This window comes from Ambystoma mexicanum, chromosome 4p (genome assembly GCF_040938575.1).
Source record: "Ambystoma mexicanum isolate Mex_15411 chromosome 4p, UKY_AmexF1_1, whole genome shotgun sequence".
NCBI classification, from domain to species: domain Eukaryota; kingdom Metazoa; phylum Chordata; class Amphibia; order Caudata; family Ambystomatidae; genus Ambystoma; species Ambystoma mexicanum.
Window position 1 is genome coordinate 1,075,552,156 of NC_090927.1, and position 72,089 is coordinate 1,075,624,244.

Below are 72,089 nucleotides of genomic sequence, written 5' to 3' on the forward strand. Positions count from 1 at the left end.
GCATCCTTCAACTCTAACTCAGTCCCAACTAGCCTAAAAGAAGCCTGGGTGCGCCCCCTTCTCAAGAAACCCACTCTAGATCCAGAAAACGCCAACAACTATAGACCCATTACAACAGTTCCCTTCCTGCTCAAGATCCTCGACAAAGTCGCCTACTCACAAATACAGCACTACCTTGAAGAAAACCACATCTTAGGCAAAAGGCAATCGGGCTTCCGCCCGGGGCATGGGACCGAATCTGCCCTTCTAGACCTTAAAATTCAACTTAATGACATCATGGACAAAGGCAAACCGGCTCTCCTCCTACTATTAGACCTATCTGCTGCCTTCGACTTGGTCAATCATGACATTCTAGGCACACAACTTAAAAATGAAGCTCACTTCTCGCCGGAAGCCGTCTCCTGGGTCAAATCCTTCCTAGAGGGTCGACTTATGAAAGTCTTTTCTGAATCTGCAAACGCTACCCCAACCACCATCCACTGTGGCGTCCCACAAGGATCCTGCACTGCACCCACCCTATACAACATTTTCACCCTCCCTCTGTTCAATGACCTCGACCATCACCACATAGCTTACACCAACTATGCTGACGACACCCAAGTCCTGCTCCCCCTTACTGGCTTATATGAACAAGACGCCGCAGCACTAACTAAAATATACACAGCCATTCAAACCTGGATGGCAGCCAACGGACTCTGCCTTAACGGGGACAAAACAGAGATCCTACTAGTTGGCACCAAAGAAACACTAAATAAACTCCCGCCTCTATACAAATCCTTTAACGTCGATAACTGCACCATCACAGTCTCGACTGCGGTAAAAACGCTAGGAGTATACCTCGACTCCACTCTCTCCATGACACGGCAAGTCAATGCCGTAGCCTCCTCTGCTGCATTAACCACTAAGATAATCAACGCCGTTAAACCCTTCCTATCCCCTAAAAACTGCCTGAATGTAGCCAGAGCCACAGTAGGTACCAAATTGGACTACTGCAACGCCCTCTTCCTGGGCACATCTGCACAAAACATTAAAAAAATGCAAGTCACACAAAACAATGCTCTAAGAGCAGCCCTAAGCATTCCAAAAAGGGAGCACATCTCCCAAGCCAGAAAAGAAGCACATTGGCTACCTATAAAAGAACGCATACTATTTAAATCCATGGCCATCACACACAGATGCCTCTCTGCTAATGCCCCACCCTATCTTTCTGAAAGGATCACCCTCCATACCTCCTCTAGACCTACTAGGTCACACCTGACCAACCAAACATATGTACCCACTTTCAAAAGAAGCAAAGCCGGAGGGTCCAGCTTCCAACACCTAGCACCCAAAAATTGGAACGCACTCCCCACCGCCTTAAGAAGCGAAAAATCATACCATGCCTTCCGTAGACTACTCAAAACCACGCTGTTCCACTAACCCCGCCTCACCTGTATTCTCACCACTGTAATTATGGAAATAACAGCAAATGTATGAAAAAACGCGTCTATGCTAATCTGTATATCTGTATACTCACCATGTATGCCTGTAACAAGTAAGAATTCTTAGCGCCACGATGCCCCCGGGCAGATGTGCGCTCTACAAATCCAAATAAATAAATAAATAAAATAAATAATGTCTATGATAACTCAGACCATGTTGATTTGTTGGGAAAAAAGGATATGAACAAAATTGGGTGGCTGATTAACATAAGGAAGATGTTTGGTAATATTTATGCCATCAATCTGTTTGATAATCCAGCTCAATAAATATGAGTGTATGCCGCTTTGTCAAAAAGAAAAAGGAATGGGTTTTTGAGGCCATAGAAACTCAGGAGATAATGAAACCCACTAATGAACACTGATAATCATATCAAGTAACATCATTAAGGACCATCTTACTTGGTCAAACTATACATTTCAAAGGGCGCCCCTTACAAGAGCATGGTTTGAGTACCTATTGCTAAGTCAGGTCTTCAGCAAGAATCCGGGCCGGAGCCTAGAGGCTAAATGTCCAATGTGCCAGGCTGGCTTCGAGGATATGGTGCACTTCCTCCTATTTTTCCCTGTGTATGACAATTTTAGGAGGAAGAACTTGGTTCCGTTACTTAAGGGTAGGGGCTTTAGGCAGTACTGTCCAGTCCTGTACTTTTTACTGGATGCAGTATCCCTCGCCATAGCCTGGTCTTTGTCACTATTTATTAGAGATGCTTGGAGACCACAAAAAAGAAACCGATGATCGAAAAGTAAGATTTAGTTGAGCTGTGGTCTTCAAGGTTTTTATAACAGGCTTGATTAGTTGATAGTATTAACAATTAATTCCATGCATTACATAGATCTATGAACAAAGAGAACATAGAAGGCAGTTACCCTGTTCTCAACACGACTTCTTAACAGTTAGTGTACCATCTAGAACATACAGCTTTCAGAAAGGATATTTTGAAACGAGGCTCATCATTGTAAGTGACTCAATACCAAAGCAAAATACATATTCAAAGTACATATTTTATTCAAAACTTATTTTAAAAAAGTGTTATGCAAAAACAACATAAAATTGCTAAATCAAAGATGTTAAAAAATCCTCCATCTCATTCAATTCTAAAGAAGTGAGGTTAGTACGTGAAAGTAAATAGATTTTTTGAAACTGAAATCAAAATTCATTTATTTTCAGTGTGTTGTACAAACTGAAGTTGCATAATCACGAGATAGGTAATTGCAGAGGTAAACAAATCTAATCTCTGTCACATGAGCTTAGATGTTTGAAGCCTATAGGATGGTCGACATATGTTTCGGCTTAATGCAATTAATGGGGCACTATCCCTAGTGCCTGTTTTGCAGATGTAGCCGTCATCAGGACGATAATGTAAATTTTCTGGTGTTATATTAAATCACAATACCCCTTCTTTAGTAAATTTATTTCAGCCCACTTCTGTTTTAGGCAAGCCGAATCGGAACAAATTTTCTTAAGGTTTTAATATTCCTTTTATGAGTTGAAGGCATTCTGTTTAGCCTGTCAACTTGATAGACTGGTTTAATTTCCTTGTCTAGAAATGACAGATTATAATGTCGTCAGACATCTGCTATTCAGTGTCCTTTCTTAAGGTTGGTGTGGCGTATGTTTATTTCACGCTGTGATTTCAGTTGTATTCAGTCATGCAACCGCGGTAAACTTGTGCGCATGTCGTTCATACACGTCTCATTACTAGCTGTTAGGACAGTAGTGGCCAATTCATTGACTTCGCTTTTCCTTTGCGCGGTCCGTTATAGGCTTGTTAAACCAGCAGCATGGCGTCTGTGGAAAATCAGGAAACGCTTACATAGATCTGTGAAATATGAATTGGGGTTATTTTAACGTGTTTATGTAAATTCTTCTTTTATTACTAGGAGGTGGCACTGTAGCAAATATTTTGTCTGCATTTCTATCATTACAAGTACCACGGTAAGGCAACAACGGCGCCGGTATCGCTACCGGCACCGTTGCTACCGTACCGCCATACTACGAGTTCTGCTTGTGGGTGACCTTGCAGCCACCAGGTCTGACCTGGTGGCCGTACTGGCACCCGCGAGCAGAACATGATGGTAACACAGGTACCTTTATTAACGGTACTGGTGCTACCACCCTCCCCATTCCCATTCAGCCCTATGGGGCCGAATGGGAATGGGAGTCCATTATTACCGGCACCTGCGAATGGACAATTACCGGGTCCACCAAACTCGGCTTGACCCGGTAATTGCACATTCGCGGGTGCCAGATTTTTTTGCAAGTTTGGAGGTAGCCTGCCTATATTATTATTAAATGATGGCTATGGGAATTTGAACACATATTTATTATTTTACAGATTTGTTTTAATTGAACTATAGCTAAGGCTTTTCTTCATAATTATGTACAATTTTATAGAATGACCATTTTTACGGTATTGTATGATTATTATGGTTCTACTTTTTATAGCTTTTATTCATTCAAAATAAAGATTCTCACTCACTTAACTTTCAATAATGTTACCATTGAAGAAATCATAAAAAAGCTAAAAAGATCAAGAGCTCCAGAGCCAGATGGCCTAGCAAATATGGTTTTGATGAATAACCCTGAGGGGTGGGGTGATGTCCTACTCTCACTATTTGAGATAGTATGTGTGGAAGGCCACATCCCGGACTTGTAGAGATGGGCAATATTTATTCCCATCTATAAATAAAACATGCATACTGAACCCAGTAACTACAGGTTACCATCACTGCTTGATGTGCCAGGCAGATTTTTGCCACAATCTTATTAAAAGAATCAAAAAGAGGGGTTGAAGAACAACAGATTTTAGGACCTTTTCAAACTGGCTTTAGGGCTGGCTCCACTACGTCCCACAATATATTACTCAAACAGTCTGAAATCTATGGCTTTGCAGCGTGATTTCCCCCCGTTGAATATGATATACATAAATTATAAAGCAGCCTTCAACACTGTAGACAGGCGTTTGTGGGTTAAACTGGAACATTGCGGGATCAGGGTCAGGTTGGACAGCATGGGGGCCTGCACAGTTGACAACATCGAAAGGTCTGAAACAAGGTTGTGTGCTATCATAGACGGTGGCTATCATAGCCAGTTATGTGGTCCTGATGGACCACACATTGGTTGGGCTTATAAGAGCTGCTAACGAGCTAAAACGATTCTCAAAGGAGAACGGATTGACTACAAACCATGAAAACACCAAGTTAATGAGAGTGGGAAAGAGCCAGAATACAGGTCGATATCTGCAGCTGGAGCATGGCTGTATAGAGCAGGTAGCAGTGTACAAATATCTGGGCCTTCATGCGAGTAATGATAAAAACATCTGGATATGATGACATTAAAAAAAGCCCTAGCTGCAATGCCAAAAAAAAATTGTTGTTACCACATCTGATCATAGCCTCCGATGAGTCATACTAATATATAAACAAAGTATTATCCCTGTGCTTACCTATGGACTAGAAGGGATGTTTATTACTAACATGAAATGGATGAAATTAATTGAAGGTAAAATCTGGAGGCACATTTTAGGGTTACCTCAGTGTGCGCCCAGGGAGAGTACAAGAATAGAGCTGGGGCTGAATTCTGTAAGAGGACACATCTATCTGAGATGAGGAATCATATATTTAAAAGAGTTAACAACTCCCAAGTGCCCTCTGCTCTCATTCTTAAGAGACAATATGAAGGCCCATAATGGCTATGCTGCTAGAGAGTTTGTAACATTGAATAGAGATATATTTAAAACAATCAAGCAGACCCCGAATCTAGATACAGATTACCATCAGCTAATTAGAGAATTCTGCAGCAGGCTTAAAGAATAGGATTGGAGATGTAATCTCGAACATCTGAGGAATATAAAAACGTACAAAGATTATTTGGGATGTCAAACAACCTTCCTACAACCACAAAAATACCTGCAACTCACTCCTTCTCCTGTGTTATGTAGGTTTGTTCTCTTGATGCGATTCAATCAGCTACACACGCTTGGGGTAACAGGACCTAGAAAGTGAATCCTGTATGAGAGAGGTAGTGTAGGATGTGCATGGTTAAGCATGTCATTGAATCTAATAGACATGTAATGACGAGGTGTAATATCTTGGGGTCCAGTATACATGTCCTTGTTGGGAGAATTTGTACATGATACAGACACTATAAAACCAATGTCTTTCTGGAGAGAATGCTTAACGGTGAATGAAATGCAACTAAACCTAGCATTATTTAGGATGTGGCAGGGAATAATAATTTATTTAGATGCAAACCTAAGAGTGCAGTAGGTTTTAGATGTATGTTTTAAGGCTGAACGAATCGTGATGAATGAGAACTATTGGTAATTGTTTTATGGTATTGTGTTTAACTGCGTATTATTGCTGATGAATTAGGGTATAAGGAACAAGTTACTTACCTGTAACTGTTGTTCTCCAGCATGGGTCTGGCATGGATTCACATGCTCATGAATATTCCCCGTCGTCAGGCTGGGAATCCTCGGTAAAGAAAAAACCAGTATCAGTTTCGTTTCTGATCTGTCTTTCGTAGTAATAACCAATCACTGGTCTCTGCGTCATACTGACCACAGCCAATGACTGCCCTCTACCTAAGCACCGCCTCTGGCAGCCATCTTCAGATTTAGAAGCACGTTAAGTGGCAGTATGACCAAGTGAAGAGCCGCAGAGGGGTAGGCGGGAGGGTTCGCATGTGAATCCATGCCAGACCCATGCTGGAGAACAACAGTTACAGGTAAGTAACTTGTTCCTTCTCCAGCATGGGGTCTGGCATGGATTCACATGCTCATGAATAAAGAATACATAGCAGTACACACATGCACAACCACGGGAGGTGGCAAAGGCTCAACATTAAGCAGTACATCAAACTCAACATTAAGCATCTTACCTCCTCACCAGGCTCACCTCAGGCGAACAGGTTGCGCAGCACTGCTTGGCCGACCCTGGACTCCTCCCTGGAATCCCGATCGACGCAGTAGAATTTCGTGAAGGTGTGCGTCGACCTCCACGTAGCAGCCCTGCATATGTCCAGCAGGGGCACACCAGAAAGGAACGCCGTGGTAGCTGCGATCGCTCTGGTGGAATGGGCTCTCGGACGGCCAGGCAGCGGTCGGTTTGCCAACCGATGACAGTACATGATACAGCCGGAGAGCCATCTGGAAATGGAAGCCTTCGAGAGAGCCTTCCCCTGATTGACAGGTCCAAAGTTCACAAAGAGTTGTGACGTCTTCCGAAAACACTTCGTGCGGTCCACGTAGAACTTCAGCGCTCTAGCCACATCCAGCGAGTGCAAAGTCCTCTCAGCCGGCGACGAAGGCGACGGGAAGAACACAGGCAACACCAAGGGTTCGTTGAGATGGAAGTCCGACGGTACCTTGGGCATGGAGGAGGGGTGCGTCCTGAGCACTACCCTCGTGTCGCGAAAAGTCAAGTACGGGGCCTTGCATGAAAGGGCCTGGATCTCTCCCACCCGTCGTGCGGAGGTGATGGCCACAAGAAACGCTGCTTTCCACGACAGAAACTTCAACGGGGCCGAGTGCAGAGGCTCAAACGGAGGTCCCATGAGCTTGGTCAGCACCACGTTGAGCTCCCACGCCGGGGCCGGAGCCTTCACCGGCGGGAATGATCTGAACAGTCCCTTCATGAACTCTTTCACCAGATGATGAGACCACAAGGACGTCCGGCCCGTGTTTCTGGTGTATCGGGAGATCGCCGCAAGATGAATCTTGATGGACGCGTGTGCCAGTCCAGCTTTGGCCAGCGTCAGTAGGTACGGCAGTACCTGGGGAGCCGTAATCCGTAGAGGGTTAATCTTCTGTGCGTGGCACCAGACAGAGAACCTCTTCCATTTGTGTCCGTAGCATTTAAGAGTCGAGGACGCCCTGGCCTTTGCAAGAACCTCTCTGCAGTCGGCCGGTATGTCGTATCCTCCAAACTCTAGCGCTGCAGGAGCCAGGCCTGCAAGTTCAGCGATTCCGGGTCGTGGTGGAGGATGGCGCCTCCTTCCCTGGAGAGAAGATCCGCGTCCACCGGCAGCTTGATTGGCGGGGACGCTGACAAGTCCAGAAGGTCCGGGAACCATATCTGCCTCGGCCACGCAGGTGCGACGAGGATCATCCTGCACCGTGACCTCTTGAGCTGGTTGACGAGCCGGATTAGCAGTGGCAAAGGAGGGAACTCGTAGAGGAACAGGCCCTCCCAGGGGAACGAGAAAGCATCGCCCATGCTCCTCGCCTGGGGAAACCTGCTGGCGAACCTCCGGCACTTGGAGTTCGTCGCCGTCGCGAACAGGTCGATCTGGGGTGTGCCCCACCGTCGGAAGAGGCGATCCACTAGATCCTGCCGTAGTTCCCACTCGTGGCACGAGCGCAGCTCCCTGCTGAGTGAGTCGGCGATGGTGTTTTTTATCCCTGCCAGATGAAACGGCACCAGAAACATCCTTTGGGCGACGGCCCAATGCCACAGGTCCTGCGCCTCCTTGGACAGCGCTGGGGACCTGGTTCCGCCCTGTTTCCTGATGTAAAACATGGTGGTGGTGTTGTCGGTGAAGATCCTCACCACCTTGCCCTTGAGGGACGGAAGGAAGGACCTGAGGGCCCAGAACACTGCACGGAGCTCCAGGACGTTGATATGGAGGGACTTCTCCGTCGGGAGCCAAAGGCCTTTCGCATGCAGATTTTCGGTGTGCGCTCCCCACCCTTCCAGGGAGGCATCGGTGGTCACTGTCTCCTGGTGATCTGGGGTCTGGAAGTCCATGCCCGCCGTCAGATGCGTGCGGCTGCCCCACCACCGGACTGCTCGGCGGAAACTCTCGTCGAGTGTGATCCTCTCCTCGAAGCTGCCCGTCGTTTGGATCCAGCGCGCGTCCAGGAACTCCTGCAACGGGCGCATCCGGAGCCTGCACATGGGAATGAGGTAGATGCAGGAAGACATCATTCCGAGGAGGGACTTGATGGACCTCACCTTGGCCGCGTCGGAAACCAACATCCGCTGTACCTTGCCCAGGATGGACCTGGTCCTTTCCTCCGACGGGGAGGCCAGAAGAGACACTGTGTCGAGCTTCGCTCCCAGAAACAGTGCGTTTTGCGTGGGTACCAGGTGAGACTTGGCGTAGTTCACGGAGAATCCCAGGTCCGTGAGAAGTCGGACGGTCCTTGCCGTGTGATCCCGGGCGAGCTCCCTCGACTTGGCTCGGATGAGCCAGTCGTCCAGGTAGGGGTAGACGTGGATCCCCTCGCGGCGCAGCTGCGCCGCCACCGGTGCAAGGCACTTGGTGAATACCCTGGGTGCCGACCGTAGTCCGAAGGGGAGGGTTTTGAACTGGTAATGACGCCCTTGGACCACAAACCTGAGGAATTTTCGGTGCCCCTTTAGGATGGGAACATGGAAGTAGGCATCCTCCAAATCCAACGACGACAGGAAATCTCCTTCCTCCAGCTGACCCAGGACGTGCTGGAGGGTGACCATCCGGAACTTTTGCGCCTTGATGAACTTGTTCAGACGTCGCAGGTCCAGGATGGGGCGCCATCCCCCCGTCTTCTTCTTCACGAGGAAGTATCTCGAGTAAACTCTGGAGCCCCGAAGTCTCTTTGTGACGAGTTCGATGGCGCCCTTCCTCAGCATCGCCTTTACCTCCAGGAGAAGTTGAGGGACGTGAAGTTCTTTCCTGGCCACGGGGGGGACGCGCGGACACCTTCTTTGAAATTCGAGCGCGTGGCCCCGGGCCAAGGCGTCCAGCACCCAACGGTCGGTGGAGATGGACTCCCACACGCTGATGAAGCTCGCCAGCCGGCCTCCTACCGGGGTGCTTCGGTGGGGGCCCGACCCCACGGTCGGTTCAATCCTGCTTGGACGAGGCTTTTCCGCCTCGACCTCCTTGGCGACGACGGCGGAGTCCGCCAGACTTGCCTCGTCCTCTGTAGGCTTCCTGAGACGACGAGCGGGCCGCTTGACGGTAGGTGGAAAAACCGCCGCCGGAACCTTTGGAGGCGCCCTTGCCTCCGCTGCTCCGAAAGGGCGTCCGTCGTTGCTGCAGAACTCCCAGGGCCCGGGCCGTCTCAGTGTCCGCTTTAATGGCCTGAAGGGAATCGTCCACTGTTTTGCCAAACAGGTTGTCCCCATCGAAGGGCATGTCCAGGACTCTGGTCTGAACGTCTTGACGGAAGTCCGTAGCCTTGAGCCATCCACGCCGCCTAAGGCAAACGCCGTTGCCTAACTGGCGGAACCCAGTGTCGGCAATGTCCGTCGCGACGGTAATGGCGTGGTCCGAAGCCACCTCACCTTCCTGCAGGATCTCCAGGGCCTCTGTCCTCTTGTCGTCCGGCAGGAAGTCCAGCAGGGGAGCCAGTTTGTACCAGAGCTCCCTGTCGTAGCGGGCCACGATAGCAAAGGCGTTGGCCGCTTTAATCGTCGTCGCTGCCGACGAGATGACTCTGCGTCCCATAGCGTCCAATTTCTTTCCCTCACCGTCCGGTGGGGAAGTCGATGTGGAGGCCGCACCCCCCCCCGCTTTCTTCCTGGCCGCCGCGGAGACGACGGAGTCCGGGGTAGGCTGCGCCCGGAGGCACAGGGGGGCCGTGTCCGGGACCCGGTACTTCTTCTCGTACCGGTCTCTTCTAGCTGGCGTCGTGGAAGGGTTCTTGAGGAGGGTGAGGCCCTCATCCCAAATGTCGTCCAATAGAGGCACTGAGAGGACCGTCTTCCTCTTGGCCTCGCGCCGCTGATAAAGGAAACCTTCCTCCTTCTTCTCCTCAGGGCAGAGTTGAAAAAGCTCGGATGCCCTGGAGATCATGGAGTGGAACGATCCAATCTCGTCGGGCGGAGAAGCCCTGGTGGGAGGCGACGACGGTACATCCTCGTCGTATACCTCGTCGTCCGTACCCGTCGCTGCCGTGTCAGTCCCCGTATCATCCCCTCGGGTGGACGGGGAGGAGGGCTGGAAGGGGCGCGACGGCTGAAAAGGAGGCGGAGGGTGGATCCTTCTTTTCTTGGTAGGGGGAACACCAGAAGGTCCCGGTTCTGGGTCCCCCGACGGGAGAGGTTCCGTCGGCAACGGTAGTCTCGTCCTTATCTCTGAGCATAAGGACTGTATAGCCAACAAAATGGCCGCCGAGCTGTCTCGCGGCGCTGGCAGAGGGGGATCCGACGGGCGATCAGGGGCCCCGTCGGTACCCTCGATGTCGTCGTCGTCGCCTGCGTCGGGATCCATCCCGACGGGCCGGTCTTCTTCCACGCCGAGGCCGTGGCTTAAGACTTCGACCAGCTCCTCCTCCGAGGTTGAGGCCGAATCTACGACGACGCCCTGCCCCCCCCTTTTTCTTCCCCACGGGGGATTTCACGGGGGCCCTATCGATTGGCACAAAAGAGGACTCCCTCCGAGGTGGCAGGGAGACTCTGAGCCCCGAGGTCGCCACCACTGGTGTAGCCCCCACAGGCTGAGCCAGGGCCGCCACGACAGTTTCGATAGAGGGTTTGGCCGGATGGATTAAGGCCTTCACCACCTTAGGTGCGCTCACCGCCTTATCCTTGAGGGGGGGGGCACTGCCTCGCTCCCCCTCCGATGGGGCCTTCGAGCTCGACCGGGGCCTCTCCAGGAGCTTCGCCGGGTGCTCGGCCTTCCTCTTACCCGACCCAGAGCGTTGGCTCGTGGTTGATGGTGCCGGGGAGGGTGCGCCCTGCCTGGCGCCCGTAGAGCCCGACCGTTCGGCGCTCCCGGTGCCAGCGGACTCGCGGTGCTTTGCCTTGTGTTGGACCCCCGTCGCCGGGGCGTCCTCAAAGGTCTTAGAAGACCGCTCGGATTTCTTCCTCTTCTTCTCGCCTGACGGGCTCTTCCCTTCTAGCCAGTTGGCGAGACGTTGATGGCGGTCCTTCATGGTCCGCTCCGACATGTTGCCGCAAAACGCACAGTCCTTCTCCACGTGCGTCTTGTCCTCATGTAAGCAGTAGAGACAAAAGGAGTGTTCGTCCTCCTTAAAGACGTTCTGCAGCTGGCATCCAGGGCAGACCCTGAACAGCTTTCCGGGCGTCGAGCATCCCTTCTCCTGGGCCATGTCCGAGCCTGAGAAACTTCTGGAGTCCTCCAAAAGCGTAGCTCGACGAAATCTTCACCCTTGAGGGGCGCAGACGAATCCGACACGGGTCCCCGTTGATCGGATGGAGAGTCGGTGGAGCTTGAGGCTCTTTTGACCGAAAACAAGAAGTTTTTTGAGAAAAAACGTGAAAAAATAGCACTAACGCTCGAGAGCAATAGCACGAGGATCCCAACACATGAACGTGCGGTAAAAATCTGAAGATGGCTGCCAGAGGCGGTGCTTAGGTAGAGGGCAGTCATTGGCTGTGGTCAGTATGACGCAGAGACCAGTGATTGGTTATTACTACGAAAGACAGATCAGAAACGAAACTGATACTGGTTTTTTCTTTACCGAGGATTCCCAGCCTGACGACGGGGAATATTCATGAGCATGTGAATCCATGCCAGACCCCATGCTGGAGAAATGGAAAACATCTTTGATTGTATTTTTAGTGATTGGACAGATGTATATTGGTTATGTTTGTTATATTTGTGTACGATGCGAAAGGTTTTATAACTGAACGCATTAAATAAAAGATTTTTTTTAAAAGTTGAACAGAAAAAAGTCCCTCATATGGGGGCCTACCGCCACTGTTAGTGGCCTGCACACCACGTTGTTCTTTAGCTCTGCGAAGTGAGTGTGTGCCCCCGTGCCACTGACCCTCTAGTCTTAACATCGGCCTGTTGTTTTTGGGTTAATTATTTCTTTTGGCATGCCAAGTGCTCTGCGTGTTTCCTGAGCCCTCTCCCCTTCCCTGACACCAGCTCCCTCCTTCTAACTCTCCGGCCAGCCTCTGATCCCTCCCTCCTACACTGATTGGTCAGCCCTGCGTCATCTACAGCAAGGGCCTAACCCTGTGGTTCGTGGCCTGCACACCACATTGTTATTTAGCTCTGCGAGGTGAGTGTGTGCCCCTTCCCCACACTCTTCCGGGTTACCACCTCCCTCCAGTCCCTCAACTCGGTGATAGAACCTACAGCCCTTTTTCAGTTCCAGCACAAGAGCAGCCCTCCTGCCTGGCAGCCCTCTCGGCTAAGGACCCTGAGGCAAAGGACAGGTCCTGTATAAGCAGCCCCAAATGGTGTCTTCAGGTGTCCACAGGGAAGCAGGCTGCCACCTACGAGTAAGCATAAGCACCATTCATGGCCACCTAACCCTAAATCCTGCACATTTACAACAAACCACCTGTGCCCCTTACCCCTCTGCCCGTCCCCACCCCACATTTGGCTCAAGCAACAGGTAAAGCAGTGCTCGGAAGCTCATAGCCGACTGCAGGGGGAGGCCAAGTCTATTGCCTAAGCAGCTGCCAACAAGCTCCCTTGCTCCCACCCCGACTCATCCAGGGGGTTGCCGAAATATAATTCCACCCACAAACAGGATAAGCAAACTCGGATAGTATCCACAAGTAGAAAAAGAGGACCGGACAGCCGTCAACCTGTGTCAACAGACAAGGTAGAGGGAACTACTGGTAGTGATTACTACGTTAACGCTCACCCCATCCTAAACCTCCCCCTCCTGTGATAAGTACTCCACCCACTAAACATGCACACTGAGGACACACTCTGAGAAGTCCAGTGTGCACCTAATTTACAGGCCAAACTGGAAGCATCCATTGTAGGCTGAAACACAGGCCTTTCTACCATTATCTAGAAATCTAAAATCTAGGCGCGTTTTCCCATTGACTGCCATTTTGTGAAACCTATGCCTTTTCTCCCAGTATCTAGAATCTCGAATCTAGGTGCGTTTTCTCATTGACTGCCATTTTGTGAAACCTAGGCCTTTCTCCCAGTATCTAGGTATCTCAAATCTAGGCGTGTTTTTTCATTAACTGCCATTCTGTGAAATCTAGGCCTTTTCTCCGATTATCTAGGAATCCCAAATCTAGGTGTGTTTTTCTCATTGACTGCCATTTTGTGAAACCTTTTCTCCCACTTTCTAGGAATCTCAAATCTAGGTGTGCTCTGCCTTGTCTACCAGTTTGTGAAACCTAGGCCTTCTTCTCCCCCTATCTAGGAATCTCAATTTAAGTGCGTTGCCCACTCCCTACCATCTGCGAATCCTAGGCCCGCCCTTCACCCAGGAACGGCAAGCAACCACTGAAAGCTAGTAACGATAGCCAGGTCACTGCCCAAGTTAACCATGAACCCGTCACCCACCTTGCATATCCAACTGCGCCTCCCTCTTACAACACGCAGTAACCCGCCAGAGCCCACCTAGACCGTCAATCCATAGATAGTGGAGCACCAGAACCTAACCATCTAATTGAACAACCAACCATAGAGTGCATCCAGCTATCACATTGCAATAGTAGAAACCAACCAAACCACACAAGGCCCTACAGGTGGGCCACCGCCTCTGTAACCTCAATACACTAACCTTCCTACTATCAAGGACTACAAAATGCCCAGGGACAAAGCTAGATGCCGCCAAAGAAAATCGGAACAAGGAACAAACCAATCTGATCCACACCCTCACCCTCCTCCAAGAGAAACAGTTCCGAATACAGAATGCACCCCAACAAACACTACAGCCAACCGAACAAACATCATAAGAAGGGAAAAATCCCTATATCTTACACCACACCTCGCAACAACCACAGCACCTCGAAACTCCAACGCCACCAACAGGTCCCGACACGCTGGCAACCAACTGGAACCCCACAAAAAAAAAGAAGACCCCAGAAGAGAAAGGTACAACACCAAAGGCCTCACTCCGTACATCACAAAAACACACGGGTACCATCAGCAGGCCCATCAAAATATAGAAGACTATAAAACAGAAGAATTAATCAACCCAACCATCAATCTAACAGACCGCCTTTACGACGAAGCAGACTCCACGGATCACCAACCAATCGACAACAACAACACATAAGCAATCAAACTAAACAACCGCAAGACAAGACAAGGATCAAAAAAACAAACCTAAGTCAAAAAGATCCATTGCAAACTAATCAACGCTAGATCAATGTCCAAGAATGCCTCCGAGATTTATGTCCTCGTGTGCGACAAAGGTATCGACATCTTATTCCTAACCGAAATATGGCTAGATGACAATTACAAAATTATACTCCATAACTGCCTCCCTGTCAACTTCAAGTGCTCACAATCAAATGGCAAAAACTGTGAATCCCTAATCCTTCGCTTAACCGCAAACCCCAAAACAAGCCTCAAATTCATCTTGGTATACAGACCACCAACATACGTTGCAACCTTCCTGGGTGCCTTTATTCAAGGCATCACCAACCTAGCCATATAGCAGGAACGCCTAATTATCCTTTGAGACGTCAACATCTGGTTTGACGAAGAAACCGCTAACACACAAAAATCACTAGCCAAACAACTGAAGACAATGAAACTACATCAGATTGGTCAAAGGAGCAACTCACGCAGCGGGACATACACTAGACGCAATCGTCCCGACAAAAAACCTCATCACCAATGCGCCACCAATACAGATGCTCTGGAGCGACCACCTCATTATCCTCTTTCTGATCACACTAGTCAATCAACTGCCAAAAAACCTGTCAAACTGCCGACTATCATGAAAAGAAACTGGAGGACCATCAAAAATAGCAACCTAGTAGAACTACTTTAAATAAACAAACCACTGGCAGCGACTCTGGATGAAGTTGACCTTGATAGAAAAACAGAAAAACTTCACCAACGGATCCCCAGGACAATAGACAAGATCTCCAAAGAAAAACCTTTCACTCCATGGCACAAAAGAGCAACAGCAAAATGGTTTAACTCGCTACTCAGCATCATGAAAACAAAAAACAGAAAGCTGGAACTAGAATGGAGGGAAAAAAACTGACTTGGGGAGGAAATTCCAATTCCAATGACAAATCCACTCATACAAAAAGGAAATCCATAGGGCCAAAAAGAAATACTATGACAACAGAATCACCAAAGTTGCCAACACCCAAAAAGAACTGTTTAAAATCCTAAAAGAAATTAGAAACCCCCACTAGATGCAACAACACACTGATACCCTCACTGGAACTATGCAACGTCCTCGCAGACCACTTCAAAAACAAAATAGGCACCATCCAGCAAATCATAAAAAGCAGACCAAGCAACTACAACATGTAACCTAGCCAGCCATCCGAGGATCGCCAGAACAAACTCCGAAGCTTTCCCCAAATATCAGCAGACACATTCGTCAAGCTGTTAAGCAATAGCAACAAAGCTGGCTCCCCCATGGATCCCTCCCCACCAGACATACACAAATCAATCCTCACACAAGGAACACCTATGGAACACTACAGAAACCTTTTCAACCAATCACTTTCAACAGGGAAAGTACCTAGATCATTCAAATCAGCATGCATCAAGCCGTTCCTCAGGGACACAGCAGGAAACGTGGAGGACATCTCCAACTACAGACGCATCGCTAACATCCCGTACCCAGCGAAACTACTCAAAACACACTTCTATAAAATAACACAAAAATTCATGGGAGAACACCTACTGCTGGGTCAACCAGAAGTAGGCTTCAGACCGATGAGGGGGTTGGAAACGGCACTGCTCTCAATCTGGGAAGACCTAAAGGCTAATGCAGACTCGGACAAAAGCCCAGCTCTAATACTTCTGGATCTCTCTGCATCATTTGACACAGTCAACCATGACATCCTCAAAGGAGATTGGAAGAAATAGCAATCACCGACCTAGACCTACTATGGATTAAATCCTTCCTAACAAACAGAACAGAATCTATATGGATCAAACCTTTCAAATCCACTCCAAGAGAATCCACCGTATACCCATTGCTTTTCAACATATACCTAACGCCACTAATCAAGCTCAGCAAAAAACAGCCTCACGCACTACAACTACACTGATGACACATAGATCGTCTACAAAATACAAGATACACAGGAAGGAAACTCAACGCTGGAAGACTGCCTACAAGAACTCTACGGCTGGATGAACACTAACAGCCTCAAACTCAACCCGGGCAAAACAGACATTACAAGCATATCTAAAAGTGGGGGAAACGATCACTACATCCCATGGCCGACGGAACTAGGAACAGCACAGACTCCATCAACGATAGTTTAGAACCTGAGAGTCTTGATGGACAATGAGCGAACACTTGAGCCACAAGTAAAGGCTATAATCAAGAAATGTTTCTTCCTAAAGGATCCTACCATTCCTCTCCTTCACCCACAAAACACTCACTATCATCGCACTCATCATGTCCAGAGTATACTACACCAACAGCCTATACCCAGGAATGCCAGAACGACTATTAAAGAAACTTCAGCGCATCCAAAATGCTGCGCCAGACTCTTGCTCAAACTACCATGAAGAGAACACATTACCACAGCGCTGAAAATGCTACACTGGTACAAATGAAACAGCGAATAAAGTTTAAAACAATGTGCATAACGCACAGAACAACCCACGGCCTAGGAGCAGAGTTCCTAAATGAGAAAATAACCGTCTACCATCCGACAAGCCACGCAGATCAAGCAACGACATTCGCTTGCCACCAAAACCATACAATAAAAGAACATTTGGAGTATCATCTTTCTGTCAACTGGCAGAAATAAAATGTAATGACCTACCAAATAACATATGCAACACAAGGGATCATCGGAATTCAGAAAACTACTCAAGACTTGACTCTTGACTCTTTGCTCCAGAACTAGAAGGAAACCACTGGTAAGCATACACCAAACGGGAAACAATAATCCTGAGGAGTTACCCATGACCCTACAACCTAAACTTCCCTACCTTTGGCGGGGGCAGGACGCCCCAACAACCCCTGCTCACATACAGCTAGGCCACAGACGTCACTGTCCCCAGTCTACTGATCCTTTTCACATCCCACTGAGCAAGGAATCATTGAAAGTAAATGGGAAAGGAGCCACGTTGGAGAAGCAAATTACTAACCCCTAAGCTGTCAGCATTCCCCTACAATTCTTTGTGCTAACTGACCAGCACGTCAATGGTTAATGTTGGCACAGGCCAGGGGACAGGGGGTTCGCCAATAGGAACAGAGAGTTGATCCACCACCAACTGCTCCATTCAAAGCACCACATTACACCCTGGGCGCCCCGGTAAAGAAAACTGCTTCTTTAGTGTGTGGCCCAGCATTGCTGCATTCCACCAGAGATAACCTTCTCTTGTGGAGGTTGGCTGGTCCCCAATCAGAAAAAACTCTTGGTGGAATTGGACCAGCGGTGACCTCATATTCAGACAACGATCTGATACGCCTTACTTGACTATTTCTGCGGGACCGGGGCTCTATCCATTATATATTGCAGCATCCTCACCCTTCTTGCAGCTATGGACCTGTTCAGTGAGGTAACTGCAATCCCTCTTCACTTCACTAGTTTTCAGGGTTTGGACTGACTCTGGTGGAGATGGGGACAGCCGAGCATGCAATGGCCACAAAGCTCCCAATTAGACTACTTTAAGTGTCTGCGCTTGCCTGGAAGTCCCCCTTGCTGATATTTGATGGTAAAAGTAGAAGGTTGCAAGACTAGGAACCACATGACAATGTGGAGGATAGTGGTCCTATTCATGGCCAACCAAGTCAAATATCAATCCCCAGTGAGGAACTAGAAGCACCACCTGTGAAGGAATATTTTAAGATCTCGACAGATCACATAATGGCTAGTGTTACAAGGCCAGAATTCTGGCCTTGTCAACAGGGGGAGGACTGCCACAAAGTAATCCAGAGCCAGTCATGGCTCTGAGGGAGAAGGTGGCAGTGAGGAGGGACCAGGTTTTTACCCCAACTCTGTGTATAGCAGTAAACCTTTGTCTCATGCTCTTTAAAGAGCCGTCCCCTTGTCACTCAACTGTGTCCTTCTTAAAGTTCCATATATTGACAGGCACGGGAATACAGCAAGTGGTACCAAATAAATTACAAAAAGGCTAACAATAATAAGCAGGGCTCTCACAGCCAAGTGTGCAAGGAGACACATGTGAAAATAACAGCTACATGGAATACCCAAACACTGGGAAACCAAGCTCCCTAATGCTCACAAATAGGATTTATGTTTCGAAAAAGGCTTCAGATAAGGCAACAGAGAAATAATTGGGTAAAACAGGTAGGAACAGTGAATAACAAAGTGCCTCATGTTAGAGTGGCAGGGTAGGTCTCTCAGTCTTACAATTAGATCATGGCTCCCTCCACTACCAGGGAGGTTTTTGAAAGAAATATGTCCACACCATAAACCTCACAGCAAGCAAATGGCAAAATGCCTAACAGTTTGACAGTAATGGGGAATATTTACCTTGCTTTAGTGGCGGAGTCACTAGTATCATCATCAAAATAAGCTGTGTCTTTCCAGGAGGAATAATAACGAACAACATTTGCATGGTCTAGATCTGCTAAAGTGAATACCTCTTGCAGAGCCTTCCTAGAGAAATATAACAAAAAGAGTACAATTATACAACGTATGTGATACATTACTCACCGTAATCATATTCCTGGTGCTTGTATCTGCTTAGATTCACATGTTCTGCATAGTCTGACATCTAGTGGAAGTCACAGAGTATTACAAGATTTGTTTTCGAAACTTGAAAACAGACATCGACACGACGTGATTAATAATCCTATCCCTAGCGTGATGTGTACTGTACCCATGGTCTTTCACACATCAAAGTCCCTCAGAATGATTGTTTCTGACATGAGGTTGCATGAAGTGGTTACTAGTCTTTCCATCTAATGCATTCCTTCGAAAATGGAATGCATCAAAACTTATGCAACAAAAAATGTTCCTTCGAATTACCATACGTAAAGTGTAAAGTGTTTATGCATCGAAACCCTTTCATCGAAAAGGGTTTCGGTATATAAACACTACATTTTTTGCATGGAAAGTCGATGGACCATGTATAACATTTTAACGTTATATGGAGCTGTCCAGTGCTGAAATCTGGACAGCTACATCTAACTTGTGTGCACTTTTATTTTATTGGGGGGGGGGCAATAAAATAAAATAAAGGTCCCCAGTCCTAGAAAATAAAATGAAAGTGCACACTACACCAGTCAGAGGGAGCTGTCCAGTGCTGAAATATATAATGTATTTCAGCACTGGAGGGCTCCCACTAACTTGTGGTGTTTATTGTCCCCCCAAATCCCCAGGGGTCCCCTTTCCCTAACCTGCCAACCCCCATTTTCAAAAATTAACCCTTGTCCAGTACTGATATCTATAATGCATTTCAGCACTGGACAGCTCCCTCCAATTTGTAGTGTTTATTGTTAATTTGGGGGGGCCCAAACCCCCTCAACTCACAGGGGTCCAGTTCCCTAACCTCACCCCCATTTTCAAAAATGAACCCTTTCCTCAACTCATTGAATTTCCAACCCAAACATACATCTATTTTAAAGGTCTGAGTTGGAAATCCATTGAAATTCATTCAATGAATATGCTTTTCGATGGAAAATTATAGATATAGTCATCGTCATTATCGTAGTACTGGTCTTGATCTTGGCTATAGAGGTCAGCTGAGATCCTGCCTGGTCATCATAATATGAGTCTTGGTTATAAGTGGTTTCTTGGGAAGCCGAGGCCGGCATGCTTAGAGCAGAGGTTCTCAGCTGTGGATCAAGGCGGGACATTTTTGGGAAGGGGGTGGGCTCTGTCGAAGTCCCTGGCTGTGAGACATTCTAAGTGCCATTAGTTGGTTGGGGTGTTCGTCCATGAAATTCATGAAACAGGACACTCTAAGAATTGTATTAAATAGTTCTGGTGTATAATGACATTCTTGTGGGAAGCCTGAGATGAAATGGCCCTTGGAGGGAGTGGCATCTTTAGTGGGAATGGCATCCTTATGGCGCATAGCCTGAGATGGTGTCTAAGGGAATAGAAACCTCTTTTGGGTGGCCTTGGGGGTGAGGGGAATCGAAATTTATTCGGCAACCTTGCCTTTAGTAGTGAACCGCTAACGTGTTTTTTAATTAATGCTTGAATTTGCGGCATTCGTTTTTTTGGCACTTCTTTAGGAGACGCCGAAATACCTTCTGACGCCGGTTCTTCGGCACGCGAAAGGAGGGCCTTTTTGTATGCAGTATCCGAACCAACCATTGCTTTTCGCTTTTGGGAACTGTCGACAGGCGAAAGCTTGCGCGATGGCCCATAGGACAGTGAAGAACCTGAGGCTTTATCCCTGGTCACCGCATGGGCCTTGATGCTCAACGATGCTGTTGAGGGTGGGCTGTGTATGTGCTTAGCGTCTTTGTGTGTGCCGTCGCCGCCGGGTGTCTCATCCATCACAGGGCCGCTGGACTGCTTCTTCGAGTCGAGGGCCTTCACAGTCAGTCCGGACAGATCCCTATTGCCCTCTGTGTCACTCATGACCCCGAAACTGCCCTTGCTGGAATCTTCCGTCCCATCTATGGAAGCCTCGTCCTAAATAGCGCGAGCGACCCAAAGTTTCATCTGCCGATCTTTCTTGGTCTTTGGCCGGAAAAGCTGCCAAGATTTAAAGTGCTTTTCAGCTTTATCCCTCGGGAGACAGTGGTTGCACAGTCGGTGCGTGTCTTTCCACGGATATTTACGATGGCGGAAGGGACAACATTTAAATGGGGTCTTGTCCATTACGTTTAACCAGGGCAGTTGAGCGAAAATAGGAGAAAGGGAATAAGCATTATCTAAAAGGAGTCAGTATAGACAACCACCCCCCTCTCTCCCTACTGTCAAGGGCAGAAGACCGAAGACGCCTGTAAGGCCGCTGATCGATGAGTCGTCTACGCCATGAGTGTTCGTCCGGAGCCAACGAAAGGATGAACAGACATGCAGCGAGGTGAAAATAAAGGAAAGGAATATAACTTTAGTAATTCAAAGGCATCAGCCTAGAAAAGAACTCTGCATTCGCAACAGACTTCGATGGCAGAGAAAAACAATCTGAGAGACCTTGACGCATGAAGGACCATGGGCACAGTACATGTCACACTAGGGATGGTATTACTAAACACGCCCCGTCGACGTCTGTTTTCGAGTTTCGAAAACAAATCTTGTAATACTCTGCGACTTCCACTAGATGTCGGACTATGCAGAACATGTGATCTAAGCAGATCCACAAGCTCCAGAAAAATCAGTATTCCATAATAAGAGAAGCACATGATGTACATCTGTTTAAATGTTGTGTTCATGCAGGATATTCATTCAGGTGCATTCCCTCCTGTTCTAGTTAAACACATCATGTTTCCAGGAATTTCTTTTAATTTTTTTATTAAATAATCAATATATATTTGCGCCGTGTTAGCTAAGTAATGAATAGAGTGTGTAGCCAAAGGAAAACAACGAGTCAAAACCATAATTATGCTAGTAGAGTAATTTATTTGCAATCTTTCGTGGTAATTCACAACTTCACCAGGCGGGGATGGAATGAAGTCTTTCAAAAACATTACATCATTACAGTTCAAACAGCCCCTCCTGGAAATATTTTTTTCTTCATCTGTGCCTGCTTATGTGCTTGATTTGTAGTTTTACTCAAAGAGGAATGCATTAGATGTTGAACTCCCACACACATTGTAGTCTTCAATGTCCAAATGGAACACTTTGTTCAGTGGGAAAGGGGTCACTGGAACTGAAGAGAAGGGACAAAAAAGAAACACAGCCCACCCTGTTGGAGTGCTCTTAGGAAGGCAGGAGGGAATGGGATAGTGTCAGTCATGGTAGGTGCAGACCAGTTGAAACTCTGTCTTTCAGGCCGACCCGTTGCAAGATCAGTGGTAGCACAATAATCCACATATCAGGCTTGAGCCTCTGCAAAGCCGAAAGAGGGGAGACCACAACCAGTCATGCAGGTCCGCCTCTATATTTCTTTGTTGTATATGTTCTTCATTCCCATGCCCCCTCCCTGTTGCCCTGTGGGCGATTTGAAAGACAATTTACTTGATGTATAAGCGCCTTACAAATGCACAATAAATAAATAAATTGGGCCTACGACTCATGGAATGCAGCGTGGTAGGTTTGTGTCAAATACCATATTAGGATTGGGTTACATCACAATCATGAGGAAAGGGTGGGTTTTGACTTACTTGTAACAAGGGCACTGACATGTCTTTGGAAAGCTTTTGGGCTGGGGCATTTTGAGTGGAAAGTGTTTGGGTTGGAGGGAGTATGGATATGAGTCATTGGGCCTCATCACAAGTCCAGCTGTAACAGTACTGGTAAAACCGGCAGGTTTGTTAGGGAGAATTCTCTGTTAAGGCTAATTTCCCAAACCTAGTGAGTCCCCCAGCAGCCTTGATGGATTTTCGGGGTTTATTATTTTCTCCTGCTAAGAGTGAGACTCTTTTTCTCCCACTCTTAGACATGATTTGAGATATCCTTTGACTTTGAAATGTGTTTTATGGGCTATGGGGTCTTTTACTCCATAGGGTTTCATGTGGTTTTTGGTGATTGTGTTACACAGCACCCTCAGTGCAGTAACACAGGGGTGTCATAGTGACCCCCAAACATAGACTCCATACCCTGGGACTGACTACTGTCTCCCAGGGCATGTAAAGTCACCATTGACTTTACTAGTCTTAAATTGGGAACAGAACCAGTACAAACCATCATATTGTGGAAGTACTGGTATGGGTAATTAGATTGCCCCTGGGTCTGTTTTTCGAGGGGGCACTGTGCAGTCCCCCCTCATCGAGTTTCTGGCTGGTGGCAGTGGTTACCACGCAAAATATTCCTTAAGAATATTTACTATGGGATTTTCCCATTCATTTTAAACGCACCACTTTTTGGTGCAATCTTAAAGATACCGCCGGGTTATTTATTTAATATTTATTCCCCCCGTTGGGTCTTTTCCCCAGGACTCGGTTTTAAAATGGCGTTTGTGTTTTCCTCTGTAACTCCAACCCAAGTCGAGCCGTTTGTTCCACTTTTTGGCGGGCTTCTACACAGAAGCCTCCAAAAGTGGTGCCACTCTGTCTGGGTATACAGGATGTGTGGGAGGGGGGGGGGTTTAGGCACCCTGGACTTAGTTGTCTCGGCAACTCAAGTCGCACTCTTGTGTGATTGGCCCAGTGGTGAGCCGCCCGGCTCACCACTTAGCATGTTTGAGTGACAGCTAGGACTGATTAATGGGGGTTTTCTGCATAAAAGCAGGGCTTTTGGGACTGGGACTTCAGACGTCACCACAGGACCAAAGAATCAGAAGAGGGAGAAGCTGAGCCGACCAGCAACGACGACACCACCGGTGGACCCCTGCTGAACCGACTCACCACTTCTTCCAACGACAGAGATCTTCATCCCGAAGAGTCTTCTTCGTTTGACTGGTGGGGATAACCAGTTTTCCCGCCTTTTCGCCTTCCCGGATCATCTCGTGGCCGCCTTGCCTGTGCCAAGCACCCCGGCAACCGGGATACCACGTTTTACCACTACCGCGAATAAAAGGGTAGTACCTTTTAACCGGACAACTCCGCAGCTGGTTTCTTCCCTGGCAGTGCAACGACCTTCAGCTTTCCTCCACGTCGAGATCTGCTCTTCCTCTGGACGATGCCGCGACTTGCACCCACTGCCAGGAACAACTACCCCCGCTGGAGGATTCCCTCCACTTTCAAGGTACTGTGTCTGCCTGGCCTCCCTCGCAACGGTCTGTGTGGGGTGTTTCATAAATCTTCATCTTACCACTTGGGCTGGCTCTAGGCTGGCTAACTGAACTTTTCTGAGCTGAACTAATTCCTTTTTAAACTCTCTACAAGACTGTTCAAGCCTTTTAAACTGTGATCTTGGGCGCATTGGTGTTCTACTCTCTCTAAGAGGGAGCCGGGCCTCTGAACTTTTTGCTCACAAGTAGACTTTGACTTTCCTGCCTTGCTGAGTGCTTCTAAAGTATTGTGGTGTGTGCTTTTCTAATTTCTGCCTTTTCCCTCCCTTTTTTGATAACTTATTGGAGTGCTATCTTTAGTTAAGCGCTCACCTCTGTCTGAAAATAAGTGGTGTTAACCAAGACTTGTCTAATAAGGAATAAGGGATGTATATATATTAATAGTGACTGTGTTTTGAACTTTCTTACAATAATAGTGCTGGAGTGTTTCGAAGTGTGTCTTTAAATAAATAATTATATACTTTGATACCAAAGCTCTGGTCAGTGTTTGCTTGTGTTACTGTATTTTGGCACCCATCTTGTATACCCTATATACTGTCTAACTCTTCTTGAGAGAAGTCTGGCTGCTCAGCCACAGCTACCAGGTAAATCTGGGTGGTACAGACTGCTACCAATTGGGTTTACTGCCAACACCTGTAGTCTTAAGCCTTTTGCAATGGTCCCTAATGGAACTGGACAGGTTTCTGCCCAACAAGGTTGCCGCCAGACTTGCACATTTAACGGGCGCCTGGCTTGCTGGAAACACCAAGGCATTACAGCCCCAGCGGTCTGGGAAGTCAGGCACCGGTAATTGTAAATCCCAATTCCTACTGAGTCCCACAGGACTTAATGGGAATGGGGATCACGGAAGCACCGGAACCATTAACAACGGTGCCGGTGCTTCCGTGAAACTCTGCGGACAGGTGTCGTTCCGCCCACCAGGTCTGACCCTGGCAGGCGGGACGGCACACGCCCGCAGAGTCGGCAAGAGTCGGTATGCCAGGTCGGTAACAATGGAGCCGTTAGGCTTACCGGCACCGTTGTTACTGGACCGGCATGGTCGTAAGGATGCCCATTAACTTAGAGAGGCTGGTGGGGCTGGTACAATGTCAGTTGGAGGCTCATGGACGCTTTGGGAAAAATGATGGAAAGTGTCAGATGTGAAGGTTGTGAATCCTGCATCTCTATGGATGGAGAAAGTGAGAGTCTGTTAGTTGGGAAAGTGACTAAAGAAACAGTGATGTCTGTTAAAACCCTTTGTCATTGTATTAAAAATGTGCAGTAATTTAGTAGTCCTGCCCCATGTGGGGTATCTTGATGGACTCTGAAATGTTGATGTGTGGATTGGTTAGACATGTTTTGTTTCTGTAAGGTTCCATAGTGTGCTTCTTGCCCTCATTCCCTTCGGATTGGCTGGTTGTCTGAAAGCAAGCAAGGGCATCTCAGGGAAAACTTCTCTTAGGCATTCAACTTGTTGCAGAATGGGTTGGAGCTTCTTCACAGTCTTGCAGAGGTCTTTCCAACTCTGGATTGTATGTGGCACCTGGGTTTGTATCTCTTTCGCTCTGTATTCTAAGAGGTCGTTCCGGGTGATGCGTGTTGCCCTGTGAATTGGGCTGTCCACAATTCTGTGGTGGTATCCACGGTTTATGAATCTGATCTCTACGTTTGTAGGTTTTATCCCTGTCTGTTGTATCTGAGCATATTGGATTGTATCTTAATGCTTGGTTGAATATTGTAGCATTCTCTAGTTAGGAGTTTAGGTCTGCTTAGAGTGAGCATCAAGCACTCTTAGATCCCTTTTATTGTCCTACACAGTCTTGCAAGGGGAGGGAAAAGGGTAAGGATCAAGATTATCAGGATGGTCCTGCGTTCAGCTCTTGGAGGGCTGGGGAGGTTATGGTCAATGGGATTGTCACACACTGGAGCACTGCGACGCCCCCTTCCCTGTCTTGTGATGGGGACCAAAGAATGTGACCAATGGATCCTGCTCAGAAAACCATCGGCCCAAACATGTCCTCGCTCAGAGTGGTACCTGTCCCCCCCTGTAATACCCCGTGGGGAGGTCCAATGCCCAAGCAAGGAAGTCATCTAATGACATACAGTGAGTGAGTGTTACACATGCTAGGGTGTATGTATTCTTTACATTTAACACACACAATACCTGCAAATAAGCACCCTCATCTAACTGGGGTTCAAAAGTGAAACTGACAAGTTAGACCAGAATGCTCAAAGACTCTCATAAATATAGCGAACATGCCAAGGATGCTATGGTCCCTGTTACATTCATAAAATGCCCAAGGATTACACACCTTAGAGTCATAGTTCTGGGGCATCAGCTCCGTGGAAAGAATATAAGCCCACAATATAGTAGAAGAAAAAAGGCACAATTTCCAGCTGAATTTAAAATAATGGCAAGGGTGGTCTTACCATGGAGGCTAGGTGCGCAGCTGAGTGATGCTGGACCCAGCGTGGAATGTATTCCTTGGCTTGCCCCACCACACACAGACATGTCACATGAAACAGAATCCACATCATATAAAGGACCATTGAGATATGGGGTACCTCTTGACAACACCACCTTCCCTGCAGAACCCCCAAGTCACCCCTTATCCCAGTATGATGATTGCCCCACAAGACCCTGGCAGATTGAAAAGGAAGAGCAACATGCCAAACAGTAGTGAAGGGGGAAATCAAACTGTTTTGCACGAATCCCCCCGCTCAGGTATCCCACTGTTTTCTGCTTCCAGTGCATGTGCTGGTAAGGACGGGTCGAAAGCGTTAAGCACATAGCTCAGCTGTGCTTGTTCCTCCTCACACATTTCCAAACTGGAAAACAGATGGTGGTGAACCAATTTGATAGCTTGGACCATGGTCCTACGCAGTAAAGTTATAGAGCCAATGGGGTGTTAGGAAACCCATGGTCCACAATAGAGTAACAAATGACAACCTGCATTCCACACCCCAATCAACTGAGCCCAATTGAGTGAGGGAGGTCCCTGGAAGTGAGATCAGGCTTCCAGGTAAGGCCCAAGTGTTGTCAAAAGTGTTGGGCAATTGGAGACATTGGAGCTGCAGTGCAGAAGGATGGACATAGGAGGACAGAGAGGAGGTGGTGAATCTGAAGAGAAACGAAGAAGGCTGAAGAGAAAGTCTGGAGGGAAGGGAGTGGCAAGGAGAGGAAGAGTAATGAGAGCTGACAACTAAGGTATAGGTTGGGAGGTAGAAATTAAAGGAGAAAGAGGAGCATAATAAGGAGAAGCGTGCGAAAGATCAGGAGGTGGATGAAAAGCCAAAGGATCAAAGGACACACGATGAAGGAGTTTGGAAGATATCTTACAGCATGAGAGGTGGAGAGACCACACCCAGAAAAGGCCAGAATGTACATCAAAGAATACACAACCACCCTACCATCATGTGAGAAGGACGTGAGGGAGGAGTAGGAATGAGCATGTTGAAGCTTCAAGGAAGTGGAGGATCCCTTGGCAATGAGATTGTCTCAAATCGTCAAGTAGGTAGGGGAAAGAGTGCTGGTGCAATACAGAGCTGGGTCTCCCAGACAGGGAAAAGACATTGGACACTGAAAACAGCTTGCAGACCAGTCTACGTGGCTCGAACCCTGGTGGAACCTTTGGTGCTTCGCATGGTGGCCCTTCAGCCTCCTGTAACATCTTATGTGGGGAGTCTGCAGGGAAATCTGAATCCCAGGCTGGAATTCCTTTTGCCTTGGTTGGTACAGCCAATGGGGAAAATGAGTGCGTGTGATGCAAAACAATATTCTCAGAGTAACTGCCTGCTCACTCATGGGACTAGCTTGCTTGCACCCTGATGCATTTGTTGTGCAGCACCTCCCAAAATGTAACCGAGAAGTCACTATGAGTATTCTGATGATCTCTTCCTCTTGATAATTTCCTCTCAAAATGTTAGTTACATGTTGCTGGAGCATGAGGAGAGTGAAAGAAAGAAGCCCCTTAAGAAAGCTAGATTCAATAGAAGCCCCTTAAGAAAGCTAGATTCAATGACTTAAAAGTGCAGACCAGCTAGCGCTGGCTTCTGTGGCCGACTTGCAGATTATTAGTAAAGTTCCATTTACAATGTTTTGTGCTCATTGGGTAGGCTGCGCATGCTGGTTTAGGAAGTTCTGCTGGCAAAGTTCTGTGGGCAATGTTTAAGCTATCAAAGTTGTATTCACGTATGTCACTATTATCACAATTATATGGCAAGAAATAATGTAGTTTGAGTTAGTTCAAATGTCCTTGAGTGGGGAGGATCTTTCTAATGTGGCATGGTTAAAGCTTAAACATGCAAGTCTTTCTCGCTCAGATGTTACACGACGATTCAGTTAGTTCACTTACTATTCCAGAGTGGAGGTTGTGACCACTGGTTAATCTGGATTTAGAAGCAGAGGGAAGAACTCTGCACCATGAATGCCAGTTAGTGCGTGCCTTTTCTAAATTGCTGAGCAATGCTGTCAGACTAGGTGGGGATGAAATTGTTCCTGACAACCAAGATGGCCAGTGTATTCGGGTATCTTGTGATGAAGCCCGGGACATTTAATCCCCTTCTTGTTTTCAGTTTTGTGGCCAATATTGCCGCCAAACTTTCCAATAGTACATTAGTCTATTTTCCTTTGTCCTTTTATGGGTAATAGTGTGTTTGTGTGAAGACCCCCTCCCAACCAAACCTAATACAAACAAGCTTATGAGGGTAGCCAGATTGTGGGGGCTTTGTCGGGGGGAAATTCTGCCGGGGTCGGCCGGGCCGTCCGCAGACCTCCGGGCAGGGAGGCCCCAACTCCTCCCGTATATCCCAAAAGAGATAGAGTATGAGACACACGCAAGAAGCAAGGTGACTCTGCTGTTTATTAGACAAAACGGCAGGGATGGGTCAAGGAGCGTACGCGTCCGTCCTGACACACAATTGTGGGGCTCGCAGGCCCTTTTTACCTTAGTATGACGCGCTACTTGCGTCATCTTGGAAAGTTTAGCAAAAAACCTATCTCCACTCCGGATTGGTTACTCGAGGGGTAGGGTTAGTATAGCATACATATAGAGAACGGTGTTAGTGGTTGAGGGTTAGTCAGGTGGTATACCTGGGCTGTCCCTTCAATTTGATACATGAAAATTGTTACATGAAGACTTCTGAGGATTGGTCAATGTTAATGGCGTCAGTGATAAGAACCCCATGTTCTGATTGGTCCGCTCGCGAGCCTCCCAGTCTGGGACTATCGCTGTTCCCAGCTCGCGGTGCACCTGTCATTTGCAACAATGTTTTACTATGGGTAGGTGTAAACATAGTGAGGATTCATTCGTATGTTGGGAGGTCGACTACTCCCACTGCTGCAGATGTCCAATGAGTCTTTTAATTGTATCTGCCTGTGTCTTGAAACGTGGGATTCAGGCGTCTCCTTCCTCCTGGGCTTGGCATCCTGTCAAGTTTGGCTTTGTCACGTGAGGTGGGACCGTGTTTGAGGCAAAATTCAACACAATTAATATTGTTTTTCCTACTGTGTGCCTGGTTTATCTTGCAGGTGCGACCTTGGCGTCGGCTTGCGGCGTGTGAGATTGCAACATCGTGCCCTTGGCGGTGTGCTTTCGCCGGGCTCATTTTGCAGGGTCAGCAACCGAGCTCTTGCTCATTCAATGTTCATGGAAGCTTTTGCTTGCGGCCTACTTGGGCCTGGTGCATAGGTGGAACCGTTTGATGCAGAGCGCTTTAGGTTACGGTATCATATTGCTCTATCCTCAGTATCGTGTCTCTGTTATATTCTTCATTATGGTACATGGTTCTTAGAAGAAGCGTGAGCAAGCCTTTTTTAGATAAGTTCATTATGCGTCTTGCATTTCTGCATTTTGAGAGCCTATGTGGAAAATAATAAAGATGCACGTCCGTGGGTATGTCTGTCGCCTACGTCATAGCACTGAGTATGTTCTTCGTGTGGATTGGTGTGGGAGTGTCCGGTGTGCATGTTTGCACAAGTGTGCTGACCGTTGGCTAGGTCGTCATGGCATCTCTAACGACGTGTAGGTTTAGTCGAGTTGATCCATGCCGCAGGTGCAGGTGCCACAGGGTGGGCTGCTGGGCAGGTAGGTGGGCACATTAGTATGTTCCTGTACCAGGGTATTTGGTTGTCTGGTAGATAGGCAAACTCCTCTTGTGGCGGGTGTCTAGGCCGTGATCCTCTAGGCCAAGCGCGAGAGGGGAAGGGCGGGAGTCTGTTCTTCCATTCTCCCACTTCAGTCCCCCCTCTGGTCGACTTGTCGACCACAAACATATCCTTTTCTTTATCTCCTCTTAATCTCCATATTTTAGTTATTCCTCCCAAATGTCCATAGTGGTTAACATGGTCTTCAAATGACCAATACATATATGCACAGGTTCCTCCAGGAGTGCAGTATACCCATTTCCCTATGTAGCTCCTTGGGTTTTCGAGCTTCACAGATGGTGGGTCCAGGTGGTTGGTGATGATCTGGTTGCGCAACTTCTCTCTCTCTTTTATGATTGTGCCTGTGTGTTTGCCGTCATCTGTTGGCATCAAGAGGTGCATACCAACCATCTCGTCTGTGGTGCGTGCCTTCCGGGCCTTCCAAAATCTTATTATGATCAGTGTAGCTCCAGCCAAAATAGTACATCCAACTATAATCTTCAGTCCACCTGACAGCCAAGATGGCATCCATGACCATAATATTGAAAACCAGCTCTCATCCTTTCTCACACCTTTACTTTCATCCATCATTTTTGAGTGCATCTGGGCCAATTGTAAAACTGCTTCTGTCAGTGTACCATTGTCAGCATCGTTGGCAGGGATGAATGTGCAGCATGATTGTCCTATCCTTGCGCAAACTCCTCCTTCCATTGCTGTGAGGAGGTCCAGTACATATCTGTTCTGTAGTGCAACCATTCTTACTGCTCGCAATTCCTCTTTTATTGCGTTGAATCCATTTACTGTAGAGTTAATTTTCATCATTAGTTCCCACCTAGTTATCTGGAGCCATTTTGCATTTGCGTAGGACTGCAGTCCAGGATGTATTATTGAGGAGAAGAATATAGCTGCTCTGCTGAATAGTCTGTGTTTCGGCGGAAATGAGGTGAGTGCTGTTTCCGACCTTCCCCACAGGTAATTTCCTGTCAGAGGTTCTCCTTGTCTTTTCCTTCTGTTGAGGACAATGTTGTTGCCGTTGCGTCGGTTCTCTGGCCCTTTCCGAGGCTGTGCAGATCTCTTCTTCCTTTTGTTCCCTTCATCCATCTTGGGGAAATTCGCCATATTCACATGTTTCTGGGGTACCACTAGTGATGGTACATTAATGTGTACTATAGTGCATACACCATTCCACAAAGGGGGCAGTGTGAGGTACGCCTTGTCTCCACAGGCCCAGTAATGGTCCATTACTACTGCTGTTCCTGCTCCCCCCTCAGGTAACTCCATCACGCTTTCACGGTTGGTGTTGTATCCTACGTCCACCTGTCCTTTATGTTGGTAGCATACCATAGGCGCAGTTAGCGGCAGTATTGTTATTGGGTCTTCATCCTTCTCCATCCACGTGACCATGGGTACGTACTTGACCCAAGTCATCCAACATCTATGGTTGTGTCCATCAATAGTTGAAATATTTTCTCTTGTTACCATGTTGCTGCCAACCACTCCTATGTCCCATTTGTTGTTCATGTACACCTTCCCTGTTATTATCATCAGTGGTCTTTCCCAACATCCGTTTTTACCAGGGACTTCAGTGGCGTACCAATCACATGGTAGGTACCGTAGTGTTACTTTCTTTGTTTCTCCTTTTTCAGGACCACTTGTTATGTATCTGAATCCTTCAGCATATAAACCTCTCTTGTGGTAACTCAAATAAGTCTTGAGGAAGTTGTTTCCACATGGATATGTATCTCGTGTTTTCCACACCAGTTGCACCACTGTCCCTTGAAATCTTCCTTTCGTCTGGAACAGTGCCAGGTATATTATACATCGTGCTATTTTTTCATCTATCTCCGTGGCAACAAATGTTCGAGAAGCGCTCATGGCGTATGGGATCAATGAGCAAACGTAGCAGCTGTCTTCTGTTGTCTGCTTACCTATGTGGGTCATGTGTTGGTACCATATGTTGTTTGAGATGTGTGCTGAATCTTGTATGTAGTTGTCAATACCTTTATTATCTGAGTATGTGCTGCGTTTAACTCTATTTTCCTTGTGGGGGATTTTACTAGTACCACCTGACGTAACACCTATTGCAGCTGGGGGTGGGGGTGTATTAGGTTTGGGTACAGCAATAATATTGATAGCATAGCTGTACTGCCATAGAGAGGCAGCCAAGAACCCGGTGATCATTAAAATCCCTATCAATTTTAATACAAATGCTAATTTCACCGGCATTTTGCTCTTACCTTGCTGCAGTCCGGCAGCTTATTCTTGCGACGTTACAGTTGCCCACCTGAAAATTCTTAATATGCTTGTTATTAGTGTTAGTTGTCATTTTTAAGCTCTCCCTATCAAGTAGTCATTCAGTGCCCAGGCTAAGAGCTGTTCCCACGCCAATCTAAGCGATCTATCTCTTAGGGCAGGCAAGTATGGTTGGAGGTGGGGCATTGAATGTTCTATGGCCAAGAGGAATGCTGTGTAGTAGACACGTACCCTCCTTCTTTTCAGGTACGTTGGCCTTTTTATTTCATATACAAATTGGTGTGACAATTCTTCCAGGTAGTTATCGTCTAAGGGTACCATCTACTCCTGGGCAGTGAATTGGTTAGTTATCTACTTTCTTAGTAGTACAATAATACGCTGTACCTGCATGTGCGAGAGAAAAGAAAGAGAACATTCAGGTGTTTACATGTGTATATGTGTAAGACAATGTCCAGTTCAGTTATTATTACAGTGGGTAGGGGGTCAATGGGCAGAGGGTCTGGGGCTCAACTGGCGGGAGTCTCTTTACTCTTTAATCGTGTAACCATGGGGTGGGCGGTATAGGGATCACCCCTTTTTTTCTAGTAGTTGTCTCTGGGGAATCTGAGGGGTGGCAGGGTATGGGGACACTTAGGCCGTTAGTTGTGGTAGAAGTCTCTTCCTCCGTTGGTGACGCTGTTGTTGTTCTTCCAGTGGCCCTGTCGGTGGCGGTGGGGCGGGTCTGGAGTTTATAGATCTTTATGTCATGTAGGTGGTTCCAGGCACGTTTGTCCTGTAGGTTTACTGCTCTCGTTGATACCTCCTCTACCAGATGGGGGCCAGTGAAGCGTGGGCTGTTCCACTTTCTGTTGAAATTGCGAAGTAGTACGTGGTCACCTTTAGCAACTTTGCACAGTCTTTCCTTTTCCAATTCTTTATCCACGTCTTCTTGTTGATCGCTGTTAGACCCGCCCCGCGTGCGCTCGAGCTGTTGAGACACAAACACTACACTAGTTATCAAAGAAGACACATATTGGTACATTTCATCACCAAGGACATTTGCAGTACTCTCGTGGTCGGTAAATGCTCTTGATGTTGGCGTTAGGGGAAGGCGCATTTGACGTCCGGTAACCACCTCATGAGGGGTGAGGTGGTGGTCGGAACCTGGTCTATTCCTTAGCTCAAATAGGGCTAGTGGAAGGCAATACAACCAACTCTTCTTTGTTGTTTGCTGTATTTTTGCAATTGCCTCCTTTAATAGGCCATTCAGGCGTTCACATATACCGTTGGCCTGTGGGTGGTATGCACATGCAAATTTATGCTTGATGTTCAGCAAGTATGTGATGTGCTGGAACATTTCGTTTGCGAAATGTGGGCCATTATCTGACCGCAGTACCCCGTACACTCCCCACCTGGGGAAGACCTCCCTCACTAGGAATTTAGCTGCTCTGAATGCATCTGGGTGTGAACAGGGCCCTGCTTCAATCCACCTCGAGAATGGGCATACTACTACAATCATATACCTATTTCCTTGACATACGTTGATCATATCAACATAGTCAATATGGAGATGTCGGAAGGGTCCCTCTGGCCGGGGTATAGTACCTCTTATCACCTTCAGAGTGTGACCGGCCGTAAACTGTTGGCATCTGAGACAATTGCTGATAAAATTTGACACATGAGAATTTAACTCGGGGCAGAACCAGTCTTCCCTAATTCGTGCTGCAATTACTTCCTTGCCTTTGTGGGCTGGGTGGTGTAGTTGGCTCAGGGCGGTGTTCAATAGTGCCAGTGGTATTACAATCTTTCCAGTGTCACCCTGGCGCCATAGTGCGTCAGTTGGTGACATTGTGCATCCTCTTTTTACCCATTTTTCTTTTTCTGTCATTGGTGCAGCCGCTTGTAGCTCCATTATCTGTGTGGCTGGGAGATGGGTGTACCCTTCTCTTATCAACATCTCCTTAGCCATTCCCCTCCCTCTCCCTCTCTGTGACTCTGGGGGGTTCCATATCTCACCAAAATATGCAGCATACTTTGCATGTGCGTCTGCTGCTGCATTCCCTTTTGAAATGTGGTCTTCACCATTGGTGTGTGCGGTGCATTTGACCAAAGCTAATTCTTGGGGGTCATTTATTGCTTCAATTAGTTCAGCCAATAGGAGGGCATGTTGCACTGGAGTGCCATCAGCTCTCCTAAACCCTCTTCTTCTCCATTTCGACAGCCCTGAGTGGACAGTGGACGCAACATATGCGCTGTCGGAATATATGGTCACTCGTTTGTCAAAGCTTTCCTTCAACGCCAAGATTAGTGCAATTAATTCTGCTGCTTGAGCGGAATAATGCTGTGGTAGTTGTACACATTTCATTGCCACACACACCGGTACCTCCATCATTTTTACCACTGCTGCCCCAGTCCTCCTTATACCATCCCTTTGGTCGATAGTTGATGACCCATCAATGAACAGGAGCTCACCTCCCTCTAGTGCGTTCTCTTCAATCTTTCTAGTACATGAGTACATTTCAGTTATTTGCGTACAGTCGTGGGCATAATCTCCTTCCTCAATTACTTCTGCTAGGAACCTTGCAGGGTTGACCGTGCTACATCTAGCAATTGATAGTTCAGCTCTGGATAAGATGATCTCATAACCTGATGCCCTTTGCGTGGTTAGGGTGGACTTAGGTTTATTCAATATCGCAAATAGTGCATGTTCCACAAACAGTGTAGTTGGGCACCCCATGGTGATTGCTGATGCTTTCTCTACCGCAAAAGCAGCTGCGGTGAGACCTTGTTCGCAAGGGAAATGGCCTAACATCACAGGATCTAAGTGGCCGCTGTAAAATGCTACTGGTTTGTAGCCCATGCTTGTTTTTTGAGCCAACACTGCTTTCATTACTGCTGAGTCACAATGTGAAAATATAAAGAATTGTCGCTCATAGTCTGGGGATGCCAGTACCGGAGCAGTTGATATCGCATCTTTCAATTCATCAAAAGCCTCTTTCATTTCCATTGTCCACCCCAACTTTTTCTCCCCTTCATAGCTTCCTTTAACACCTCAAGCAGGGGTCCTATGTATGAACTGTAATCAAATACCCATGCTCTACAGTAGTTGCACAGACCCAGGAACTGCTGCAGTTCCCTCACTGTTTGTGGCACTGGTGTTTTTGAAATGGCCTGTGCTCTTTGTGGTGCAATCTTTCTTCCATGTTGGGATATGAGCTGACCAATGTAAAGTACCTGTTCTTGACAGTACTGTAACTTTTCCATGTCTACCTTGTAACCTTTTTCAGCCAATATTGTCAGCATCTTTAATGAGTCCTCTCTGAATGTTCTTTCGTTTGTACTGCAAATTATTATGTCGTCGACATACTGCAACACTGTGCTTTCCACTTCAATGTTACCCAAATCCATCTGTATTACTCTGTTGAAAATTGAGGGTGATTCGCAATACCCTTGTGGCATTCTGGTGTGTTTCCACTTTGTGTTTCTGTAAGTGAAGCTTGTCAGATCTTGTGAGTCTGGGTGCAATGGTATTGAGAAAAAAACATTTTTAAGGTCGATCACTGTAAATCGTGATGCTTCTGCTGGAATGCCTTACAATATTGTGGCCGGGTTTGCGGCTATGGGGTAGACCCCCCTTTAGCCTTGCGCACTGGGTATACAGCCGTGTTACATGGTGATTCTGAGGGGACCAATATGCCATTATCTATAAGGGCCGTTATGGTTTCATATATGCCCTCATCTGCCTCTTTTGATAGTGGGTACTGTTTCACTCTGGGGAGTATTGCACCTTTTTTCAATTTCATCCTTACTCCCCCTATACTTTTTATGCACCACACGTCATAGGGGCTAGTAGTCCATAATGATGTGGGTACTTTTGTCATATCCTCCTCAAAGAAGGGAACTGGGGTGGATGTGGGTGCCTCAAGTGCCATTGCAATTTTCTGTGCTACTTGTTTGTACGCCAATTTTAGCCATATTTCCACACTCATCATAAATACCATTTCACCTTCTTCCTTTTCTCCTGAGAAGAGCTCCTCATCTGACACCTGGGTAAGTCTACATCCCTCTGCTAATGCTATCACTGCCCTCCACGCTCTTCCTTCTCTGTCTTGGGCATGCACTGCAATGTAATCAGCGGTTGCTATGATGCTCTCTATGTCCACCGAAATCACCTTTCCTTCTGGTTCGTTAGCTGGCGTTTCTGGTCTAAACAAGTAGGCTGCTGGCCTCCTCCAGATCTTTCCCTCTATCCCTGGCATCCATGCAAATGCCATGTCTGTCCCGTACTGGAACAGTTCACCATCTACTGCTCAGCCCTAATCACTGTCTGTCCACAGTATGCCTGCATGATCTGTCGCGCTGTGAGCATGTTAATTCCTGGAGTGGAGCAAATTATGCCGTCCTCCGTAAAGGAGATTGTCATATTCAACCTGCTCATTATGTCCCTCCCCATTATATTTACTGGTGAGGCCCTGGAATATAAAAGTGGGACTGACATGTCATAATCCCCTATAGATAAGGGAATGTTAACAGTAAAGGGAACCAACCCCCTAGCCCCAGAGAATCCTTGGGTGTTCATGGCTTCACCTGACATCTTAAATTTACCTTCCCTTATGCAAGACCGGGTCACCCTGGTGTCAACAAGGAATGATAATTTTTTGTCACCTATCGTTACCTCTATGCGTGGTTCCTCCGCACTATTGGGTGTTACCGACAGGATAGGACACACCAAGGTCGTCTGTGGGCTGTCCTATTGGGGGTATAATGATTGACCACTTCCCGTGTAAGGGTTGTGTCCCAGCACTGTCACCCTACCCAGTTGTGTTTGCTGTAGTTGGGTATTGGTTGAGGTTATGTTATGGTCTTGGACTTGTGTAGGTGGCTGTACTTGCTGTGCTAGGGGTTGTTGTGTAATCGCTACCTGTTGTTGAGGCGGTGGGTATGTCCGTGGCTGTTGTTGTGTTACTAGTTGTTGCTGTCCATTTGCCTGTTGCAATGTCTGCTGTTGCTGGATGCCCTGCTGTTCCTGTGGGAGCTCTTGTTGTCCCTGCTCATTCCACAACGGTGTGCCTGGTCTCACTCTACACGTATGTGACATGTGGCCCACCAATCCACAAATCCAACACACCGGTGGTTCCCTGTTCTGCCATGGAAAGCTTCCTGTGTTGTCCTGGTATGCTGGGTACCCGGTGGGGTAGGAATTTCTAAGGCCCCCCACCTGTTGTTGTGTGTTATATCCGTATCCTCTCCGTCTCATAATTCCTCCTCTTCCCCTGTTGTAATTATAATACCCAGCTCCTGGCATTGAGTATCCTCCTCCCATGTTGGTGGTGTATGGTTGGAGTGGCGGCACCTGTTGTGTTATAGTCTGTGAGGGTGGTATTTGGGAGGGATCTTGTGCAGCCACTACTTGTGTGGGGCTTTGGGTCATTGTTGTCGGTGTAGTTATTAGTGCCGCTTCCATTGTGTATTTAGTAAGTTTTTTCTGTACTAGATTAGCCTCTTCCGTTTTCCTGTCCTCTTCCTTTTGTTTCATTTTTCCTTGCCATGTCCTGCAATGATGCACTATTGTCAGTTGTATTTCTGGCCATGCTTTTGCTTCCATTCCCACTACTTTCTTCAGTTGTTTCTGAACTCCTTCTGGGAGCCCTTGTACTAGTATATGATAAAATATTGCTGGTGTTTTGTCCCATTGTTCTCTAGTTTCCATGCACCACCTCTCTTGGATTTCCTGGATATAATCAACAGGATCTTCGTTCTCACGCATCTTGCGTGAAGTAATTGCTCCTATGTCTGATGTGTCTGGGTACTGTACCCTCAGTGCCTGCCATAGTGCATGTCTGCATTTTGCGAATGGTGCCCCATCGTGTGATGTGTTTACTATTGTTACCCCAGGGAATCCCGCTCTCTTCCAAATGTCATCCGCTGCAACCCCTAATATCGATATTAGAAGGCCCTTTACATCTCCCACTGCCAGTTTCTGTCCTGCGGTGTGTTTTTCCATTTCATATATCCATTTACCCGCACCTCCACTTAATGATGGGAGCCTGCACTTTATATTTTCTTTGTCTGTATGCTTCCAAGGGACGTACTTTGGTCTAACACCTCCCCTCTCCAGAAGTGGCATTAAGTTGTGTCTCGTTTTACCCTTTGGGTTCCATAAAATCGAGTCCTCACACCCCTCCTCTTCTTCCCTCTCTCCTACATCGTCAATTTCGTCCGTATTTCCCCTGCTCGTAACTCTTTCTTCTCCATCTTTTCCCCTTCTTCCATCATTTCCTGTATTTAATGTGGGCATGTGTATTCGTCCTTCCTGCCTGCGTCTAGGGAGGTCTCTAAGCCGACCTACATAGGGTGTCAATTCGTCTGTGAAGGGCGCAAGTTTAATTGTACGTAATGAGCGTGAGGTGTTTGAGCATGTAGGGTGGGATGGGAGAGGGTGTGATGGTGACGGTGTGGCTTCATGTGTCTGTCTTTCCGCTATTCCTTGCTCTTCCTTCTCACTTCTCTCCAGTTCATCCTTTCTCCTACGGATCCATGGTGAGTCTGTGTTGGTCCGGGTGATGTATAGTTTATCTAGGCTTTCCCTTTCACTGTTTCTTCCTTCCTTCTCCATTCCTTCTTCTTCCTCACTACAAAAGTCATTCATAAACGGCACCCCCCACTCTGTCTTTTTTCCCTTGATTGTTACTGTTTTTAAGTCTATTAGGTCCGGTTCTCCCTTTTCTCCTTTACCAACCGCTCCCCTTTGCGCTGATGTTGTTGCTACTTCTGTGTCTCTATATACATACCCCCTTACTTCACTCTCCCTTCTCCTATCTTCTCTTTCTCCTTCATTTCTCTCCTCCACCTCCCTGCCAGTTTCCTCCCTTTTCCTTTTTAATTCCTCCATTACTTCACTACTCACCTTTTCCAATATCCTTTCATCCTCTTTCTTCCTTTCCCATCTCACCCTCTCCCTTTCTAATATACTCTCTATCACCCTCCCTTCTTCGTATTTCTTAGTCGTTTCTGATAGTAATCTCTTCTTCCACATTGCCATTTCTCTTTCTTTCTCTTCTTCTTCCCTTTTCCTCTCTCGTAGCACTGCTCTTGATACCCTTTCTGCTGCTGCTTTTAACCTTTCAGCTTCTCTCCTTTGCTCCTCAGTTCGTTCCCTTATTTTTTCCAATTCGTTCTTACCTTCTTTCCTTTCCCTCGCTCTCTCTCTTTCCTCCCTCTCGAGCTGTTTGATCGGTTCATTCTGCTCATCCCTTAACTCTGCTAGTCGTTCCTCCAAAATCTCTTCCTTCTGCCGTAACAGCTCTTCCCCTCTCATTCCACTCTCCCTGGTGTTATCCTCGTCTGTTTTCCTTACTACCTCCTTCTCTTCTCCTGTTAATGAACCTCGTAATTTTAATAGTATCTGCGCAGCTACCCACTCATCATTTCCTATTTCCACAGTTTGTTCTCCAGTCCTCCCCTCCTGGCATCTTCCTATGAGCCACAAACGGTGCCGGGCTGTATGCCGGGTTCGAGTACCCCTCAGCCGCCCTTAACTGTCCTCTTTCTATTTCTCCTAATTCTCTTAAAGGGTACAACCCCCCTCCCTCTGTTTTCACTACCTTTGCTAGGGGTATATCGTTGCTTGGTTCCTTTTTTATTTCATTTTCCTTTGAGTTATTATTCTTTTCTCCTCCCTCTCGTCCGTTCCCCGTGTTCTTTGGGTCTTCACTCCCCTTTTTCCCATTCTCTCCTTCCTCCTTAATCTCTTTTTCTTCCGGTATTTCCCCCACAGTGAACATTCCATTTGGTCCTGGTCGGGACCCTTGGAACATCCTCCATAAGTTAAACACCTCCACATGGTGCGTTAACTTCTTCCCCTTGTATGTATTGTGCAGATGGTTTAATAGTGAGTGTTGGGTATATGGATCGAAGCTACCGTTAGGCGGCCATGGTGTCGTCATTTTGTTGTCCGTCCCCTGTGTCCATTCTATGCTGTACTTGATCAATTTCTCTCTATAGGGTGATAGTGTTTTACATATGTGCTGTAGTGGGGTAGTGAGGGTGTTCCCCCACCCCCCTGATCCTGTCCCGTATGACATAGTAGCGCTCCACTCGTTACTCTTCCCCTATTTGGTAGCAGTTATCTCACTAGCAGTTTACAATGTACAGCCTTATATCTTTTACCTGGTCCCGTAAATATGGGGACTTGCGATAGCCCGCTAAGGAAAAATTAGTAAAATATAATATTTACATTTGTATATTTTTTTTTCTTTAGTTTCTTCCTTCATACAACACCCTTACGGCCCCCTGCGGCCGGAGCGCACGCAGCCCCCTGCGGCTGCGTGCCCCTTATGACGTTCTTATACCGCCGTCCTACTTTCACTTGCTCCTCCTCCCTCCTCTGCACTTGCCGTGGCCGGCGTTCTCCGTGCGCAGCCACGTACCTCCTTTCGCCTTCCCCCGATCAACGCATTACCGTATACCTCCGTTTCCACGCCCTTAACACAGCTCTCCTCCCCGCCACTCAAAAATAAAAGATGTCTGGTTCTCGAGATGTCCTATGTAAGCCCTGCTGGTGACGTCACCGATCTCTTCAAACTACTGGTAAGTTCTTCATATATTCTCTAAGTCCAAGATACACTTGCAATCTATCCCCGTTAACCCCACAGCTGTCTTCCTGTCACTCCTGGAGCAAGGTAATCAATAATATAATCAGACTGCGCACGCTGCGTCGCCTCGCGTGTGATACGCCCCTCGACAGGAGGGCTTAACCAGCCAATTATCTTCCGTATTGGGCAACCAGCTAGCTACCGCCTACAGGGAAACGTCATCTATCTATCGAGTTTCCTGCTCGAACAATAGGGATCCTCATCTACTCATTGATCAATAATTGCCAAATCGTAGGAAACCACACACACACACACCCTTACACGCGGTCGCGACCTAGGCGAATCAGTGTCTACGAGCGGCCGCACGTGATGTTTTCGTGCTCTGCCCCCTTTTCTCCCGTAACGTAGCGGACTGCTCTCGCACTCGTCCGGCTACCATTCATTTCATTTCCAACACTAAATTATCAGACCTTCGCCGCGCACCTGTGCAACACCTCCCACCTCCCCTATTCAATTCCTCCCCCCTCCCTCACAATTTCACATTGCTTGTTGGGCGTGGCATACTCACCAAGTTCTCTTGATGTGGGGCCGCTCGACTGCGTGCACCCCTCCAAGCAGCTCGCCACCTCCCCTCGTCTGGACTACGTCTGGACACTCGCCAACCGCGGGCGGGATACTTCTCAACCGGCTCCCGAGGGCCACTATCCGGATTGCGCTGTCCGGTCTTCTCGCAGTTCCGCGATGGTCCTGTAGTCCTCAAAAGGGGGCAGCGGCAGAGGGGGCCGCGCAGCCGGGCCTCCTCGCAACGGGAGTACTTGGAAAAAAATAAAAATAAAAAGCAGCTCTTAAACAGATCTCAGCAGTGCCTCCAACTTGTCGGGGGGGAAATTCTGCCGGGGTCGGCCGGGCCGTCCGCAGACCTCCGGGCAGGGACGCCCCAACTCCTCCCGTATATCCCACAAGAGTTAGAGTATGAGACACACGCAAGAAGCAAGGTGACTCTGCTGTTTATTAGACAAAACGGCAGGGATGGGTCAAGGAGCGTACGCGTCCGTCCTGACACACACAATTTTGGGGCTCGCAGGCCCTTTTTACCTTAGTATGACGCGCTACTTGCGTCATCTTGGAAAGTTTAGCAAAAAACTTATCTCCACTCCGGATTGGTTACTCGAGTGGTAGGGTTAGTATAGCATACATATAGAGAACGGTGTTAGTGGTTGAGGGTTAGTCAGGTGGTATACCTGGGCTGTCCCTTCAATTTGATACATGAAAACTGTTACATGAAGACCTCTGAGGATTGGTCAATGTTAATGGCGTCAGTGATAAGAACCCCATGTTCTGATTGGTCCGCTCGCGAGCCTCCCAGTCTGGGACTATCGCTGTTCCCAGCTCGCGGTGCACCTGTCATTTGCAACAATGTTTTACTATGGGTAGGTGTAAACAATGTGAGGATTCATTCGTATGTTGGGAGGTCGACTACTCCCACTGCTGCAGATGTCCAATGAGTCTTTTAATTGTATCTGCCTGTGTCTTGAAACGTGGGATTCAGGCGTCTCCTTCCTCCTGGGCTTGGCATCCCGTCAAGTTTGGCTTTGTCACGTGAGGTTGGACTGTGTTTGAGGCAAAATTCAACACAATTAATATTGTTTTTCCTACTGTGTGCCTGGTTTATCCTGCAGGTGCGACCTTGGCGTCGGCTTGCGGCGTGCGAGATTGCAACATCGTGCCCTTGGCGGTGTGCTTTCGCCGGGCTCATTTTGCAGGGTCAGTAACCGAGCTCTTGCTCATTCAATGTTCATGGAAGCTTTTGCTTGCGGCCTACTTGGGCCTGGTGCATAGGTGGAACCGTTTGATGCAGAGCGCTTTAGGTTACGGTATCATATTGCTCTATCCTCAGTATCGTGTCTCCGTTATATTCTTCATTATGGTACATGGTTCTTAGAAGAAGCGTGAGCAAGCCTTTTTTAGATAAGTTCATTATGCGTCTTGCGTTTCTGCATTTTGAGAGCCTATGTGGAAAATAATAAAGATGCACGTCCGTGGGTATGTCTGTCGCCTACGTCATAGCACTGAGTATGTTCTTCGTGTGGATTGGTGTGGGAGTGTCCGGTGTGCATGTTTGCACAGGTGTGCTGATCGTTGGCTAGGTTGTCATGGCATCTCTAACGACGTGTAGGTTTAGTCGAGTTGATCCATGCCGCAGGTGTCGGCATGGACAGGGCGGGCTGCTGGGCAGGTAGGTGGGCACATCCGTATGTTCCTGTACCAGGGTATTTGGTCGTCTGGTAGATAGGCAAACTCCTCTCGTGGCGGGTGTCTAGGCCGTGATCCTCTAGGCCAAGCGCGAGAGGGGAAGGGCGGGAGCCTGTTCTTCCATTCTCCCACTTCAGTTTGTTACACTATTGTCTATGACCTCTCTCACAATGGCTAGCAATATCATGGGCATCTATGTTCGTTACATATGGAATATTGCGTTAGGAAGATCCCCGGTGGTTGGCGTTCCCAACTCCCCCTCTTGCAGTTGTAAACACCTAACATGAGATCGCACCCTGGCCCTGAGACACAGTAGGAAAGTCTCTTGAAGACCAAAGAAACCAGGACAGGATGTCGCACACTCCATCCGAAAAACCAGGAAACAAGCAAATATTTGGCCACTTCAACACCCCAGACTGTGAATGGCTGAGCATTCATAATTAAACAAGAGGGGGACACTGGATTGAGAGACTTCTGTTACTGCGAAAAAAACATTTACGTGCACCTAGAGACTTTTTGCCTTAGTGAAAGCCACAGAGAGGGTGTCCCAAATGGTTTACCTATCCCCAATAAACGTGTTTCTTTTAGTTTGAGAATCTTCAGTGTGTGTCTCATTGTTTCTGCTCAGCTTTGTGATAGCTTTGTTTTGTTGGCTGGCTTAGCAAAGCTGTAAGGGATTTGCAGTACCAGAGATTATGAATACAACATGTCCGCAGGCCAGCCCACTAAGCTTCTTTCCTCTCTAAAAAAAAGTGTGAGGGCTTTAAACATTGGTAAACGTCAGCAGTTAAGAGAGAATCAGACAAAGCAGGCCCTCAATAGAGGATTTGATCGCTGACAGAGTTCTAGAGACTACACCTGAAGGGTTGTTTGTTCCCAGATCAAGGATATGATCCACAACTTCAACCGCCTTCCCTCGGCACCTGAACTCCCCCCTGGGCATTTCCAATCACATTTCACCAGTGGGGGTGGGGGAAGTCACAGCAGTGCCGGACAATGCCAAAAATGAATGGTTATTATGGGAGACTGGTTTAAAAGAGGCTCCCCTTAATGAGGGTCAGGCAGAGTTAATTGTGAACTGGCACCTGCAGCCTGAAATAAGTGAGGGAATGGTGACAGGAGCATTGGCAGTGAATTTACAGCAGCAGAGAGGCCTAGAAGAACAGCAAGGAGCTGTCCATGTGCATCACGCTTATGGTTCAGGGAAGAGTGGCCTGGGAGATGGGGCTCTGTGGAACCAATGAAAGCGTGAAAGGGGAGCCATGTTGGAAGGCTGCCCTTTTTCCTATTGCTCAAGGTGCTCGATCTCCTGGGGCCATAAGCTGACCCAGGAGTGCCTGAGTGGCAGGAGGTGGATCCCTTAAGAAACGATTCAAAGGCCGGAAGATCTGAGTTGCAGGAACTCTCATCAAAGCAACCAGTGAGTTGCAAGACAAACAGAAACCCGATTTGCCAGTGTTTGATGCTACGTGTAAGGATATTTTGTATCAGAGTGGTCACGTGAATGAAAGGCACGTTTTCGAAGGTCTCCGATTAGACTATTTGCAAACGGATAAACATTATGACGTGTTAACTTGATATGATATATGGTATTTATAACGCGCCTATACACAAGTGTTTCAAGGTGAGAGGAGGCAAGGGGGGAAACAAAGAGGGGGGGACAGACAACGATCCTACTAGGCCAGGTGTCATTCAGATCGCGCACATGCATGGGAATGGGGGAAAGGAAAAGTGCGAGGGGGAAGGGAGAGGGAAAAGTGCAGTATATGGGAAAGTGGAATAAATAAGATAAATAACGGCCAGCTGGTGGCAAGTGCAGGCGTAAGTGCTGGTAGGGGGACTGAAGGGGTACAGAAAACAGTCCACCAGTGCAGGGGCTGCCAGGGGGCAGTGCAGGTGGGCAATTGACAGGCCTGAGCCAGTGATCAGAAGGGTGGCCAGGTAACCAGCGCAGTCTCAGTAGGGAGTTCAGCAGGGGAGAGGGGGATAGAAAGCAGAAGCAAAGAGGAAGGTTTTGAGGTGCTTCTGGAACCTGAGATGGTTCTCCTCGAGTTTCAGGGAGGCAGGAAAGCTGTTCCAGAGAGAGGCTCCTGCCAAAGAGAGTGATCTGCCACCAACTCGTTGCTTGGAGAAGCAACTGACCCTGAGGGAGTTGGAGGTGGATGAGCAAAGAGCTCGAGAAGGAAGATATTTAGGAAGAGAGAGTTGAAGGTATTGCGGCCCCAGGCCCCAGAAGGTCTTGTGTACAATGCAGAGGATTTTTAATTTAATCCTCGCAGCCACTGGGAGCCAGTGCAGAGATTTCAGCCCTGGAGAGATACGGTCCATGGGCTGGAGGCCAAGGACAAGTCTTGCAGTCCTGTTCTGGATAAGTTGCAGAGGGCGGAGAGTAGAGGCAGGCAGATTTAGATAGAGGCTGTTACAGTAGTCCACTTTAGAGAGGACCAGAGCTCTCGAGACAATGAGCTTCTGGGGGAAGGAGAGGAAAGGAAGAATACCTCTGAGGAGGTGTAGCTGGTAGTGTGACTTCTTAGAGACATCAGAGATGTGAGGGGAGAAGGAGAGTGCAGAGTCGAAGATGACCCCAAGGTTTTTAGCCTTGCTGGTGGGAGCAGGAAGAGGGCCAAGAGAGGCTGGCCAGAGAGCTGCAGGGAAGGAGGGAGTTGGGGTGCCGATGAGTAGAATCTCAGTCTTACTGGCATTAAGGCAGAACTTGTAAAAGCAGAGTGAATACTTTGCTACAGAGGGATCGTGTGCAGATGAAAGCACGTTGTCGAAGGTACCAAAATGCTGGGCATATATAAAGACAAATTACAATACATAACAAATTGAACAAGGACAACAAAGTAACTTACCTTGCAACCTTGCAACCTTCAGGGGTTTGTGGTCTGTTTGGACCTCGAAGGTAGACCCCGTAAGGTAGGGCCTAAAACGCCTAACGCTCCAAACTATGCTAAAACATTCCTTTTTAACAGTAACCCACCTAAGTTCTCTACCGTTGATTTGTCTACTGATGAATATGATTGGATTTTCTCTTCCTCTGCCATCTAACTGGGAGTAGACTGATCTAATTCCGGTGTCTCAGGCATCAATTTGAATGATAAAGGTTTTGCTGTTGTCAGGCGCACACAACACAGGTGCCCTACACAGACTTTCCTTCAAGCCATCAAAGGCCTTTTGACAGTCTTCCGTCCAATTAACCTTCCTCGGTTGTTTGGGCGAAGTCAGAGCTGTCGAGGTGCAGCTATGGTGCCATAGTCCACCATAGTACACCATGAAGTTGCGGTAATACGCAGTGAGGCCCAAAAAGCGTCTGACCTGGGTTTGAGCAGTCTCCCAGTCATGTACATCCTGTACCTTACTGGGGAGAGGTTGGATTCGAACCCCTCCTACCTCATGACCAAGATACATAACTTTCCCATGAGCTATCTGGCACTTGGTGGCTGTGATAGTTAGGTTAGCCCTTTTCAAGGCCTGCAACATCTTATCCAAATGAGTCAAATGCTCTTCCCAAGTGGAACTGTATACAGCAATGTCGTCTAGGTAGGCCACACAAAAGGCCTCCAGCCCACTGAGTGCATGGTTGACTAATCTTTGGAAGGTGTCAGGTGCATTTTTCAACCCAAAAGGCAAGACTCTAAACTGGTAGAGCCCTGCAGGTGTTGAGAATGCAGTCTTTTCTTTGGAATGGCCCATCAGAGCTATTTGCCAATAGCCTGAGGTAAGATCAAAGGTGCTCACAAATTTGGCAGCACCTATGATGTCCACAAGCTCATCGGCAATGGGTGCGCGTCAGTTTTGGTGATGGCATTGACTCCTCTGTAGTTCACACAGAACCACCAATCCTTGGTACCTGCCTGGGAGCTTACCTTGTGGACCAGGACCACTAACCTGGACCAGGGACTGGTTGAGGGTTCACTAACACCCAGATCCAACATCTTGCGACCTCAAACTGGATGTGGTTCTTCACAGTGTCTGAGATCCGATAGTACCTGCTTTTGACAGGCACACTGTCACCCGTGTCAATTTCATGCCTGCACCACGGGGTGCGGCCTGTTGTCAGTGAGAACAGATGGGCATACTGCCAGAGCAAAGCCCTGCAGGCCCTGTGCTGCTCTGGTGTTACATCTGGAGAGAGATGCACTCCCTCCACTGAGCCATCCTGGGGATTGCTATGCAGCAAATCCGAAAGGGGCTCACTCTCATCCCCTTCTTGCTCTGAAGCTAGCAAGAGACATGAAACTTCTTCTTGCCTATGGAAAGGCTTGAGCCTGTTGACGTGGAAAACCTGAGGGGCTATCCAAGGGACTCTGATGTCAACCAGATAATTGACTTCGCCCATCTTCGAGATTATCCTTAAGGGTCCAGTCCACTTATCTGCCAATGCTTGAGGCTTGATAGGCTCCATCACAAGGATCTCCTGTCCTGAGTACAATCCACTTGTGATGCTTTAAGGTCATGCCAGTACTTTTTCAATTCCTGGCTTGCCTTAAGGTTTGCTGTTGCCTGGCCCATCATCTGTGTCATCCTCCATCTGAGTCCTAACACATAGTCCCCCACTTGCTTGGCAGGACCTGGAGGGGTGGCTTCCAAACCTTCTCTGATCAAGGCAAGGGGCCCCCTCACGGGATGTCCAAAGAGTAACTCAAAGGGCTTAAACCAACACCCTCTTGAGGTACCTCTATGTAAGCAAACAGCAGGCATGGTAGGAGGAGATCCCATTTCCTCCTTAGGGGCTCTTCCAAAGCACCCAGCCTGCCCTTGAGAGTTTTGTTAAATCTCTCCCCCAGGCCATTGGTCTGGGGATGGTAGGAGGTGGAGAACTTGTAGGTTACCCCGCACTCTTTCCACATCGCTTTCATGTAATTCGACATGAAGTTGGATCCTCTGTCAGAGACAACCTCTTTAGGTAATTCAACTCAGGTAAAAATGCCCAGGAGAGCCCTTGCAACCATCTTGGCAATAACAGTCCGAAGGGGTATAGCCTCAGGGTACCTGATGGCATGATCTACCAAGACAAGGATGAACCGATGTCCACCTGAAGTGGGAGGGTCAAGAGAACCGACAATGTTGATGCCTACCCTATCAAATGGTGTGCCAACCACTAGCAACGGCTGCAGTGGGGCAATGACACTGCCTCCAGACTTGCCAGACAACTGACAATTGGGGCAGGTCCTGCAGTGGGACACCACTTCTGCTCCTATCCGGGGCCAGTAGAAATGAGCAGAGAGCCTCTGCTTAGTCTTCTTGGTCCCAAGATGACCAGCTAAGGGCACATCATGCGCTAATTGCAGTAGTAAGGGTTTGTAAACCTGGGGTACCACCAACCTCTTGAGGGCCCAAGGTTTAGGCTTAGTGGGTTCACTACAAAAGGAGCTCACCCTCCCAATAGATCTTGAAGGTCCCAGGCACTTCTCCTTGTGCCTGGGCCTGTTTTTGCAGACCCTCGAGAGAGTGGCACTCTCCCTGTCCCTTACAGAAGTCTCCCCTAGAGGACCCTCCTTCAGCCAGCAGGCATTGAAGGTCAGGGTGACACTCTGGGTTGAGTACCTCTCCCGCAGGAGGTTCTTCTGGCTCTTCACCCTTAGGAGTTGAGTTTGGGTTTACCAATGGACTCAGCCCGTCCAGAGCATGAATCCCAGTGGGTGCTGCTGAAGCAGCAGGAAGAGAAGGAGCCCCCTCCACAGAGGTTGCCTTCTTACTTTTCAGTCTTGCCTTGGGTCTCCCCTTTGGCTTGGGTACCCGATGTTACCTGCGACTTAGTGACTGCCGCAGCAGTCAGTGGGAGACCATCCGAGATCAACCCCAACTCCACTAGATCATTGCCTAACAAAATGTTAGCAGGTACATTGTTCTGAACCAGGACAGGAAGTTTTTCTTTGGATATTAATTGGATGTTTTGTCTCCAATCCTGATTGTGACTAGGGCAACAGGCGATCATTTGGGAGGCCCACCAGCTAACCTGATAGTTCTCAGAGGAGCACCTACATAGTCCTCTGGCCTGAGCAGGGTCCTGTCCACCACTGTCATGCTTGCCCAATTGTCTCTCAAAACCAGTAAAAGGCTGGCCATTTAGGAGGAGACTTCTCAAAAATCTGTGTGTTCTGTGGGATTGTAGCCAGTACTTCTGCGTACTGGTCCCAGGCCCCAAGGGACATTAGGGAAATCTCTACAGGAGCACCGAATGTGATCCCTGTAGAGGAGGGGAGGACAGTGGCCTCCACCTCAGGCATGGGGTAAGGGCAGGTCAGGCTAATAGCCTGGACTCCAAGTGCCTTACCTTCACACTTGGGGTCACCCTTCTTGTGGTCCAGAGCCCCACAGTGCAGTGGCAGCAATGCGGGGTACAATACTGGAGCCTATGGGACCCTGCTTTTCAGCAGGCGGACCACTACTCTTACTCCCACCCACATAAGACTTATCCCAACTAGATTTTTGGGTCTTAGGAGAGGAAGGTTTTGATTTACCTACCTGAATGCTTTTGGGACTCCCCTTTTCTTTGTCCTTGTCCTTCCCACTGGGTTCCTTAGGGGACACCCGGTGGGAGACCCACTACTCAGCCAGCCTGGCCAGTTTAAAGGGATCCAAAATGTTCTGGTCAGCAACATACTGACGCAGCTCTGGTGAACAGGATTCAGAAAAATGCTCAGAAAACAAAAGGTGGGACAATTAAACAAACGTTTTCACTTTGTAACAATCAATCCACCCCATCATGTTCATATGTGCAGCACTTACCCAGTCAATCCAAGACACATTCTCTCATTTTTTAAAGTCCCTGAACCTTTTAAGGTATTGGGTAGGTGTCTTGCCAAACTTGGCAATAAAAGCAAATGTCATGCACTCATACTGACCCCTTTCTTCCACACTCAGTTTCAGAATACAGTCATAGCCAGTCTGAGGCACTCTGCTTAACAAACACTTAGCCCAATCTCTTTATCAAGAGCATGGATTCCACAAGCCATTTCAAACGCTTCAATCCATTGGAGGATATCAGAACCCTCCACATACACACCAACCAAATCTTTCATAGACTTTTTGGCAGGGGACCTGACACTCTCATTGGTTTCCCTGAAGTCTCCACTCTAGCTCTCTCCAGCGGGATTTTCTGATGCTCAGTGTCCCTATCTTTGAGTATCACTTGTTGCGCCAACTTTTCTTTTTTCAACTCTGCTTCTGTTTCCATTTTCTTGTATTGAAAGGCTAAGTGTTCCGTTGTCGCTCCAATTTTAAAAGTTCAATCTTCAGGGCCTCCCCCTGAAGAGCAGTGCAGGGTTTCGAAATAGAGGCACCAGCAGAGGTGGCAATCTGAGACATAGATTCAGTAACAACCCCAGGGGCAGGGTCCGCATTGGTTGCATCTCCCCCTTTCATGATGCCTACCTCCAAGGAGCCAGGCCGGGCCCAGCAACCCCAGAGGCAGGCAGACATTTTCCCCAGGGAAGTCTCAGCGGGCCCAAGTCGGGGCCCTTTGGACTCAGTCCTGGCGCCTTAGGCGCCAGGCTCATAGCGGACCCCAGTCCTGGCGCCTTAGTCGCCAGGCTCATAGAAGAGGATATGTGTTGCTTGGGTGCACACTTACCTGATGCAGACCTTGCTGCTTCATCCAGGCCCTCTTGAGGCCTGAATGGGACTACTTTACCTGTAGGACTACTTCACCACCCGGTTGTGGTCGGGGAAGGATACATACCTGATTGGTGGAAGGATACATACCAGGAACTTCTTCCAAGGCTATTTAAACCCCACCCGAACAGCCACACGTGCTTCGCGTTGTTCTGCACCAAGCAGCTGGACGCTCACCGTGTCAGCTCCTGCATCCTGACTTCAGCCACGCCTGCCAGCACCCTGGAACACCTGCAAGGGGAGAAAGGAAGAGAATAGGAGAAGAAAAGCCCTTACCTGCTAAATCTGCATCCCGGAGTCATTTCTCCAACGGGCCTGAAAAGGAAGACATCATTTTAAAGGCATTTTGTTTCAATCGCTGCAGCGCTGCATTTTACTCACCTTTGCAAGGCGCTTCCATCTCCAGCAGCGATCTTCCGGATTCAGCTACGCCCCGGCGCCTAGAGGAAAAAAAGACAAGAACAAAGGTGAGAGGGAGAAAAGGAATAAGGAAAGTTCAGTTTCCTTTTAAGTCTTACCTGTTGGATTATTCTCACTGCATTTCGGGTCCTGCCGCTTCCTGGCATCTCTGGACCCCGGCCCCTATGGGGAAAAAAGACAAAGACCTTGAATGAGCGAATGCAAAGACATTACCTGAGCGCTCATCCAGAACTGTTTCACTTCGGGTCGGCGCCATATCTCCGGCACTCCGAACCCCGGCCCCCAAGGGGAAAAAGACATAAGCATTGGCGCTTGCTGCAATTTGACAACAAACATTATTATTAAGCTTGAACTTTTGAACAGAACTTTTACAGCGCCTTACCTGAACAGTCAAGCTTACCTGAACTCCCATCAATCCTCAATCCAGTGAAGTAACTGGGTTTCAACGCGCCCCTGCATCAGAAGCAGGATGGAGAACTCATCCTTCCAAACCCCAAGGAAGGTATCCAACGAGCCAGGGAAGCCAGAATAGAGGGGCCCTTCCTGTCCATCTTCAGAGGTCTGCGCCTTCGACGCCGCGCCTCCGTGGGAACCAGGTGAGCGTTACACCCCCCCTTCATCAAGAGTTTCACCCTCAGTCTGGTAGTCCACCAGGGCAGCTATCAGCTCAGCCCTAGACTTATATTCAAAGTCTAGCTTCCTGGCTTCACAAGCACTCTGGAGAGCCTCAAAGCTCATCCGAGTCAATTTACCTTTGCAACAGATTCCATTGCTTGTAATTTTGTTATCTAGTGTGGATATTTTGTAAGTGGCAGGGTTACACACTGATTCTTAAAACCATTAGCACACCACTACTGCCACCAGTGTAAAGACTGGAGGGGGGTTTCTGTACTCCTGTCTTAAATAAGGCAAAGTAGAAGCAAAGAGGACCCCAGCGAAGATTCTCCATTCTTGGTACCAATGGACGAGCAATCAAGGCTTAGCTTTTAGGTGGTGATGCGTGCTGGTTCTTAAGTACAGTGTAGTTCCCAAGCACTCACAAAGAAATATCCACACACTATGTTAGTGATAACACAGCTCTTTATATAAATACGGTTCAAGTCTTATACACATACAATAACACACTTTGTGCTCAGGCAATTCTATAATGATAAATATATACAATATCTCTGTGGTACCACAATTCATTCTTGACTCCTTTAAAATGTACGAACTGGCGACAGTTGCGATAATATACAAGTCTAATAGCAATGTGAACCAACATCAGGCAGAGGAGAGAAACAAGTAGCTAAGCAATTGGCAGAATATGGGGTCGCTACCACCCGACACCGTTCTGTGTGAGGATCCCCCCCCCCCTTGGGCAACCTGTAAATAAGATATACTGACAAGCCCAGTCCATATATTGTTTACCACAGTTTTGTTCCCTTCTAGAAATGTTCTACTACCCCAATGTACATGGTTTAGCAGAGATCTTCGATGAATCGTCAACGGATCCTTCTTGAGTGAACTCCCTTTAAGGCAGGAGCCACACATCAAAATTTCTTGAAGAAGAGGTGAACACTGTTGTCGACGCAGCAGCTTCGGTCTTTGTGGAGCTTGCTGACCATCAGTCGAAAACATCCTGCAACGGTGAGGCCTGCAGTGCACCTCAATGACAAGTGGTCGTTGCCGCAAAGGGAAGCAAATGAAGAACTGTATGCCCAGCAAGGGCGTCGGGTAGTCGAACCGGACTCGACCACGCTGGCTTCCGGATCTTCATTGGCATCTTCGAGGTCTTCGGGTGGCAGGAAACCCACCGGCGTATTCTCCTTGGTCGTCGGCGGCCTTGACTTTCTCCGGCAGGACGAAAGATGTCGACGGTGATGAGCAAGGGAGTCCTTGATTCAAAGTGTCTTAGGCAATGGAGCGTTGCAGCTCGGATCAACAAGGTTACAGTGATACCTCTGAATCTGTCGACGGTGATGGATTTCAATGTCCGGGCGCTTCACTTCAGTCTCCACGGAGGTCCCCGTCTCCGGTCGGCAGCCTTTCGAGGGTCTGACTTCCAGGGAGCCTTGGTGAAGATTAGCTGGTGCACGATGGTCCCTCGTAGCTCGGGAAGACGTCCCCTAGCCAGGTCCTCTCTTAGATCAGTTCCTCGACAGTCACAGAGCTTTCAGATTGGAGAAGGAAAGCAGCAGCAATTTTCTTCCTCCAGTGGGCTTCAAGGATAAGCATCAAGTTTCAACTTCAGCTTCCGAACAATTTCCATCAGTGAGAGGTCCCCAGATATACGGTTGGTCTCTCATTTACTCTGCTGGGTCACACTCAGGCAACCAATCATTCAGAAGGGCATTCAGGCAGGCAGGCACTCAGGCCCATAGTGCATTCAGGCCATTCTTCTCCATCCAGACACTCACAACACGGAATGTGGATTCGGACAAGTACCCAACCATTCAGTACTCCACACTGCATTAACACCAGTTTCGGGCAGAGCTGTCTCAGTCTTTGTGTCACACACCAGATACTAGACACCCATAACATGAAATGCACATTTGTCACACACTCCATTCACCCAGGTTCCACCCCAAGGGCGTACTCACAACATACAGTCATTGGGAAGGCACTAGCCAGTCTGGCCTGGAATTCCCCGCAATACCATATATGGAACTTCCACCCAACAGCCAGTCAGGGTAAGGGACAGAGTCGGGGCTTCCTGGGGCTTCGGGAAAACAAGGTAACAGGCGATAGAAAACAAGAGGCTACAGGGGCCATCTTGTCCCTATCAGGAATCCCCTGATTCATATGGCAGAACCTGGGTATCCCAAAATGGAGGCAACTCAGAGCACCTGTCAAATTCAGCATGGAGATGCCATCAACCCATACCCTGCTCTGTAGACCACACACAGGTACCCAAAAACATACACTAGGGGTGTACCCCACCCATGGGTGCCATCAGGGTATCCCAAGGGTCTGTTCACCAAACCAAAAAGAGGAAGAGCCGCACCGCCAGCAGTCCCACACGAAGTCCTGTGTGGAAAACAAGACAGAACCTATGATAAAAAGGAATAAAGGACAAGGATACAGAGGCGCTGTCCCTCCGATGCATTTCTGGCATCACAACAGTGCGTTCGGCGATGGCGTTAAGCAGGACTTCAGATAGTTTACGGAGAAGCCCAGCTCTGTCAGTAGCCGGACTGCCTCCTTCGTGTGCTTGTCGGCCAGTTCCCGGGAGCGGGCGGGTATCAGCCAATCGTCCAGGTATACATGTATGGCCTGCAGACGCCGATGGGCGCCACCAGGGCCAGGCATTTTGTGAACACTCTTCGGGCCGACGCCGAATAGTGGGGCCTTGAACTGGTAGTGTTGGCCTTGTACCACGAATCTTAGGAACTTACGATGTTTCCTGTGGATGGGGACATGAAAGACCTTTTCCGTAACATGGCTCGCACTTCTTCCAAGAGCTGAGGGATGTGCTGCTCCTGATGGGGAACCGGTGGAATACAAGGGCACCTGCGTTGGAACTCCTAGGTGTGTCTCAGGGCGAGAGCATCCAGCAGCCATCTGTCGATGGTAAGCATCTTCTACTTGCTGACGAACCTCGTTAGCTGGCCTCCCACCGGGGTGCACAAGTGGGAGCTCGACGTCTTGGCCTTTTCAGGCTTGCTTGAGCGCCGGTCCCCTGCCCTGTGGGCGACGGTGATGCTGACCTCCGCTACCGTAGGCCTGGGAGCGACCCCTGTAGGCTTCCTGTGTGGAATATTGGGGAGGTTGCCTGTACGACGTGGAGTATCCCTTGGATGATCTGCTTGATTTTCCACTAGAGGAGCGAAAAGACGACAAGCGATACCGCTGCAGAGCACCAAAGGAACATGCTGTCTCCATATCAGTTTTTATGGCTTGAAGGGATCCGTCAACCGCCTTCCCAAACAGATTATTGCAGTCGAACGGTATGTACAGTAACATTGCATAATGCCTTGGTGAAAGTTAGTGGGCTTGAACCATCCCTGCTGATGAAGGCAAACACTGTTTCCCCATTTGCCGGAAACCCGAGTCGCGCGAAGTTTAGTGCCACTGTAATGGCATGGTCCGACGCACCTCCCCTTCCTGGAAGGGCAAGAGCCTCGGTTTTCTTGTCGTCTGGAAGGAATTCCAGGATAGGGCCTAGCTCGGACCAAAGCTCCTGGTCGTATCGGGACAAGATAGTCAGAGGATGGAAGTTAATTTCGATACTAATGATGGTACTCAGGATATTCATAACATGCTGCTGTTGCATACAATGCTTACTAATAATATGCACCGAAATAACTGATGGATGTACTAAGGGATGTATGCACATGGTGTTGAGAGGAAAACAAACGCATGGCCGGAATAACAGAGACACTGAGGAAACAAAAATAGTAGAACAATTCATGGGATAGACATTAATGATGGAAATGATTCAGATGCAGATACCCCAGACTCCTCCTCAGAAGAGGAGGATACAATGAATAAATAAGACGTTTGGCACACAGCCAAAAGGAGGGTTTGTCAATCTGGAAAAATGAATACCCTTCATTTGAATGATAGACGTAACTTGATGGCCGTGGGCCAACCGTTTTATGCACCGAATTGGAGAAATATGAACTGCTATGCTTGACCGACGAGCGGCCATTTTAAATGTAGTAACAATCGCCATTTTGCTTGTTAACCATTGCTCATTGCTTTCTGTCTAAAAACTGCTTTGCAGCTTGCAATTCTTGCGGATTCTGCTTACTCTGCTCAACTGTTAACATTGTTGTCTGAATATGAAAGGACAAGGTCGCGGGACTGAAGAGTTCGCTGAACTCCTCATGAGTAGCCCAGAGAGGAATGCCCACGCTCCCTCTCTGTAGCCTTGGGAGGAAGCTGCAGGGCATTTAATCACTTCACAGCTGCCAGCCAGTCTCGTACGATGGTAGAATATGTTAGAATAATACAGTTAAAGGCTTGAATTATGCTTCTCTTACGGCCCCCCTTCGCAAAACCCTTTAGAACGTGTCGGCTCCCAGGACACAAATAGTACATCATAGATAGCAAAGCTTGGAATGTGGCTCTTCCCCCGTGTACAGATTGCTTCCAAGAACAGAACCACTGTGTTCTAAAAGATGCCTCCACACTTTCTAAATTGCACATTGTTACTAGAATAGACATCGAAAGCATTATAATCGTCATACTCGTCGGATATGTCCATCGTCATCCCGAGTTCAAAGGAACTTAATACAGAGGGGTGTTGAACATGACTTTGCTGATTGTATGATATGCATTTTGTATATATGTAACTGATGTACATAATTCGCTCTCTTGGGTCCCTCGAGGTCTAGGAAACTCACGTCGCGGGGCGTGAGATCAGAATTGGCCAATTGATACTATCTTTTGCTTGCAATAAACCCTAGCATTGGGAATGTGAAACCTCGTGTCTGGCGCATCTTTTTGTGTATGGTCACTGCCTTGTTTCCATACCACGAGGGACCCCTAGGGGCCCCTTTCACAGCCATGATCGTCTTCCTCTTGGACTCCCGTCGCTGAAGCCTTCCTATTTGGTTTCCTTGGGCACCAGTTGGAACACCTCAGAGGCCTTGGAGATTGAGTGGAATGATCCCACCTCGTCGGGGGGGGAGAGCCTCTATGAGGGGCATCCAGGTACGGTGATTCACTGTCTGCCGGGACAAAGTCCACATCCTCGTCGGTTTCCGTGGCCATCTCCATACCAGTGTCCGTGTGTATATCCGAGTCTGCTAGTCGAGTCTGGTCCCGACGTGGTGGAGGAGGCTGATGCAGCGCTTCCTCTTCTTACGTGGAGGCTGGTCAGGGGCCTGCAGAACAACAGGTGCCAGTGCTGAAGGCAACCTTTTCTGGATCTCTGTCACTAGGGTGTGGAGAGTTGACAGGATGTCCATGGATATGTCCCTCGGCTGAAGAGGGAATGATGGAGTGGTAGGCCCTGCGCCGCCGTGGATGGATGCTTGGTCGTCGTCCGTAGTGGAAGAGATGTCCATTGGCTGAACGTAAACCCTGAAGGGCTGCTTTAGGGCCTCCATGCCCCCCAAACGCCTTTTTCCCCCTCATGAGGGACTTGTACCAGGACCGGAACCAGTGCCCCCCCTTCCAGGGGTGCCCGCAGTCATCGCCAATGCCTCGGAGGCCGTGTCACACCTGGGAGGAAAGGACGCTCTGCCGTGTAGGGACCACCCTTGTCGGATCGGTACCACCCGCTGTAGCGGTCGACAGAGGATGTCGACAGCGTCTTCGGATGCGCCTGATGAGCCTGTGAGGCCTTCTCCTCTTCTTCCGGCCTTTGTTTCTCCGATTTCCCCCGTAACTTGGCTGGGGTGGAGGACTTCCTCTCTGAGGAGGAACCTGATGGCAGGCTAGCAAAGGAGGTGGACAGTGACAGCGAACACAGTCTATCCGACCTGGGACACACATCAGCGGCGAACCCGGCGGAATCGGTCTTGTGGTTCTTGGCCTTGTCTTGGATCCCTACGGATGGGGCATCCTCAAAGGACTTCAACCTCATCCCGGAGGAAGACTGCTCCTCGGACCGACCGGTCCTGGGTGAGGCATGACCATGCTCGGAGCATGGGTCTGAGGCCTTGCTCGACTTGAGCCATGCCACCAGCCTGCTATACCAGTCTTTCTTCATCTTCTTTGAGAAGCCCAGGCATATCTCGCACCCATCCTCGTTGTAGTCCGGATGCAGGCAGTATACAACCTTTAAATGTTTGTCCTCCAAGAAGATGTCCCTTAGTGCGCATAGGGTGCAGGGCCTGAAAAGTGTACTTCCCTCCCTTTTCTCCTCCATCATGGTCGAAGTAGGCCTCAGACAGCCTTCCAGAAACTTCGATGAACAATCGCCCTTGAAGGGCACGCACCTTCATCGACAACAGATCCCTGTTGCGGCCGATGAAGATAGGAGCATGCAGGCCTCGATGGAACAAAAATATAACTTTTCTGTGAAATAGTGAAAATAGCTCAGAGAACATCTCAATGACTCCCAACACTGAAACGTGCAGTAAAAATCTGAAGATGGCTGCCAGAGGAGGGGTTTAGGGAGAGCACTGTAATTGGCTGCGGGCAGTATGACCCAGAGCTCGGGTGATTGGTTTAGAGGAGAAATACAGTTTGTAAGCGAAAGTGAAACTGTTTTTCTTTTACTGAGGAATCCCATCCTGACAACAGGGAATATTCATGAGCATGTGAATCCATGCCAGACCCCATGCTAGAAAACTTGGCCATTTTGCATTCTTTTTCTCCAGTTGCAAAAAGGTCTACTGTTGGCTGACCCCACTGATCAAAAATTAGTTTGAGTACCTCTGAGTTTAGTCTCCACTCATGTTCCTGCACCTGTGTTCTGCTCAAACTGTCTGCTAGACAGTTGAGGTCCCCAGGAACATGATTCGTTTGGAGGTGTATTGACCGTTGTAGACACCCCCTCCAAATGCTTTGTGCGATATTGAACAACTATGGGAAGTGCTTCCTGTCCTGTTTGTTGGTGTAAAACATGGCTGTTCATCTGTCTGTTGCAACAAGATCGTTCTTCCCTATCAACTGCCTTTGGATGCTACGCAGCACCCTCTTGACAACTACAAGGTCCAGTTTGTTTATGTGCAGTTTCTTTAGTGGAGCTGGCCATGCTCCCTAAACTGAGATGTGTAAGCAACGAGGCCCCCAACCTGTTAGAGAAGCTTCTGTTATAATGGTTATTTAAAAAAGTTTCTCTTTCAGCATGTTTTCCTTTGTCCACCATTGTAGTGCCAATACCAGTGTGAGCAATACCTCCACTAGTTTGTCCCATTCACCCTCTGCTTGAGATCACTGCTCTGATAGCCATTGCTGTACTGGATGCTTTTTGAGTCTGCCATGTGGTACAATGATGATGCAAGATGCCATCATGCTGAACAGCAGGCATTACCTATTTGACTTATCTGATAGTCAGTTATGTAACAGGGGATTTAGCTTAGAAGCTGTTGTACCCTTTCGCTGGAAAGGCAGACTAGTGCCAATTGTGTATCTATTATGGCCCCTAGAAACAGTTTTTTCTGGCTTGGTACTAGTCTGGATTTTATCCAGTTGATGAAAGCCCTGGGTTGTGCAACAGATCGATTGTGGCCTCTATATGCAGGTGACATTGTTGAGGGCTGTTCCCTGATATTAACCAGTCATCTACATATGATTTAAAATGGAATGTTTCCTGTGGCGTGTCAGAAGAAGGAGTCAGGCACTCAGAAGACATATTTCAATTTCTTTCAATGAAAATTATAAGGCCTAACTTTTCATCACTAAAGGGCTCGTTGTTTGTCAAGGAAGTCCAAACGAAAATATGTGCTCCATCCAGACTATCCTCCTATCTGGCCCTGCCACTAACTAACTTAAATAGACCAACAGAATGATTTGCCTTCGCCTGGTCTCTCCTTCAGTTCATTCAATATTGTCTTGAATTATACACCCTCTTGGTAGAGAAGATAGTCTCTGCAATCAATTCTTGTAGCTCCTCAAGAACACTTTTCGTTCTCGTTCCTTCTGTTGTCTCCTTTTAGAATGTCCTTCAAAATAGCCGTTCTTAATACTTTGCGTATTATTTGTAGTTTCTTCCCAGATCTTCCCTTCAGGAGTACTTGATCAGGGTTTCCTCTGCCCCTTTCTAAGCTTATATTCTCATCAATCTTTAGTTTTATGATGTCTCTAATCTGACTAGTTACATCCCAGCCGTATGGGTTAAGCGCCTCTCTTCTAGGCTTTTAACCCCTGGGTTGAGTATCTCGCTGCTTATTGGTCATAAACCACTGGTGTGAACTCAGCCCTTCTCTTCTAGGCATTTCACTTCTTACCTGATTTTGTTCCATATTTGATAACTCATCCTTTGTACTGGGATGAGGGGACAGCTTCATATAATAAGTCTCTTCTCTCTCTGTGTCACTCGTTAGTTGTCTCTAACTCCCATCACACAACTTCAAACCTGCTTGATCGCTCGTCTGAATGGGACAAGATTTCTCTTATATAGAGCGATATCCCACGGGCCTCCTGCTTCTCCCGGTCCCCTAGCTACCTCTTACTTGGGAGGGGCCGTTGGTTGGGCTCGGCTCTGGCTCAGGACTGTTATCTCTGTCGGCTTCTCGCCTTCACGTTCTCAGGTCCGCGATGGACTCCTTCTCCGTACTGATGCTGCATGAATGAGGACATCTAATCAGTAGTCTTTTGGAACCATCCCTTCATCCATTCTTTTGAGGAGTCCGTTGGAAACATAATGTCCTCCTCTTCTAATTCAGTGTGTTGAGTTATACATTTTTTTCTTAAGAGCGCCTGATAGGGGTACCTCAGCTTTAGTTTACAGTGAGTCCTTGTGTTTGTGTTTTCTCCAACCCACCTTTAATCAGCGTCTAAGAAGTGTGTTTCAAGGCCTCAAAGTTTCAGAACCTGAGACGAGTGAGCGCCACTTGATGCTGAGCATTTATTTCCGTTTTAGGTTTGGGCATTGACGCTGAAAGGAACAGTGTTTTGTGCCACTCATTTTTAGATTTACTGAGCGTCGAATCCTCGACCGCCAAATTTGAAAGGCCCATGTGAGAGCTGTGTTTCTGCTTTATGCGGACAGCCTTTTTGTCGCTGTAGGTAGTCTCCACAGCTAGGCCTGTTGACTACGCTATGAAGCGAGGTAGAGACTGATGGGAACCCAAAGCTTCCCTACTTGTGGGCTCCTTCTGTTTCGGTTTCAAAATCAACAGTGTTTTGGTCAGCTTCAAGAATTTTTCTGCAGCGGAAAACACAGTGGATGCCACAGTCTGCACTGTGTACGCAACCCAATGGTTTTTACGGCGACGCTTTGGTGTTTTAGCTTTAAAGAACTTGCAAGCTCACCACTTTACCTCCTCATGATCCTGTGCAAGACAGTAATTGCACGGTATCGACTCAAAAGGTTGTATCCAGAAGACCAGGTGGACTGCCGTGAGGTAGATGTCATTTTCCAGGGCCCACTCCCACATGCTGACTGTCAGTCTGCACAGTGGAAGGGATCTGGTGCCTCCCTGCTTGTTCATATACTACATTGTGGTTGAGTTGTCTGTCTGGATGAGGACAACCTTGTCCCTGAGAAGTGGAAGGAATGCTCCGAGCACTAGCCAGATGGCGTTCAGCTCCAAGCAATTGATGTGGTACTCCTGCTCCAGTTGAGTCCAGATGCAGTGGATGCTGTGCAGGGTGGCTCCCCAGCACTCGAGCTGATGGTCACCACGGGGTGATGGTGACCTGCGTGGTGGGAGGCCAGAAGGGCTTGCCCATCCGTAGGTTGCAGTCCCTGGACCACCATGTGAGGTCTGGGTGGAGAGATGGAGAAACGTTGATCATCTCGGATTGAGAGCGTTGCTCCTGGTTGCATGATGCTGCGAAGTGCAGCTGAATCCTCCTCATCCTTAGTCTTGTGTGCGTGACGGCTAATAGGACCGCTGCCAAGAGACCCAGGAGATGTTGGTACCACCAGGCCGAGGTCGCTTCTCTCCTGAGGAAGTGAGCCGAGGCCCTCGATGGCCGTGATCTTGTCCTCCGACGGAAACATCCTCTCGGAGCACGTGTCCCAGATGAGGCCCAAGAATGTCAGATTCTGTGTGGGCTGTAGCTGCGACTTCTTGAGATTGAGTGAAAAGCCGAGATCGTGCAGGGTACTCATAAGAACATGGGAAGAGTGGTGAACCGCTTCCGGAGATGTAGCCCTGACGCGCCAGTCGTCGAGGTATGGGTAGACGTGGAGGCTCTGAGGAGGGCAGCCACAGTATTTGAGTCTGGTAAAGACCCTGGGGGCTGAGTTGAGGCCAAAAGGAAGGACCTTGAATTCGAAATGGTAGCCCATGATCCTGAACCAGAGGAAAGAACATTGGGGCTGCCAAATTGGGACTTGTAGATACGCATCTTTCAGATCCAGGGAGCACATCCAGTCTCCCTTGCACAATGTCTCTGCTATAAAAGCTCAAGTAACCATCTTGAATTTTTGTAGAGTTAAGGAGAGTTTGAGGGTGGAAAGGTCCAGCACAACTCTCAGGCCCGTCTGTTTCTTTTTCTGAATGGCGAAAATCCTGGAGTAAAAGCCAAAGCCTCGCTGGGAGGGTGGGACTTCCTCCACTGCCTGGTTCTCTACGAGCGAGCGGACCTCCGTCTGAAGAGTTGCTGTCACAACTTGAGAGAGTGGAGGGGAGGAGGGAGGAGAGGCTGGGATGGGTAGGCGGTACCCCGTCGATACTACAGAGAGGATCCAGGAGTTTACAGAATTCTGGCACCAGAAATGTGCATGAAGTGCAAGCCTGCTCCCCACTGGAGACACGTGGACCCGGAGGGGCGTGTCATGCCTTCTTTCCATCCGAGGCCAAGGCGGAGGAGGGAGACTGGAAAAAGCCCTTACTCCCCCGCACCCCCAGCCCCCTTTTTGTTGCTTGTGCCGATTTGGGGTCAACGAGTGGTCTGGCTGCCGGGACCTCCGTTCTTGGAAGCTGGGGAACCCTCCGTACGTACAACCCTTGTCAGAGCGCTGCTGTGACTGGATGTACGATTCGGGCGTGGTCTTTGTCAGGATGGATAAAGACTTGGCTCTTTGTGAGCTGTTTTTCTTTTTGTCCAGCTCCTTGTCTGTGGTGGAGTGGAAGACGCCCCCCCCCACCCCTCGAACAACAGGTCTAATATGCTTTCCTGGACATCCAGGTTGAATTCGTTGCACGTAGCCAAGCTGTCCTTCTCATGTCCGTGGCGATACAGATGGCACGGCCAGAGGTGTCGATATGGGCCACAGTGGACTCCATAAGATCCTGCACCAACAGCTTGGCCTCAGCCAGTCCTGCCTTGAAACGTGATTGGCTCTGCATAGGCAGTTCCCGGAGGAAGTCCGCAATTTCCCACCATAACCTTTGGTTAGCAGCCATCAGCGTTGGCCTGACAAAGATGCAAGTACGTGTTGGAATACAGCTTCTTCCCGTATGCCTCCAAGATCTTCCCCCTCCTTGTCTAGCAGCGCCGCAGAGGAGGCAGAGGACGACTGAGGCGTGGAGTATAGTGATGCTGCAGCGATCACCGAGGAGTGGGGATGACGATGGGCCGATAGCAAGAGTATATCCCCCTCCATCTGCCTGTACTTGGCGTCCAGGCATCAATTGGCCGGCTAGACAGAGTGGGGCTTGAGCCAACCCTTTTTGGCAAGGGAGACTACATCGGTCTACAGTGGAATTCACGTTTTGGCAGAGGGCTGTCGTGTGAGGACTTCAGAGAGGACCCACTCTGCTGGTTGCTCGACCTCGGTTTGATGAAGGCTCAGGTACTCAGCCAGCCCTGCAAGACGTTTCGGGGAAAGCCTTTGCTGAGAAGGATGTGTCAGGGTCCTCCTCCTCATCTGTGTCCTGTGGGTCAGGAGGATCCTGCGCCGATGGAGGAGTAGCGGGAGCCGGGGGTTGGAATGCCGGGACCGGAGCCGGAGGCTGTGGAGGAGGCCGGTACGGAACCACCTGAGGAATCAGCTGGGGGGCCAGAGGCAAAGTCTGCGCCGGGGCCGGGGGTGCCGGTGGAGGAGCCCGAGGTGGTGGAAGCATTGGGGGGAGAACGTCCCTGATGGCGCCATCCGAGGAGGCTTCATGAGCCCGAGCAACCTCTCAAGAACCTGTCCTCAAAGGCTGGAGTAGGTGGTAGGGGGTATTGACGGGGTAGCAGGAGGCTACTGGAGCCGCTGCATGCCCTGCCCATACGGTCGCAGAGGGAACCTGCCCTGCGCAAATGAAGAATAGGCTGTAGGCCACGTACCTGGTTGAGGCCATTCCCACCTTGACACTCGTTCCTCGCCGAATTCCTGGAAAGGCGTCGGACGGGTGCTGATGTCTGGCACGGTGGCCATCTTTTCGAGCTGCCTGCCACGTGCCTGCGTCGTGTTGCTCGGTTTGCTGGGCCCAGCCTCCTCCAGGACTCTCACGTGTGGATCGCAAGGCTTACCCTGCTCCTCAGGCCTACAGTAGGTGGGACGCCCTCTGCACAGGGGCCGGAAGAGCTGCATTTAGGTGCCCCCTCGGACCTATTGCTGGTATTAGAACGTGGCCCCTCGGACATAAAGCTGGTACAAGGGTGTAGCCCCTCAGGTGAAGACCCGGTACAAGAACCTTCAGGTCCCTCAGCACTGTCACCGGGAGGATCCGAGGATCCCTCAACCAGGAGGCCGGTAGGTGGGGTAGCCTCGGTGCACATGCCGGTACGAGAACCGGAGCGGTCCCTCCCGCGTGGGAGAGTTCTTGGAAAGGAGTCTCCCTTGCCGGGTGCGATGGAGAATAGAGGCCCTACCTTGGGCCTGGATCGCAGTTTGACAAAGTCCTTGAGGTCCTCTAGAGGCGACTTCTGGAAAAACTCTCTCCACATGGCTTGCCTGTTCTTCAGAGACCACGATGACAGGGCGTTGCACGCTGTACAAGCTTGCCGACCATGGTCTGGGCAAAGGCATTGTAGGCAGAGGGCGTGGGGGTCTGAAGTTGGAAAAGAGCCCGTCGCAGGATGGACACCTGCTGAACCCTGTGGAAGTCGATATGCGCCGGGGAGGAGTGTGATGCCGGAGGACCGATTATCTAGAATGAGAAAAAGACAGAAGAAGTAGTATCCACACGTGGAATTACAAGGCCGGAGCCAAACCCAGGAGCGCTGGTGAATTCGGCCTGTTACCATCGACGCGACAAGGGAACTGAGGTGTGCCGCCAGGGGCAAAGTCAGGGCAGCGCATGCTCCCAGAACTGCACCCACACGTGCCTCTAAATTTAAAGGGGTAGAAGGTTTTTCCTTTTGAAAAAGGTTCCGTCTTCCGTCCCTTCAAAGGGACGCCCAATGCCGTATGGCGGAAAGGGGACGGGAAATAAGAGTATGAGAGTAATCATATAAAAGCAAGTACTTAAAATTCAGTATATACCAAGTTTTAAAACCATGAGATATATCTTTTAAAATGCACAGTTGATAAAACAGGGTTATAAAAATACAGGTACATGATCTTCGAACGACAGTAGTTCGTTTTTCACGTGTCTTAGAATTAAGAGAAATATAGTGTGGCAAAACATATTGAAATAATTAGATAAGAGTGGGTACATGGATTATTCATATAAGAGCACATTCTTAACATGCAAACCATAACATATATGGAACAAGTTACTTACCTGTAACTGTTGTTCTCCAGCATGGGTCTGGCATGGATTCACATGCTCATGAATATTCCCCGTCTTCAGGCTGGGAATCCTCGGTAAAGAAAAAACCAGTATCAGTTTCGTTTCTGATCTGTCTTTGGTAGTAATAACCAATCACTGGTCTCTGCGTCATACTGACCACAGCCAATGACTGCCCTCTACCTAAGCACCGCCTCTGGCAGCCATCTTCAGATTTGGAAGCACGTGAAGTGGCAGTATGACCAAGTGAAGAGCCGCAGAGGGGTAGGCGGGAGGGTTCGCATGTGAATCCATGCCAGACCCATGCTGGAGAACAACAGTTACAGGTAAGTAACTTGTTCCTTCTCCAGCATGGGGTCTGGCATGGATTCACATGCTCATGAATAAAGAATACATAGCAGTACACACATGCACAACCACGGGAGGTGGCAAAGGCTCAACATTAAGCAGTACATCAAACTCAACATTAAGCATCTTACCTCCTCACCAGGCTCACCTCAGGCGAACAGGTTGCGCAGCACTGCTTGGCCGACCCTGGACTCCTCCCTGGAATCCCGATCGACGCAGTAGAATTTCGTGAAGGTGTGCGTCGACCTCCATGTAGCAGCCCTGCATATGTCCAGCAGGGGCACACCAGAAAGGAACGCCGTGGTAGCTGCGATCGCTCTGGTGGAATGGGCTCTCGGACGGCCAGGCAGCGGTCGGTTTGCCAACCGATGACAGTACATGATACAGCTGGAGAGCCATCTGGAAATGGAAGCCTTCAAGAGAGCCTTCACCTGATTGACAGGTCCAAAGTTCACAAAGAGTTGTGACGTCTTCCGAAAACACTTTGTGCGGTCCACGTAGAACTTCAGCGCTCTAGCCACATCCAGCGAGTGCAAAGTCCTCTCAGCCGGCGACGAAGGCGACGGGAAGTACACAGGCAACACCAAGGGTTCGTTGAGATGGAAGTCCGACGGTACCTTGGGCATGAAGGAGGGGTGCGTCCTGAGCACCACCCTCGTGTCGTGAAAAGTCAAGTATGGGGCCTTGCAGGAAAGGGCCTGGATCTCTCCCACCCGTCGTGCAGAGGTGATGGCCACAAGAAATGCTGTTTTCCACGACAGAAACTTCAACGGGGCCGAGTGCAGAGGCTCGAACGGTGGTCCCATGAGCTTGGTCAGCACCACGTTGAGCTCCCACGCCGGGGCCGGAGCCTTCACCGGCGGGAACGATCTGAACAGTCCCTTCATGAACTCTTTCACCAGACGATGAGACCACAAGGACGTCCGGCCCGTGGTTCTGGTGTATCGGGAGATCGCAGCAAGATGAATCTTGATGGACGCGTGTGCCAGTCCAGCTTTGGCCAGCGTCAGCAGGTACGGCAGTACCTGGGGAGCCGTAATCCGTAGAGGGTTAATCTTCTGTGCGTAGCACCAGACAGAGAACCTCTTCCATTTGTGTCCGTAGCATTTAAGAGTCGAGGACGCCCTGGCCTTTGCAAGAACCTCTCTGCAGTCGGCCGGTATGTCGTATCCTCCAAACTCTAGAGCTGCAGGAGCCAGGCCTGCAAGTTCAGCGATTTCGGGTCGTGGTGGAGGATGGCGCCTCCTTCCCTGGACAGTAGATCCGCGTCCACCGGAAGCTTGATTGGCGGGGACGCTGACAAGTCCAGAAGGTCCGGGAACCATATCTGCCTCGGCCACGCAGGTGCGACGAGGATCATCCTGCACCGTGACCTCTTGAGCTGGTTGACGAGCCGGATTAGCAGTGGCAAAGGAGGGAACGCGTAGAGGAACAGGCCTTCCTAGGGGAACGAGAAAGCATCGCCCATGCTCCTCGCCTGGGGAAATCTGCTGGCGAACCTCCGGCACTTGGAGTTCGTCGCCGTCGCGAACAGGTCGATCTGGGGTGTGCCCCGTCGGAAGAGGCGATCCACTAGATCCTGCCGTAGTTCCCACTCGTGGCACGAGCGCAGCTCCCTGCTGAGTGAGTCGGCGATGGTGTTTTTTATCCCTGCCAGATGAAACGGCACCAGAAACATCCTTTGGGCGAAGGCCCAATGCCACAGGTCCTGCGCCTCCTTGGACAGTGCTGGGGACCTGGTTCCGCCCTGTTTCCTGATGTAAAACATGGTGGTGGTGTTGTCGGTGAAGATCCTCACCACCTTGCCCTTGAGGGACGGAAGGAAGGACCTGAGGGCCCAGAACACTGCACGGAGCTCCAGGACGTTGATATGGAGGGACTTCTCCGTCGGGAGCCAAAGGCCTCTAGCGTGCAGATTTTCGGTGTGCGCTCCCCACCCTTCCAGGGAGGCATCCGTGGTCACTGTCTCCTGGTGGTCTGGGGTCTGGAAGTTCATGCCCGCCGTCAGATGCGCGCGGTTGCCCCACCACCGGACCGCTCGGCGGAAAACTCTCGTCGAGTGTGATCCTCCCCTCGAAGCCGCCCGTCGTTTGGTACCAGCGCCCGTCCAGGAAATCCTGCAACGGGCGCATCCGGAGCCTGCACATGGGAATGAGGTAGATGCAAGAAGACATCATTCCGAGGAGGGACTTGATGGACCTCACCTTGGCCGCGTCGGAAACCAACATCCGCTGTACCTTGCCCAGGATGGACCTGGTCCTTTCCTCCGACGGGGAGGCCAGAAGGGACACTGTGTCGAGCTTCGCTCCCAGAAACAGTGCGTTTTGAGCGGGTCTTGGCGTAGTTCACGGAGAATCCCAGGTCCGTGAGAAGTTGGACGGTCCTTGCCGTGTGCTCCACGGCGAGCTCCCTCGTCTTGGCTCGGATGAGCCAGTCGTCCAGGTAGGGGTAGACGTGGATCCCCTCGCGGCGCAGCTGCGCCGCCACCGGTGCAAGGCACTTGGTGAATACCCTGGGTGCCGACCGTAGTCCGAAGGGGAGGGCTTTGAACTGGTAGTGACGCCCTTGGACCACAAACCTGAGGAATTTTCGGTGCCCCTTTAGGATGGGAATATGGAAGTAGGCATCCTCCAAATCCAACGACGACAGGAAGTCTCCTTCCTCCAGCTGACCCAGGACGTGCTGGAGGGTGACCATCCGGAACTTCTGCGCCTTGATGAACTTGTTCAGACGTCGCAGGTCTAGGATGGGGCGCCATCCTCCCGTCTTCTTCTTCACGAGGAAGTATATCGAGTAAACTCCGGAGCCCCGAAGCCTCTTTGGGACGGGTTTGATGGCGCCCTTCCTGAGCATCGCCTTTACCTCCAGGAGAAGCTGAGGGACGTGAAGCTCTTTCCTGGCCACGGGGGGGGGCGCGCGGGCACCTTTTTTGAAACTCGAGCGCGTGGCCCCGGGCTAAGGCGTCCAGCACCCAACGGTCGGTGGAGATGGACTCCCACACGCTGACGAAGCTCGCCAGCCGGCCTCCCACCGGGGTGCTTCGGCGGGGGCCCGACCCCACGGCCGGTTCAATCCTGTTTCGACGAGGCTTTGCCGCCTTGACCTCCTTGGCGACGACGGCGGGGTCCGCCAGACTTGCCTTGTCCTCTGTAGGCCTCCTGAGACGACGAGCGTCTCAGGAGGTAGGTGGAGAAACCGCCGCCGGAACCTTTGGAGGCGCCCTTGCCTCCGCTGCTCCGAAAGGGCGTCCGTCATTGCTGCAGAACCCCAAGGGCCCGGGCCGTCTCAGTGTCCGCTTTAATGGCCTGAAGGGAATCGTCCACTGTTTTCCCAAACAGGTTGTTCCCATCGAACGGCATGTCCAGGACTCTGGTCTGTACGTCTTGACGGAAGTCCGTAGCCTTGAGCCATCCACGCCGCCTAAGGCACACGCCGTTGCCCAACTGGCGAAACCCAGTGTCGGCGATGTCCGTCGCAATAGTGATGGCGTGGTCCGACGCCACCTCACCTTCCTGTAGGATCTCCAGGGCATCCGCCCTCTTGTCGTCCGGTAGGAAGTCCAGCAGGGGAGCCAGTTTGTACCATAGCTCCCTGTCGTAGCGGGCCACGATAGCCAAGGCGTTGGCCGCTTTAATCGTCGTCGCTGCAGACGAGATGACCCTGCGTCCCATAGCGTCCAATTTCTTTCCCTCGCCGTCCGGTGGGGAAGTCGATGTGGAGGCCGCACCCCCCCCCCCCGCTTTCTTCCTGGCCGCCGCGGAGACGAAGGAGTCCGGGGTAGGCTGCGCCCGGAGGCACAAGGGGGCCGCGTCCGGGACCCGGTACTTCTTCTCGTACCGGTCTCTTCTAGCTGGCGTCGTGGAAGGGTTCTTGAGGAGGGCGAGGCCCTCATCCCAAATGTCGTCCAGTAGAGGCACCGCGAGGACAGTCTTCCTCTTGGCCTCGCTGCGCCGTTGATAAAGGAATCCTTCCTTTTTCTTCTCCTCGGGGCAGAGTTGGAAAAGCTCGGATGCCGTGGCGATCATGGAGTGGAACGATCCAATCTCGTCGGGCGGAGAAGCCCTGGTGGGAGGTGACGACGGTAGATCCTCGTCGTATACCTCGTCGTCCGTACCCGTCGCTGCCGTGTCAGTCCCCGTATCATCCCTTCGGGTGGACGGGGAGGAGGGCTGGACGGGGCGCGACGGCTGAAAAGGAGGTGGAGGGTGAATCCTTCTTTTCTTGGGCGGGGGAACACCAGAAGGTCCCGGTTCAGGATCCCCCGACGGGAGAGGTTCCTCCGTCGGCAACGGTAGTCTCGTCCTTATCTCTGAACATAAGGACTGTATAGCCAACAAAATGGCCGCCGAGTTGTCTTGCGGCGCTGGCAGAGGGGAATCCGACGGGCGATCAGGGGCCCCGTCGGCACCCTCGACGATGTTGTCAACTGCGTCGGGATCCATCCCGACGGGCCGGTCTTCTTCCACGCCAAGGCCGTGGCTTAAGACCTCAATCAGCTCTTCCTCCGAGGTTGAGGCCGAATCTACGACGACGCCCTGCCCCCCCTTTTTCTTCCCCGCCGGGGATTTCACGGGGGTCCTATCGATGGGCACAAAAGAGGACTCCCTCCAAGGTGGCAGGGAGACTCTGAGCCCCGAGGTCGCCACCACTGGTGTAGCCTCCACAGGCTGAGCCAGGGCCGCCGCGACAGTATCGATAGAGGGCTTGGCCGGATGGATTAAGGCCTTCACCACCTTAGGTGCGCTCACCTCCTTATCCTTGAGGGGGGGGGACACTGCCTCGCTCTCCCTCCGATGGGGCCTTCGAGCTCGACCGGGGCCTCTCCAGGAGCTTCGCCGGGTGCTCGCCCTTCCTCTTACCCGACCCAGAGCGTTGGCTCGTGGCTGAAGGTGCCGGGGAGGGTGCGCCCTGCCTGGCGCCCGTAGAGCCCGACCGTTCGGCGCTCCCGGTGCCAGCGGACACGCGGTGCTTGGCCTTGTGTTGGACCCCCGTCGCCGGGGCGTCCTCAAAGGTCTTAGAAGACCGCTCGGATTTCTTCCTCTTCTTCTCGCCTGACGGGCTCTTCCCTTCCAGCCAGTTGGCGAGACGTTGATGGCGGTCCTTCATGGTCCGCTCCGACATATTGCCGCAAAACGCGCAGTCCTTCTCCACGTGCGTCTTGTCCTCATGTAAGCAGTAGAGACAAAAGGAGTGTTCGTCCTCCTTAAAGACGTTCTGCAGCTGGCATCCAGGGCAGATCCTGAACAGCTTTCCGGGCGTCGAGCTTCCCTTCTCCTGGGCCATGTCCGGGCCTGAGAAGCTTCTGGAGTCCTCCAAAAGCGTAGCTCGACGAAATCTTCACCCTTGAGGGGCGCAGACGAATCCGACACAGGTCCCCGTTGATCGGATGGAGGGTCGGTGGAGCTTGAGGCTCTTTTGACCGAAAAAACGAAGTTTTTGAGAAAAAACGTGAAAAAAAATAGCACTAACGCTCGAGAGCAATAGCACGAGGATCCCAACACATGAACGTGCGGTAAAAATCTGAAGATGGCTGCCAGAGGCGGTGCTTAGGTAGAGGGCAGTCATTGGCTGTGGTCAGTATGACGCAGAGACCAGTGATTGGTTATTACTACGAAAGACAGATCAGAAACGAAACTGATACTGGTTTTTTCTTTACCGAGGATTCCCAGCCTGACGACGGGGAATATTCATGAGCATGTGAATCCATGCCAGACCCCATGCTGGAGAACATTTAAAATATTCAATTAAAAACATATGAGCGATAAAATTAGGACACCATTTCGAACAATAGGGTTATGGGAAACAATAGTTTGTAATCATGATTGAACCAGTATAGACATCACAATCTTTCACATATACACTTATTAACGGTCTTTAAGTTGATTTTCATGATGTATCATTATATGAGATCTTTATTTTGATGAAGGAGGTCAAATGAAGTCATGATTTTCAAGTAGGTTTAAAGCTAGAAGAAATTGAACTGCCGCAATATTTAGTGATACTTCAGTTGCATTGAATATATAAACCCACTTTTATTTTAGTTAGTAATTTGAATTCTTTAAGATATTTAAAAAACGCTAGATTTCGTTGTTCTATTGGGACGAACATTCAGTCATGAAATGCTGGACGGTTTCTTGAGGTTGAGACATTTACAAAACCTACACAAGGTATTCATTTGAGATCGTGGCAAATCTTACTTTCGTTGGCCATAGATTCAGACAAATT